Source organism: Amphiura filiformis, chromosome 12 (assembly GCF_039555335.1).
Source record: "Amphiura filiformis chromosome 12, Afil_fr2py, whole genome shotgun sequence".
NCBI lineage: Eukaryota > Metazoa > Echinodermata > Ophiuroidea > Amphilepidida > Amphiuridae > Amphiura > Amphiura filiformis.
In genome coordinates, this window is record NC_092639.1 from 16,560,092 (window position 1) to 16,632,180 (window position 72,089).

Genomic DNA, 72,089 nt, shown 5'->3' on the forward strand with positions numbered 1-72,089 from the left:
AACTAAAGTATTGGTAAGTTTCTACGATTTTCCATCACTTTTTAACCTTAAATCTATAGGGGGATATTTACTTTCCGTACACGATATACAATAAATTATTACCGTTAAGATACAATAACAGTTTGAATAAACATGTTTAAATACTTAACACAGATATATGAACATATCTATACAATACAGATACATACATGTCCTATTTATAAGGCAACTGAAAAAGCAAAGCACTTAGCAAAGATTGAAAAACTTATATCAGATTAATTAAATTTACACTGGACATGAAATATACACCAATACATCCAATAATATAGATTTACGCCAGGACTCCAATTTGGTAATGAAGTTGTACATAGTTCAAGCAAGTTGTAACATAGTCTACTTGATAGGCCCTTTAATATTTCCTATTCTAAGTCCAAGTGACTGCCTTCCACTGTGACCTCACAATCTGAGAAAAAAGGGCCTACCATAGCGAACAATATTATGAGCCCACATAATGAATTTATGTTTTTGCTACAATGGCAATCACAAGCACACACATTAGTAAGTGGCGCTATGTGCTGGCCTGGTGGAAATATCACCTAATAAAGGCACTCATACAACAAACTGTTCAGTCATATACACAAAGTAAACTAAACATCTCAAAAAAAGTAACTAACCCCCCTTAAGTAATGGCTATTATTCAAAAAGGGGCTATTGTATTACAAATCTGTAAAATGGCGTTGGAAGCAGAATTTATTTCTGCGCATTTTGACACCTCATTTGATACGATAGCCCAGAAAACAATAAAACACAGGTCAATTTAATGTAGTGAGGTCCAGATTTGAAAGTTGCACTTACATACAAATTTTAACAATACAAAAACACTCAGATATCATTACACAGATTTCTTAGCATTACAGTGAATACAAAATCAATACAATTTGCTGCAACTTTCAAATCTTGGGTTACATTGATTTAAATGTACGCTTTGACATCAATATTTAGTTAATTGCTGCAAAAACGAGGTGTCAAAATGTGCAGAAATAAATTCTGCTTTCAACGCATTTTACAGATTTGTAATACAATCACCCGTTTTTGAATAATGGTCATTATTTAAGGGGGGTTAGTTACTTTTTTTTGAGATGTTTATTATAAAACAACCAGGCAAGCCAAATGAAGCAACTGGTTCAATATGTGCTATTCATACACTCTTAGATAGCGAGAACCAATCAGAGCAAGCATTAGAAAAATCCAAACCATGCATTGATTGTGTATAATGTGCACTCCGCGTACTACGTGCAGTGCTTTCGCACGCATAGGTTTTTTTTAATTTTCCGGGCAGTTTGATGCATTTATATTTGGTTCTATTTTCCAATATTTTTAGTGACAATTATGTTACAAAAATAGCAAATACCACATGTTTTTTTTTCTTGTGTATGAAATAGGTTAATAGTTTTACTAGTTGCTCGAGAAATTAGACAAAGTGTGGAAGATTAAGGTTTTAAGGGGTGTATGGATTTCAACTGGAATATATCCAATTTTTTTGTATAGCGTCGAGGTAAAGGAGTCAAACCTGTATTTTACAGTCCCGGAGTGCCCATCTCTCTTTTGTTAGCGATTAGGCCAGACTCCACCATGAAATGTTGCTGTGGGGGATGGCCACACCTCCTCCGCAGCGAGTATGTTACCTTCCCAGCATTTAAGAATGCCAGTACCAATTTATACACCTGGGTGGAAAAGAGTAATCGAGATAAAGTGCCTTACTCAAGGGCACAATTACACGATGGCCTCGCCGGGGTTCGAACCTGCAATCTTCCGATTATGAGTCGGAGCTTGGCCACTGTGCTCCTTTTTCCCAAGTAGCATTTGGATTTAATCCTTCAATCAATTCCATCAATTCTTTTGTCACAATGTCTACATCATTTGTACAAGCAATTCTAAAATCAACAGACAAACAAACAGACAAACACAAAAGTCATAAAGATGATTTATATGTATATGTAATTAATTTTTATCTTGTTTTTGAAATAATTATCCGTTCTTTCTACTCAAAAAATCTTTGTAGGTTACAGATCATGCAAGATAAATCTGGTCACACAAATTATATTACACAAATTATATTTGTTAACAAAATATACAAGGCAAAGATATTGATAATTGAGGATCACCATCCATAATAGGGCTGGGTAGCTCAGATGGTAGAGCACTGGTCACGCAAACCAGAGATCACTGGTTTAAATCCTGCTTCATCAACATTTTCTTTGCTCCCTTCTTCAAATTATATTTGTGTATAATATACACAAAAAGAAATACTGTAGACAACAAGCAAACAAATATAAAGCTACAAACAAGCACCGATTTTATACAAATTAGTTTGGTCCTCATCAAAATTATGAAATGAACATATCGCCGCATACCGACAAATAGCCAAGTTATAACTATCGACCATTCATGTCCGCAAATTGTTTGCAGTGGGAAGCAGCTCGTTTTGGCATGGTTGCTACAGTGCGCTCAGCATATCACAGGTTATATTGCGAAGGTTCAACCCCATGAGAACTACCTGCCGATTGGCCAAAATGAAAATTATGTCCAATTTTGAACCAATCAAGGAGGATATTAATAAGATCATCTGCAAATGCAAGTTTGACTGTAAATAGTTTAAAGCCTAGTCATAATTGGTGCTTGAAATGAGCATTTCAAGTTATCAACCAATTAGAAATGCTGTTAGATGACCAGTAGTGTCCAGGGGGTTAATACAGGAATCTGGTAATCATCAATATGCAGAAATTCCTACAATATGAAGTAAAAATAGCTCTAAACTAATATGCTATTATAACAAAAAATCTACATCTAGATTAAATATAATCTTCTTTCAACATCAATATACATGAATTTGTTGTGTGTGGCCTGCTAACAGTACCACCACAGTTGCTCTCACACAGGAATATTTGATTGTTGAATTTAAAGCCATTTGCTGTGGATTAAACTCTCAATGTTTTTCAAAATTCTGTTTTTTACACAATTGTAAGGGAACAAATCAAAAGATCGATGACGTCCTAGGGAGTAAAAATACTCGATTACGTTTGTACAAAAACATCGGTCTGAAAAAATGTGCCATTATTATGTCAAAATTTTCAACATTTTATTATTACGTTTCTGGCAGGGAGGGAGGGGGTCGGCTGAGAAACGAAACCAGTTACGTTTAAAGGACGTCATCAATCTTTTGGTTTGTTCCCTACTATCAACACCTGTAAGAAATCAAAGTTTTAGGTGCTGTAGTTGTGACAAACTCTCTAATTTTGAATAAAACGTATGAAACGATGTTTAATTATTACGATGGAAATATTAGTCAAACATGTATGTGATGTTCATAACACAGTAGGTACATGGCATGCGGGATAGTCATACACATCTAAAGAACTGGACCCGAATCATTTTCAAAGGATTTGCTCGCATTGGCGACTTATGCGCTGGAATTAAATAGTGATTTCTTTGTATTGCCTCTGTTTGGGTCAAAATTAAAAGAGGACATATCTGACGGTGAAAACATTTTAAAAAAAAAAAAAATACTGTCTGATATGTCCCATTTAAATTTTGAGCAGAACAAATGATGTCAAACAAAACAAATTGCTATATTATGTAATTCCAATGCCTATGTCCTCAATGCGTGTCACTCCGTTGATCATGGCTGAGGTCGGTCAGCTTGATGTGATATGTACATCCCATACGCCATGTACGTACATGTACATCACATACATGAGACTAATATTTCGATCGTATGACTAAAGTTTCAGATTTTTTCATACTGGTACATGAATACAGCAGTCTTGGTTTTTTGCACAGTATGTTGGTATAAAAGTAAATTACAATGGTGTAAAAATCAGAATTTTCACAAAAATATTGAGGACCTCCTCAGCAAATGTTACAATATGGCTTTAAGATACTATAGTCTGTATACCTTCCTTGAGTCAGTAAAATAAACTCAAATTTTGAGATTTTCTCACAAAATTGTTAATTTTTGCAGGAATCTGTTATGCTAGATTCCTTGCATCATTTCCTTTCTGAAAATGTATATACTTTTATATAATTCTTATCATTACATTTAGAGATACAATAAAAAAACCGATATCTAAATTACTGACTCAAGAAAGGTATCTAGATTATTGGTTACAAATTACATGTAGCAACTCCTGCCCTTGTTGCACCGCAGTGTGGCCAACTGGCTGGATTTGTCTAGAGCAAGTATAATTGGAATCTATATTTACATGTAAGTACAATGGACTGATCAACCAATCATTGACTAAAATTGCATCACACCTCGGTTTCAAATCACTTCATTGGCACTCATATAACATTTTAATTTTAACTTTTCATGGAAAGATCTAAGAGAATGCTTAACAACTTACTATGTTGGCACTCAGAACAACATCATCACATTTAATTATCATGGAAAGACCTTAATAAGAGAATGCTAAAATTAAGACAATTTTCAATACTGAGTTTTAGTTACATACTTACTTTTACTTACTTTTATATGATTAAAATGCATTATTTGTAAAATAAATCATTGGCAATTTGGCATTGATGGACTTAGAGAGGCAGCAATGCCAGCAGCGGCCCACGTTACTTGGGCCCCAACATTTGTCTTTCAACAAGGGATATTAATTACATGCATTCTGTATGATGTTCATATTGCCCATATGTGACCAGCTCCAGCAAAACCCGGAACAAGTCGCCAGACATGTTTTTGAATTATAGGATTTTAAAGAAGGTTAATTCGGAATTCTGATACCTCATTTGCCTGCATGCTTAAAGTTTGTAGCAATGGTGACTCCTTGAATGAAAAAGATGCATTTTCAAAAGTTGCACTAAAAAGCTACTCAAGTCATTGTACCATTCTCTACACGGCTGGTCAAGGATGACCCGCAGTGACCAGTGACGACCAGGCACTCTAGCAACAAAAGCAACATTTTCAATTTTGCAACTTTTGAATTGAAAGGGTCACCATGTCAACACGGTAGATACTTTACCAGAATAAAATGATCCCAAAAATAATCATTTGCAAGTTCTAACCCGGGGTACTTAGTACAAATGGCCATCACGGGGACGTGCACGCAAACATGGGTAGCATTTTCGGCCTTCTGGTATATCAATGACCCCTTTTTCAAAGCCTATTTTTGGTATATTAATGGGTCCTTTCTTCAAACTTTTCTCAATTTTTTCGGAAAACAGCCCAATTTTTCCTTAATATAGCCAAAATTTTCGCACAATTTTGGGAAAATTTGTAAAAACTAAGACAATTTTGGTTAAATTCAGCGAAAATGTTGATTTTGGTATATCAATGGGTCCAAATTTCTTGACAAATTGGTATATTTATGGGTCCACTTCCAAAATCTCAGCGCACGTCCCTACCAAAACCAAACTTGAGTACCCCGGTTCTAACCCTGTGGCCTGAAGAGTAATTTGGGCAATCAATAATGAGTAGGCCTACTATTAATTTGGACAAAATGATTACATGTAATGAATGCTACTGGAATGTAAACCAAATATTTCAGTCAGTTTTGGTAGACTTCAGATGGGGCCTATCATAACACAGATGGCAAAATCCCATGATGGTTTGGGCTATTCCAGTTGAAACCCTTACACCCCCTGGAAGACATGACCTTAAATTTAGGCTTAATCTCCTATGCAGAGAGTTGGTACTCCAAATATGGTTACTTGAATGGATGATGGATTTCAACTGGAATAGCTCAAAGTCACACATGGGGCCAAACTAACTAGAGTATCGATATCTCTGAGATAGGTACATGACGCATTTGATTAAATCACAGCACTTGCTGAATTTTGAATAACATGCTAATAGAGCAGTAATGGAATTATATTTTATATAATATATTGGACCCTCAATACCTGTAACACTATTGTGTCAGCTCAGTTGTGCCTCTGATACCATTATATACCAGAACAGCCTATAGAATTCCCAAGAATTGATGACATACATTGATTCAACACCACACCCAGCAAAATGTGGATTCCTCTACAATACCAGATGTCAATTTGAGCCAAAATCCCTTTCCACATTACAATAAGGCCTAAAAAATTGTTTGATTGGCGTAACCCAACCTAACCCTAAAAATAGGCCCAACCCTAGACTTTTTTTTCTTATTTTATGAAAAATCAAAAAAGATTAAAATTTAAAAAAAAAAGAAAAAAATTCGTGATTTTCAGCTTAAAATGTGTGTAAATTTTTTTTTTTTTTAATCGCCGACCGACCTACCCTAATTTATTTTCATGTTACGCCAATCAAACAATTTTTTTTTTAGGCCTAAGTGTTAATTGCACAACAATGGAGATGGATTAACTTCCAAACTGTATCTATTGTTGTGCATATTACAATCAGATTGTGGGAATAAATTTCCAATTGGTAAAAATTGACTTTCGATAGAGAAACCCTAAATACTTGTACTGAGTAAGTGTAAGCATATCATAAGGCCTTATATACATTTAGTTTGAGCAAATTACTGTATAAATTTCACCATGAGCCTCAGTTCCTGAGAAGATGTGCAGAAATAACAGAGGCACTACATCTTAATTTGATACTCTCAGGACGAAACCTCAAGCATTGTAAGTACAGCATATATAGTATAACCATTTCTTGTTCGTATTTATCAGACTCATGATGAGATGGGTAGATAACGATTCACCGTAGGAGTGCAAGATGGTCGTAAGTGACATATTTGGTGAAATTGAGATACCGTACTAGTATTAACCCTAACACCCATAGATACCACAAAATACCACAATGAAACCCACCGCACATGCATGAATCCCTAAGTGAATCCCTATCACCCTAAGTGTTATATGCTCATGCATCGCTGCCCGGAGCAGCGTTACCCATGTGGCTACCGGTCCGTGATCGCTTGTTTGGAATTCGGGGGCCCCAAGGTTAGAATCCTGGGCCCGCCAAGTGACTTCTTTCTTCATCTTCTCTCCTTTTTTGTTTCTTCTTTAACTTCCGATAGCAAAAAGCAGGGTTGTGTGTTAGGGTTAATGGCCGGATTAATAAGGTAAATGACCACTCATGCAAGCATCACTTGACTGAACAAGATGAACATGCATGGTTGAATTCAGACAAGTAACCGGCGTGGTGGCCTAGTGGTTAGAGCGTCCGCCGCACAATCGGGAGGTCGCAGGTTCGAATCCCGGCCGGGCCATACCAAAGGCTTTAAAAATGGTACCTGCCTTCTTGCCAGGCGTCCGGCATTGAAAGAATGGAGTAGGGAAAGTTAAACACATGGCTACCAGTGGACTAACCCCCTGCTGTAGCTTTTCTGCTTGCAGACATGTGGCCTAGGGTTATTAAACAGAGATAGGCGCCTCCCAATGGGCCGAAAGGCTTGGGAAGGATTTAACTTTTAACTTACTGATCGACAGCACATGAGCTGTAAATTGAATCAAAGACATCGGCATCAACATCCAATGACAAAATTATTGCATTTTCACAGCTAAGTACAATATTCAGCCTTAATAATGAATACTATAAGCTCTGATAATTCATCATTCAACCATGAATACCATAATACATGTATATGTACATGAATAGACACAATTCTACAAAATATACATGACCATTAATGCACACATATCCATCAGTGAAAACAAAATGTGCCGACTTTGAAGGTACGCATACCTGCAGCAGAGACGCAGCACTACGCACTGTTAATGTCACTTTGTACTTCAGAGTGGACAAACTGTAGTAATGTCTTTGCTAAAAGTGGCTACAGTCTGTCTACATAGAAGTACAAAGTAAATAGACCTCGGAAACTGGAGGTATGAGAATAATTATTCCAGAGTAATGTGAGTGTAAATTCCAACTCATGCGCGATTTATACTTGCCGAGCGCACCACGCTCTTAACGTGTCACGTTTTTTAAACACGCAGTGCGTGTGACGCAAAGCATCAACTCCCGATGCCACAGATTTGTTTTGTACTTCTGGACAGACTATGCAAGTTTTTCAAAGTAAATCAAACCCTGAGCAGGATCTACTTTATTGAACAAGTAAAATTAATTTTTCACAATAATGGCTTTAATAACGACATTGTTGTATAAAATTTACAAAATCAATAGTTACATGTGCTTGGTTTTATTTTCAATACAAACATCAAATCTTCACAAATTTGCCATTTATAAATTAAATTTTAAGTAAACTGTCATTTTAGTATTTCAACAAGTTTAAGTCGCATACAAATAGATACTATGAGGCTGGGAGATATGAAAGTGTCATTAATAAGTTGAAATTAACATATCTCATTAAATAAAAGTGTGAATATAGAATATGCAAATAGTACTTTGGTCATGTTTACATCAAGTCTATATTGACTTGCTGATAAATTGATAATTAATCACTCGCACAAAATCATTTGAACAGCTTGAGACAAAATACACATGCTGCACAGAACCAACTGATATGTCTTTTAATCAGATTAAGGGGTACTACACCCCTGCCCAATTTTGTGCCTATTTTTGCATTTTTCTCAGAAATTATAGAGCATTGGTGACAAATAAGATATGTATATTATAGGGGCAAGGACTACAACTACTGCACTGGAAATTTTATTTCAACGCAGACAACAGTTGTGGAGTTACAGTCAAAAATGAGGGAAAACCAATATTTGATCAATAAATCAATAACTACTTGACTTGAGTTGCTGAATTTTCAGTGTAGTAGTTGTAGTCCTTGCCCCTATAATATACATATCTTACTTGTCACCAATCCACTATAATTTTTGAGAAAAATGCAAAAATATGCACAAGATTGGCCAGGGGTGTAGTACCCCCTTAAACATTTTATTATACCTATCATAATCTTACTAGGGAGTCGACATTTTCATATGACTTTTCACTTCCACTTCAAATGGAACTGTTAATGTGTTAGTTCCATTTGAAATTCATACTCCCCCTAGTGAAAGATATTTCCAAAATCTTCAACAGGGGTAGTGTGGATTTTAAATGGAATGACCCCTTTGGCCGAAATTCCTTCCAACAATGCAACAAATGTATTGCATAACAAAGGCGATGGATTTACCCCCAAACTGAATCTATTGTTATTATTGTATTGTGGGATGAAATTTTGCACACTTAGTAGGCTTGGGCATCGTCAGTCTTTTGCATATTGCATATCGCGGCCAAAAAAATATCGCGATATCGCCATCTGACGATATTTTTATCTATACATGCATGGTCAGAAGTTCACTGTTATACAGGTGCAAAACGGCCCGGCAATAAATGTAACAACAACTTGAACAAGAGTACAATTAAACAGGTACAAAACATACTTTCAATCCACTGCCATCGTTCAAAACAGCTTCTTTAATATCCAAAACATTATTAAAACCAGTACACCTGCCATATTTGCAAGTGCAATCTACAGTACTTCCGAGATTTCACCACAAACGCCGCCATTTATATTGTGCATGAACAGTTAATCGGCTGTGGACAGAAGCCGGATGGGAGACCAATTAGACTGCTGCCCTCATGAGTATTGAAAATTAAATCGGCTGTGGACAGAAGCTGGATGGGAGACCCAATATAAGTATATCGCCTGTCACTTTCTCTACATATCGTCATCACGATAAGGATTTAATATTGCGATATATCGCAGGGCGCGATATCGCCCAACGTTAACACTTAGTGCTGTCCACATCTCACATTGTAGTCCATTCTCATGTTTTAAAATTGCTTTATTTGTCTATGTTATTCATGCATTGAGACTATTGACTTGATATATGTGACATGATCAAGGGGAATGAATCACATGTCGGCAATTTTCAATTAGAAGTTTTTACATAATTTTCTAACATTTTGATGCAAACCCCATAAAAATCGAACATCTGGTTACTGAGTTATGAGCAATTTATCAATGGCTGAAAACAATGTAAAACAAAAGAATTTGAACACCATTTTGCCAATATCTCAAAAACAATATTAGCAACATCCGACTCATGCCCCTTGATCATGTCACATATGTGCAATAATGTGATTAAGATGTAGTATGCGTATTACACAATTTATGACAAATTTGTCTAAATGTTTGGTAATTCTGAATCACAGCCTGAGAACTGATTAAGCATTTTGCATATGCCACAAACTACTTTGAATAGAATTACACAATACTTGCATAACTGAAACCCAAACAAAACATTTTCATACCTTGAATCTAAAGCCAGCCTTTAGTATGAAAATCTGTTAATTAAGTAAAAAATGTGGAAATTATGTTATCTCCTGTGTTATATCAGTTATAATTAGGCAATAAAGACACGGCTGGGTTGGTGAAAGGAGGAACAACTTCTATTCTTTTAAGGGCTCAGATAGCGACCTTTGCACGACATTTTTGTGGGACACACCTTTGTTCCATAACCATTAAGGTATAGGACAGTTTTTGTTTTTACTATAGCCCCCGAATGAAATGTATTTATGTTTGTACTCACTCAGGTAGCATTTGTGTGTGAATTTTACATCCAAACTAAGTGCTATTCTTTTTTATTGTCATTTTAGTGTCCAAAATGGCCCAAAATGAGGGTTTTTCAATATTGCCGTCCATTTCTAATCGTCACCCCCATAGACTTTACATGTAAAATAAAAAGGCCCATAAAAATTGAATAGCCTCTAGTTCGGATGTAAAATTCACACAAAATGTTTTTTGAGTGATTACAAAGATAATAAAATACTTTTTACTTGGGGCTATGTGAAATTTTTTTATTGTATTGCTTGTACAATGACATAATAGGTCCTTTCACAATAAAATGTCCATCTGAAACAAAGGTGGACATGAGAGGACATCAGACACACCAAATTGCATTCTGAATATGAGGAATATTCTTTTAAATTCAAATAATTTTGATTTTTTGAAATTTGCGATATAAAACAAAATTTTATGCAGAACGACATTCCTCGTATTCAGAATGTAATTTAGGCACCACAAAAATACTGTGCAAATGTGTGCGACCCCTGAACAATCTCTGACAAATTCATCCCTTATAAGACATTGATGGTAATACTCTTTACATGTACACAGTAAACAGCTAACACTGTAAAAGAAAAGGGTAGTTTTACAAAGCATTGTTTTAACTTTACATGAAGATACAACACAATTGTACATAAGACAATAAACATGTCATTTATACACATAAAACCAGACTTGATTTACTAAATGAATAGTAAAAAGATTGTTTGATAAATACATTTTGATTCTATCATTGTTTTTGCATTGTCAAGTATAACACCAGAGTTGTGTTCAGGGGTGAAATTAAGTGGGAGACGGGAGCCGTTTGGCCCTCAGAAACTCTGAAATGGCCCCTGGTTCCATCTCAATTTTAGTTGACCAGGGGACACTTTTCTCACAAAACTGGCCCCCTGGATTGTGGACCAAAAATATCAAATTACAAGCAAATAGTGCTTATTTAACTCATCCAGCACATCTTTATTTTTATTGGCGCCTTGGTAATTGGAAATGGCCCGTGGTTCTTCCAAATCTTGGTGAACCAGGGGCCACTTTTTTGCCAAAGTGGCCCCTGGTTCAAGCTCTCTTATTTTCACCCTTGGTTGTGTTGCACATAGGGATTTTCCATTTATGCAGCAAATTTAGCAAATTCAACTGGAATAAAATTTTGGATTCATTTAAAAAATCTCAAATTCACAAAGTTACATTTTGAGTTTTGACCTTATGATGGTACATCCAAATTGTTTCTGTTGGTGCAATATAAGTTGTACACAAGTATTGCACTTGATATCAACACATTCACAAAACAGGCAATTACCACAAATCAAGTTATCGCCAATCTTAAGTATTACAATATCAGATGACAGCACACAAATACTACATCTATAATTGTTGAACACCGAATTAAGAAGACTAGTTTGCGTATGATCAACCAATCACGTCGCGACTTTGCCCTGAAGTCAGGCGCAAACTAGTCTTTTTAATTCGGTCTTCAATTATTATAGCATCATGTACACATCTAGCATGCTGTATACATGTATATTGTATATACTGTACTGTAATAGTCTGAAAATCTGCTGCTTGCACACGGGAGTCCATATATTGCTACATCCCATGTTCTTCTTTTAGGTTTCGTCATTCAAATACAGTGGCGTAGGTACATGTGTATGGGTTCTGGCATCCAGGGACCTGGATACAGAATGGCACCCTCCCCCCAATTCCTGTAACAATTTATGAGCGGAGCACATGAAAATTTGCACAAATACTACTGCAAGTTGAATTTTAGTTTTAAAACAGTCTGTCAAATAACCATGTTGCATGTGAAGCATGTGAAAAAAGCTTGGACAGGGCAGGGCACACAATCAATCTGGGGGAGACTGAATTGGTTGATTCAGGACCCCCAGACGCTGCTGACGGCACATACCCTCCCTTGTCCCCCTACCTATGCCACTGTTCAAATGCATAGAGAGGTGAATAATGAACAAAATACTGGAATAACTTACGGATTTTGCGAATTTTCATCCAATCTCATTGGACTTCATCTGGCAACTGCAAAGATGCTCCGGTATTGATCGTAATCGGAGACTGGTCACGTGTCAATCCGTAAGTTATTCCAGTATTTTATTCATAATTCACCTCTGTTTCTACGACTGGATGAATCATAATATACATCAATGTTCAAATGCATCCTTGAATAGACCACCTCTGCTGCAACATCGTTTATCTCCTTCAAGAAACATACCTGGTGCCTTCCTTTCAGAGTGTTGCAGTGAATTTGATTCCTATTACTAGGCAAAGCCAATTCTATCTATCTATAGCCTCCTCTGTCCAACAGCTGAAGAAAACAGGTCTGTCATTTCTGCTACCATAGAAGATGTAATAAAATCTTTCTCAGCTGCTTCCTGTTCCGACTTCTGTCTACCCAAGTCAATTCATCAGCATAAATAAACACAATACTTTTACAAAATACAGTTTTCACCGCACACAAAAATGTATACTCTACATTAAATGGCACCCGACTTGAAAGCAAAATAGTTTTAACCGCACAAAATATGCATAACATTATAATGGCACCGACTTGATAACAAAAATACATAAATAAAAAGTAATTTAATGCACTTGAAATTTGCCCTAATTATATAGCTATGACCTCTGACCTACCACAATGGCGTTGTCATCATCATTACTTCTTACTTGGTTCTCTCGTGATTTTTCGGTGGTTTACTGGTGATGGAGAAACAATAGATCTTGAAATAGTCACATAGTTGCCTCACCTATAGTGGGGAAACAATGAAACAAAACAAAGAAGAATTAATCACAACCTCTATCAGTCATTCAGTATGACTGTCCTTTATTTTTGAGGAGCGCGATCGTGCAGGCGCTCCTACCGTGCACCTCAAAGCATAGTCGGGAGCGTAAATAACAGCGCTCCTTATTTGGAATTACGATCATTTCAAATAAAATAATTTACTCCAAGAACAGCTGTATCACATCAATCACTCTGAATAACTATCTATTGAAACAACATGCTAGTAAAGGCTCTGCGAACAAAATAGTGTGGCAATCGAGTTGAGAAACAATAACAAATCATGTCGGGTCATTGGGTCATCTCATCGTTCCGTAAAATACAAGTGCGAAGTTTGTTTCTCCACTAGAACGATAGGTAGTGCTCGGAGGCATGGGTCGGGGATCGCACATACGACCATTTTGTTTTCCATTTGCGTGCATGTTTTGAAGATCGGTCGATGTAATAATGACTGGGCAGAGATGTCGCTGTGGAAATTCTGAATTGTACAGTGCAGTAAACATTGTTAAAACAAGTGAGATTTCAACTTAAAGGACAGATTGTTGCCCGATTTGGTAATAATGTCTGAAAGAGCAATAGCAAGGCATTTAGGAATTTCCTAATGAGCAGTATTTTCAACTTGCAGATACTAAAAACCACCTACATGACCGACGCGGTACGTAACGTTTATCGCTTGTTGGTTCCAAATTGAGCTCCTCAAAAATCACAGGAGAGTGGTTTTGAGGAGCTCCTCAACAAAACCAGGAGTGTGATTGATGGAGCTCCACCAAATTTATATACGTGAAGGCCTGATAAGTCAGAAAATCTATTAAAAAAAAAAATCTGAAATCTGCATTTTCATACGGAGCTTAGGGTACTAACCTGTCATGTGTTATAGCTGAAAGCAATCTAAAAAGGACAAAATTTGATCAAATAACCCAAGTTGGAGGCCTGTCTGCATGGACATACAGATGCTAATACACAATCGAATTGACTTGGCACCACACATAGACTTCTCCGTAGTCCACTTACCAATTTTGCATACTCTGGCTATTACATTTAAGCATAGTCGCAACACCCACCATAAGCACCATTACCCACAAGCATGTCATTTGATTATAAATCTGGTAACAGTGCCTGTAATGATCTATCGATGCTTAGTGCATCCATGGCCAACTGGCTGTGGTTTAAAGCCGATTTGTACTTGATCGCTTTTAGAGAAAAGCGATTCTTACACATGCTCAGTGTTTACTTACATTTCTAGAGCGTCAAGACGATCAATCAATACAAATCGCTGAGGCAAAAACGACATCGCTTCTCCGAGTTGAAGAAATCTCAACAACCGAGTGCTCACGAGCGATGTCGCTTGATACATGGATGCATCCACCAATCATTTCCTAATTCCTAGCAGCTGGATCTATTATTTTGTTAATTAATTTACCTTTCTAGATCATTAACTTTCGGAGATGAATTAATTAATTGCAATAATTATTGACAGCAATGGATGTTCTAAATATGTATTTTGTGGCCGCTAATTGTATATTTTAATTGTCGTCTGTAATCGAAATGCAAAAGTGACAAGCGAAGCATCGCAAAATTCGGCAATTGCCCATCGCTCTCTAAAAGCAATCGCTCAAGTATAAATTAAACTCAATACTTGTTTATAATACTCACCACATTAACTCCAAAGTGAACATGAGAACACACAACCAACACAGTAAGCGCATATAAAAGAACTAGCTCTAAATTGCCAATATTTGCGGCTATGGATAAGACAGCTGATCCTCACGTAGGGTAGTAAAAGCCAGTTGAATCGACTTGCTCTGGTATCTGTCATTTGACAAATGATTAGACGGCACTGTAAGAAAAGAAAGATATTATTATATACTTCATTAATATATTCTTGTTCATTGATTGATTAAAAGTGGATCACATGACCAAAAATAGTTCTACCATCAGTACTCCTATCCGTAAATAGTACCTCTAAGCCGTAAATAGTATTTGCAATGTCCCCGGTGAGCCGTAAATAGTACCTCCAAGCCGTAAATAGTACTTTTGACCATGCCTTCCTCGTGCGCGCATTTGATGCAACGGAACAGTTCACGCACACGAAACTGGCATAACATGATTTCGCGCTGTTGTAATTGGTTAGCCCTATTTTAGCCTATTCGATTTTTTTTGAAGGGCAAAATATAGGTTGTGCTTAAATTGGTCATGCTGTTCACTCAGAGTTAAAACGTCAAATAATTTTCTTTTAACCAATCAATGAACAAAGAACATATTAATGAAGTATATAAAACAAATATACTGTATAAGTGGTAATTTTCGCGATTTGGAGTGAGAGACACATTTTCGCGAATACTATTTTCGCGATTGCTCAGTCCTTCCCTATACTTTTAATACGTCATTGCATATATTCGTGAGTTGGAGCTCTAAAGTTGGAGCTCTAATTGCGAAATTCGCGAAAATAAAACCCTCACGAAAATTACCACTTATACAGTATACTGCCTTTATTCGAAGTTCTGGTTAAAACTATGGTCCCTCGTTGAGATCAATTAATACTATTGATCTCACCTCGGCCCATAGTTTTAACCAGAACCTCTCATGGCAGTATATATTTGTATATGAACATATTATCAGTAAAGAGCCTCTGCACTATCAACAAGCAAAGAGCCTCTGCACTATCAACAAGCAATCTACTGTCCTTAATGCCTGCGCCTCACTGTCGGCATTGAACAAAATCTACATCATAGCATGTTCCATTCTAAACCACAAACTTTAACCTATTTCATAAGCTTCTGGTGTGGAACAGAATAAAAAAATCCAGATAGCAAAATCAACTCCCCATTAATTTCTCTTAAAACATAGTCGATCCAACAATGCAGTCGGGTTAGAGCAGGACTTTCCAAACCATTTTCCCTATGACCCAAATGAGAAAAGTTTGGTGCGACCCACAACATAATATAAATGTTATTTATTTACTGCAACTAATGTGACATGCGTGCCTGTTTAATTGCGTGCTTCCGAGAATACCAATTTTCATTTCACCCATTCTTCTACCTGAGGCTCAGATTTTTAAATTTAACACTTAACAATTTTGCCAAAGTTTTACAAAATTGCACAAAATGTTTTGAAATTTGGGGACATTTTTTCGAAAAAATTTGAAAAAACAAACAATATTTTATACCAAAATTGAAAAAAAAAGGTCCATGGTCTTCTTTTTATCTATTTTTTTTCTCTTTTCAGTAATGTGGAGCTTGATACAATTTCAACACATGTGCATTACGGTAATATAATAAATATAGTAATGGTTAAACTTAACTTTAAAAAGTTTGCTGACTGCATGGCAAAATATTTTGGAGGTACATTATTCCCCAACTGAAGATGTCATGCAAACATGGAGAACTCCCAAGTTCTCAATTCTAAATTCTTAGTCAGCAGCTATAGTTAGCTTGTAAGCGCTGAATTTCATTGGTTCCTGCAGTAGACTACAATGTCCGCCTTGTTGCGGAACACCCTTGTTGAGTTGCGCACTAGCTGTGCGTATGTAGCATGTTGTAAGCATTAGGGTGCATCAAACGCCCCCTATGTCAATCGATTTTGGAAAGAAAATTGGTTGACATAGGGGCGTTGATGCACCCTAGTAAGCATATGCCACACAGTATGCGCAACTGAATTTATGTTCACTTTAGAATAAGGGGAGTAAATAAACCTAGTTTTATAGTTACATGTATCTCATTCTTAGTCAATTAAATATTATTTAAAAAAATAATATTTAATTGACTAAGAATGAGAATAAACAATACAAATTTTAGTTTTTACAATCCTCTAACGTGTGACAGACAACAGGCAGGTCCAATATTTTATCGAAGATTGAACCTGTCTGTCATCCCTCACACGGGGAGGATAGTAAATACAAAATTCCTATTGTTTATTCTCTTCTTCAATACTGTAAAAGTGGAAATTTTCGAGAGATTAAGTTTCCTTTCATTGACCTATAGACGAATCCGACTAGCCAAGTGATGGTCAGGATTAAGTCGGCCATAGCTGGGGGCCATTCGCGCCAAACTAGCTTAGCTTGTTTGGATTGCGATCCAAGACTCCCACTATCGCAAGCGCATCAGAGCATGAAGCACTTGTGCCGTGTCACAGGAGTGGTAAACGCTGCATGCCTGTGATACTGGCATCGCGTAAAATGGATGGATGGCCCCCAGCTATGGCCGCCAGTGAGGTGTAGGAATTGTCAAGTCGGATTTGTGTATACACAAAAGCATATATTTGCCCATTGTTATTTACGCGGTAGCAGCTTGGAACGAGAAAAGTTCGAAAATAAACATAGCGTGAAAATGTCCACTTTGACAGAAGTTTATTTTCTACTTAGGGTACTTACCACTGCATTTGATAGTAATAAACCCATGACTAGACAGAACAATCTGGGTTCTACATCTAGGATATCACTTGGTGAATACACGGCCCACGTTGTAGAGGTAATGAATAGAATTACAAATGGGAATGTTGGCTCGGCAGCATCTATAAACCCACGGTTCTTCCCTGTGCCATCACGATATGACCTGTGATGCAAACGTTTGGAATCAATGATCATTAAGGAGGACAGAGTTGCTGATTTTGTTTCTTTTATTTATAACAAATTTTTTGATCAAAAGTAGTTATTACAACTGTTCAACAACAACAGTTTTTGAACTGAATGCTTTAGAGAAACCATTCTCTGTCATCAGCGGTGTAATGCTGTAGACTGACCAGTGGCGGCGCCAGGGAGGGGGGCAAATAGCCTCCAGTCAGAACTCTTGCCCCCCAGTAAAAACCCAAAATTGATTTTGCCCCCCTGAAATTAACTTTGCCCCCTCAATGCCCCTCCGAAAAAAAAAAAAAAAAAAAAAAAAAATCCTGGCGCCGCCACTGAGACTGACTGATGATTCGCTAGTGTTTCCAGTGTTTCAGATTTTTGAATTTAAATTGAGATTTTTTTCCCTCCCCATTCACATAACATCCACCAAAGTCAACCAAAAAGACTCAACACAATGCCCAAGAGTTGGCAATTCCAATTATGAAATACAAATCAAACAAACTGTCACTCAAATGTAAAATCTTGAATAAATTACAGATAATTAAGACAACATCTATTGAAAAAAAATCCTAACTGGTAAAAGAGCTACAATTTAAAGGGTGGTTCTTGAAGTTATTTAAATCTTGTGCTTCTTTTACACTTAATGCTCTGCGTGCTAGCCATGCGCTTCAATGGAAAAAGTTCAACTTTTGAAATATTTTCTCAAAATATCAAGAGTTATCTTAAGAACTACTGAATCAATACTAGGCTTGTTTGTACTCATTTTAATGCATTTTTCGTGCTGATTCCAAATATGGTCATGAAAATTTACATTTCTGAAATTTTCGAATTTCTAAAAAAAATTTGAAACTTGTCGTCTGCAGTCGACACCCGCGTGAAGAGAGTTAACATATAATGACGAAGGAGTATGAGCTGGCTGAGACCGAGACTATGTCTGGTACATTCCCCACATGGCTGGTTTTTATATAGTGAGACGTTTCCAAACCATTTTTGACCGCACAGAATCAAGTGCAATATCAGATATTTATTTAGTAGGGTTGGCCACGGTCAAAAATTTGTTTCTTGCTGAGGTGAAAGGACTTTGGTTGGAGGTTATATACAAAAATGCATTTCGAAAATTCAGCTGAAGTCTGTTGCCCCCGATTTGTGTTTTTTACAATTTTCGCCTATTTTGGAGTTAAAAAAGTGAAAATTGCCCTTAAAAGGGTGCCTCGTTGCCTTAATATACAAGTTGGTATTTAAAATTAATTGTATCATAAAAAGCCTTATCCTTGTTCTATCTACAAACGAAGTTGTGTTTAGAGATCCCTGGTTTTAAAGAACATGAAAAATAGGCTTAATGCAGATGATTATTTAATCAGAACAACGTTATATATAACTTTAAAAAGACTGAATTAAATCAGTTATTTTTTCACAAAAAAAAATCATAAACAAGAATTAAAGGCAGAATATTGGGAGACACATTTGTGATGCGATCAAGCAAAATCAGTCGTAACTCAGAAATATTTAATTTTCAGTTTCTTATAGGATAGTAAAAAGCATTTACAAAGCTGTATTTTGCAGATACCCCATTTTTCAAAGATATGAGCAATTCAAGAGTTTCCAAAACAAGAAGAAACAAAAGGGAATATTTCCTTTGTTTGGCTATATCTCAAAATCAATATTTCCGAGTTCTGACTGATTTTGCTTGATCGCATCACATTTGTCATCCCACTCAGCCAGTTCGCCACATAGGAAATGAATTATATGTGTTACTTTGATGACAGACAGAACAGAATTTACATGGATGAATTATTTTAACCTTTACTAATTCCCCAAGGAACTTGAGCCAAAAGTGGGATGGCCTCTTTAACAAACATGCGATGTTATGATCAATTAAGCGTGTGTATTGTAAATTTATCATGTACACAAATGTAGGCCGAGTTTTGAGCATATCGTTTAAGACCGTTCTTATATACTAGTCTCAGGGTTATAGCTAAGCAAATTTTAGTGCCGGGTCAAATTTATATGAAATGGTAAAAAAAATTTTTTGATAAGAATTGCTCATTTTTATACTGATTGTTCATTGATTTTGAAACATTTGAGACTGGAGTGTTGGGTATTTGGGCTCAAAATTAACTTGAGTGCCGGGTGGAAATTAAGAGTGCCGGGTGGGTCCGCCCGCCACTGCCCAGCGTAGCTACAACCCTGACTAGTCTCAATCCCAGCAATCTTGTGGTTCTTTTACACTTAAGATATAATGATGAAGGAGCATGAGCTGGCTGAGACCGAGACTATGTCTGGTACATTCCCCACATGGCTGGTTTTTATAGTGAGGTGTTTCCAGACCATTTTTGACCACAAAGAATTAATACGCCAAAAACACACTTATTGTCCCTAAATTTCCAATAAAGAAAATTACAGCATCACTGGACATGTACCTACCTGTATATGTTGTACAGGCTGATAGGAATGAAAAAAAAACATGAGCCTCCTGTAGAAATATATCAATCAGAAATATTAACATCAGTATAGACACAAATTATTACAAAAGAGGTCTACATATCAGCTTGGATAAGTCAGCATCATACAGCGAGTGGGGCAAATGGTCACGAGTTGGCAAATAGTTAAGACTAGATTCTTTGTCGTCTACATGGCAACATGTATTTGTGTTATGCTTGTAGTGACAACTGCAAAACTTAACATTCGTATCCGACGAAAAAATTCTCGTGTTACTTTGGTTGTGCACCATATAGGGTGACTGTCTATCAGCGCGCTTGTGTCTTGCGCCATTGTGATAGGATCGCGCTCTGAAGTTCTGAAAATATGTATTAATAACAAACATGGTCAAAAGGTCAATTTGGACACAACTGCGCAATCTCGGATGCAACTACGCAGTCACCAGATTTTTTCTTTTTTTAAGTTTCTTAGTTGTCAACCCAGCAAATTGACAAATGAGGGTGACAGTCTACATGTAGCAAGGAACTTATATAACAGCTAGAAGTGGTCATCTGTATACTGATGCCTGGCCGCAAATGTACATGTACATGTACGTCAGAGTTCACTTTTCAATGTGCGAACTGCAGTTAGGATAACAATTAACAAAAGCGACTGGTAAGCAAGTCTACTAAATGTCAAGTCGTCTGAAAAAATAAAAATGGCGGACAGATCGCCAGCCACTTTCCAGCATTAATATAACATATTTAGCCACGGTCAACATGGGGTCATCGGCAGAAATATTTTCCTAACATAAAAAACTAACACTTGCGCTATATGGTATTTCGCGATATAACAGTAATGGAAAGAAGAGTACAAATATATATATTTAATGTTTGTTGTGTTTTACATCGGACAAGTGACAAGCTCAAATGACGTCACAACGTAAACAAAGTACGAGTCATTAATAACTAATGAGGTAAGCCAAATATGGACGTATCCAAAAGTATGCTAATTAGAAGTTCAACCAATCCGAATAAGATCCTGGTATCCAAAATTATGTGAATGAGTTGAAGGAGGTTATGTGAACATGTACAGTATTTCAAATCTAGGGGATACTATTCCAAGATCTTTGCAGTCTAGCAAACGGTGCCATCAAATTCAAACCAACCAACCAATCACACTGGATGTAACATGGACAATCTAATCGTCACATATGGTTGAGATATTTTTGTAACAGGTCAGGGGTTTTCAACAAGTTTTGGATTCATTCTGCACTACACGTTTAGGCCAAAAAAATTGTTTGATTGGTGAACCTGACCGACCCTAAAAGCAGGCCCGACCCTAGACTTTTTTTTGCAAAAAACAGAAAAACAAAATAAAAAATAGATAATTCAACAACTCTTCCTATACCTTTGTACAGGAGCCAACCGTTGTTAATCCGTGATGAACCAACACTTTTACTGTAAGCGTATACGTGAACGCGAAAGCGAGACTATGCGTTACTGCGAGAGCGCGTAAAATTCGTCATGCCTGGAACCTTTGTGCGTATGCCAGCTTACAAGTTGATTCAGTATTTATCAGGAAGCGGCTAAACATTGCCGTTTTATTCTGTAGTTTTATTGCTGATATCAAAAGAGAAATCATCGAAGTTTTTGTAAGGCTGAGTGGCAATGATGAACTGACATTCCTCGTAAAATAATCGTGAATTATATGATTTTTAGCTTCTTTTCGTTGTTGAAAGGATTCAATCATGTTTCACCGTTGTTCATCACCGACGCATCGTTGTTAATCGGTGATGAACAACGGTGAAACATGATTGAATCCCTAAATAAATCAAAATTAAAAAAAGTAAAAAAAAAAAAAAGTTTCAAGGCCTTTATCAAACGCAATTTACAGCTTTAAAAGTTAAAAAAAAATCCTTACCTACCTACCCTATTTTTTTATGTTACGCCAATGACACAATTTTAGGCCTTATTAAAGGGGCATTTATTACAGACAATATAGTATTCTGGTTTCAGCAATCCAGATGTTTTTGCCAGAATGTCAAATCCACTGGGAGATTCAGTTATGTACTCACATAAACTTACATGTATGGTATGAATCTTCTGAAATTAAAACTTTGGAAATAAAATTAGTACCTACCGTAGACGGCTGCTAGGAAAAACCATCTGAATTCAAACCCGAAAGCATATGTCCCTTTCCAGATCTCATATCCACATACGGCAGTTATTAAATACACTATTGAAATAGACTGAAAAAAACAAAACAAATATAAATCAGTGTTGAAATTAAATCCAATGAAAAACACAAGATGTCAAATTATAATATACAAAGAAAGCTGGACACCAGGGGCCAAAATCTCGGAACAGTATCCCAAGTTATATCTTATGAGGCTGTGCATAACTGTGTACCACCCTTCATATACTGGGTGGCCATGCTACTGTTGTGTAGAACTATACTGTATACCTACCGTATTTCGTTAAATAGTCGCCCCCTCAAATAAACGCCCCCCACCACTTTTTTCAACCAAGATGTTTCAAAAATGCCGACATTTCCATGCTATCTTGTGTAGTAAGCTTACCAAGTTGCCCACATGGTCGATAATAGCGTCAATAATTGGCGAAAATCTGGATTGGAAACCCGGAAGTGAACCAGAAGTCAGTGTTTCTAGTTCATAGTTCGTCATTTTAGCGTGAATAAATTGACCTTGAATAAACGCCCCCCTGGGAAAATGTTACGCCCCCGGGGGCGTTTATTTGACGAAATACGATATGTGACCAAAGGGCATTCGGCAGATGCAGATATTTACAAAAGACAAGACAGCTAACTGAGGTGTGCCGCAGACACCTGTTGTCTCCATGCATTGCCAGTATAGCTAACTGCATAGATCTCTAGGTGGTTGTGGTCATAGTGTTATGTTTTACACAATGAAAAAGCAGTCGTGCAGTACACAGGCATGAGACTGCACTTTCCTAAAAAAAACTGAAAAAACTGAAAATGCGCGTGAAATTGGGCAAAAAGTACCCAAAACAGGCTGAAATTAAATAAAGTTATGGAAATTTTGACTATAAAAAACTGAATTCAGTTTTAAACTGAAAATTCTCATGCCTGAGTACAGGAGTCTGATACAGCCTGTTTAAGACCGGGGGAGGGGGTACTCAAGTTTGGTTTTGGTAGGGACGTGCGCTGAGAATTTGAAAGTGGACCCATAAATAGGCCTATACCAATTTTTCAAGAAATTTGGACCCATTGATATACCAAAAGTCAAAATTTTCGGCCGAAATTAACCCAAATTGTGTTAGTTTTTACAAATTTTGAGAAAATTTTGGCTAGATTAAGGAAAAATTGGGCTATTTTCCGAAAAAATTGAGAAAATTTTGAAAAAAGGACCCATTCATATACCAAAATAGGCTTTGAAAAAGGGGTCATTGATATACCAAAAGGCTGAAAATGCATCCCTGTATGGTCATTTGTACTGAGTACCCCCCCCCCGGGTTTACGATGATCTGCATCTTGGAGTTGAACTGACTGTGCTCCGTTTGGGACCCCCATATAGCATCGAATGAGGTCTTAAATCAGACCTATAGAGCACAGGAAGTCTTTGTTTAGGATATACAGGGGTGAACATAACTGGTACCTGTATATTCGCAGTGTCACTGTCAGGTTTAAATCGCTAACCTAATCTGGCGGGGTGCATACATAAGCCTCTACAAGGGCCAGTTGTCTGCATTCTGGCTACGCAGCCGCAAAATGCAATGACAACACTCGCAACTTGAGAGCAAGACAAGAAACAATGTACAGCCTGTATTACATACCACTTGACTAATATCATATCCCCATGGAAGATAGAGTACGCCGGTCAGATACTTCTCCCAATGCGACAGGGCAAAGCAGCCGATGATATGCCAGCATACCCAATATAACGTCCACACACTAGCCCCATAGTCTGTCGCCCCACGACCAAAGATACAGTATAGAGCTGGAGGTAGCACGGCTGCTACCACGCTATCGCTGCCATGATCAAAGAGTTCTCCTAGAGGAGTACTGGAGCCTGTACGTCTTGCTTGCTTGCCATCAATACCATCTGGAAACAAAAAGGTAGGTTTTGATGTCATTAGTGAGACAAGTATAAGGCTGACCTAAAATAAACTCCTCAACAAAAGCTTGTAAAGTTTTTCAAGCATCTATAGATTATTTTGACATGATCATATTGTGTTGAACAGCCCTCATGGCATTTTGCTGTGGGTGCCCATCCCCACTGCCGTAATGCCCTCAAAATATGTTCTTTACCCAAGGCAGTCACTTGCCGTACCCTGTAATGAAGTTGCCGTCAGTGCTCCAGCCCTGCCCCTTTATTATAAAATCATCTATCTATGTTTGTATGTGTTTTCTTCACTTTTGAGAAATTGCCTTGGTGCCCTTCTCAAATTTTCAACAGTTGCCATGATGCCCTCTTGAAATATTACAAACTGCCATGCTGCCAAGCCTTTTCAGTGAAAATCCAAGGCAATTATCAACTTGCCCTAAAAAAGTTGCCGTGCCCCTTCAGACCCTTAATTCGAGGGTTGGTGTTGAATATCATTGGATAGCTACTTTATTCCCCTTTACAATGACACCACATTTGAAACAATCATCTTTTTCACGGATGAATACATGTCTAGTGAATGAACTGGGGTCTCAAACAGAATGTGCCAACTAATAAACTCCAAGTTGAGGCTGTCAACTCTTACACATTTGGCATGAATCTCAAGCATCTCAAGCATAAGGCGCGCGTTTGTAAAATACCACGATTTGACAAAAAACAAATGCGAATTTTTTTATTTAAAAAAAAAAATTTTTTTTTTTAGTTTTTTCCAGAAAAAATTAGCGAAAATCAGACAAAATACCATGAAAAAAGTCAGGAATAAAAAAAAAAAAAAAAAAAAAATTGCATTTCGCATTTGTTTTTAATTTTTCGTGAGCTTTGAGACAAACCCTTTTTTTTTTTTGCCTAATACCTATCTGGATACTTTCTCATGGTAAGGTAAGGTAGATACATCTCACGTCATGCTTCATACAATTTGAGCATGCACAGGAAAAGGCAAGTGTACATGATGTATGACCAGGACTCTAGATAGACAGTTTTTCTATTCAGAGATGCCAGTGGTTGATGACAAAAATTTACCTGAAATGGTTGGAAATTTCCTGAAAATTTACTTTTGTGTATACTTTTGCACATAAACATCTGAGCAGAATTTCCTGAAATCAGGAAATCTGGCATCTCTGTTCCATTTGACTTACCAAGTGTATGGGCAAGAAACTGGAAACTACCAGACAAAAACCACACCCACCATGGAATCGGTGGATAATCAGGATGTTCTCGACTGGACGCACAGAATGACCAATCCAAATACGACAGAAGTATGTAATTAACAATTAGCATCACGAACCCTGTGAATGTTAGTAGGTTTGGTGCAACCCACATAGGCACGGTCTGCGGAGGTAAAATGCAATGCAGTATTAAAATCACATTTAACATGTTGGGTAAATTTGTCTGTTTTTCTATGTCAGACTCACTAAGTTTTTAAGTGCATCTATTTTCAAAATACTCGGCAGTGGGGTTTGACCCCAGCCTTTTTATTTTACCCCCAGCCTCTTTACTGAGGCAGCCTGTATACTGAAAATTAATGACCTCCACGCTTTTTACTGAGGCACCCTTTATACTGAAAATTCCTGACCCCACCACTTTTTCCACTATTTGTATACATTGATGATGTCACACACAATTTTGTTCGAGGTAAATCTAGTACGCCGAATTCAGCACCTATTTCACACGTGCAAGTCCAATGTTTTTCTCTCCATTAAAAAGTGTGGCACGCATTACAAAGTGCGGACTGCCGAGTATGTGCAAGAATACTTTGGAAGAGTTTCTTGTGGCGCATTGGTACAGTACAAGAAGCAGCATGTATACATTTTGGGAGAGCATTGCTCAGTGGTTAGTGTTCTCGCTTCTGGTACCCGTCCCGAGGTCCCCAATTTGATTCCTGGTGGTGGAAAACGTACTGGGATATTGACTTTAAAAAAAAGTGTGAATTTAATTGGCAACATCTGTAGATTAAATTCAGACTTCTGCTCTCCCAATTGATCATTTAGAGTTGTGTATTGTAAATGAACCATGGGAGAATTCTGTCCTTCGGAGGGTATGTTAAGCCGTTGGTGCTGTGTACAAGAGAGCCACCTGCTGAGCATACATTGTACCTGAACATGTAGCTCACAGTCAGGTTTGAGAACAGTAAATGTGGAGTGTTAACTCCTGACTGTTTTAACCTGTCACTCCCCGTGTTCAAATGAACCCCAATGGACTTGGGTTACACAGCACAGGGTTACCCAATCTGAACAAATCAAATCTTATCAAGTTTTCAAGGCATTGCTGCTTCCACATCTTTCTACATCAAATTTAAAATAGGAATTTTGCATATATCTTGATGCTAAAGTATTATGCTTCCACCTTGACGTGCATCATTTTACCAGCGGCAATTTCACTTGCAGAATAATGTATTCAGCATTCAAAATAAGCCCTATGGCAGTGCAATTGGCACCCCAAAATTCACCTTTTGCGAAATAACTTTAAAAGTGTGGTGCAAAATTGCAATACCACATTTACTGATTTTATGTATCAATTGTCTGAGACTGCACTTCAAATTGCTCTGCATCAGATAAAACTTTCAAAATGGGGTTGCAAAAAAATTAATTTAATGTCTGAATGTATTATTTATTCATAAAATTAATTTACAATTTGAGTTAGAATAGATATATTTTCACTGTGTGCTTACCTTTACTACAGCATTCCAAAATGGATGCATCACATACACAGAGAGAGGCGAAGTATCCACTGCATTGTACTGAAAAGACAAATATAGACAAACAAGTAAAAAAAGATCCTGGAGAAAACCTGCGAGAGCGAGCATGGAATCGGGATAAACCAAGTGCACACGAGTCCTTGGGCCGCGCCGGGGCTTCAACCCGGGACCTCAGTGGTGCAAGGCAAGGGAATTACTGCTGCGCCAACTCGCTCCCCCATGATGCAATATATTTTAGGCTTTTAACAATGTGCCTATGATGTATCAAACCCCAAATCGTGATATAGCAAGCACTAGTGATGCCCAGCCCTATACCAGGGCTATGACACTCTATTCACGTGGTTTCTTTTCCAACGCTAAAAGATTACGAATTTTGGTGGTTTGTAAATGAAAAGTGTCCGCACTATCGATTGATTACGTAACTGTTATGAATAATTTATTAGTTTTTCAATGCAATCGCCTCGACCCATTAATACATATTATCTGTATTTATCAAAGTACTTGGAATAGCAATCTGGTGAGTTCACTGAACTACGCCCAAATACTGATGGAGTTTTAATGGCGCTAATCCTCTCCATACACAGATGAACAAATACAATATAGGAGAAGGTCAACACATATGACCTCCTATATGACATGTTATATGAGATGTACAACAACCTGAATATCATAAAGATCAGTGTTCGTTTGTGCATATGAACTGCATATTTACAATACTAAATATTACTCGTTATATATTATGTCAAATATTGGTATTATGACAACACGGTATATACATTGTATATAAAACGACTAATAGATCCTACTATCATGGCGTCAGGTCATTGGTTCATCATATCCCGTATGTTTCTTAAAATTCATTCATATTTGAGACAAATTTCTGTGCCCATTTTATAGGCGTACAGGTGGATCCGGTTTTTTGTCATTTTCATTACTTTTTAATGTAAGAATTAAGGTTTTCCACTGCACGGAGGCCACTATGTGATACTAATTTAATGCTATTTGTAAATGAATGCGGATTCCCGGTTGTTGTTTTTTCCACAGTGTGACAACTGTCCACCCATCCAGACAACATCGTCACATAATAAAACGTCTGTATTTATACGATGAGTAAATATTAAACTGAACTTTGCCTTGGAACATTGTGTAAGGCGGTGTAAGATTTTGTGGGCGCCCTCAACATTATTATCCTCTTTGTATCCGTAAATGACATGGCATAGACTGTGTGAATTCTATGAAGACTACTTATACATGGGGTCATATCCATGGACACAAGTAACGATAATTGACAACACGATCACGCGACTGTATTTAGGGAGGCTAACCACTAATAATTAATAATGCCGGGTAGGGCCTACTCCTGGGTGACTCGTGTGGGCAAGGACGCTTAGGACGGTGACCAAATGAGTCTCAAATTTCACCGGGGAGGGGGGAGGGGCACTCAAGTTTGATAATGTAGGCCTATACGCATGTGTGGCCAACTTTTTAAACACCCCCTAAAGCGAGTTTTACCCTACCAGCAAATTTAGGATCAATAGGCCTAAGCTAACTTAATACACTATAAGGAAGTTTTGGATGAGAAAACTGACATTTTGATGAGAAACGGCCAAAATGGTGAGAATTTAAATTTTCTCATTCTTTTGGATGAGAAACTTCCTGGTGTGTGTGTCAATCATTATTGTCTTATTAAAATCCGGGACTTTGGTTGACCTGTGCTAGACTCCAGCACATGTTAATGGACGCAAAGACAGTTTTGGTAACACCATGGTCGCAGAACTGCAAAAAAGCTCAAAAACAGATAGTAATGAAACCAGTTTTTATTTTCCTTGCTCTAGCGAGTTCACAGAGAATGATCTTATAGTACAATGCAGCGTGGGACTCTAGCTGAGGCGTAGCCTGAGTCAAAGCGGACTCCAAGAAGGGCTCTCCATACACAAATGAACAAACACAAAGGAAAGTAGTCTCCTCCGTGACCAGCTTGATTTCGATGGAGCGAAACCAAATTGGCTGCAGAGGAGACGGGTAATTTTGCCATGCAAATGAGGTGAGTGCCCTCTCAAGAATAACTACTCTCTGCCTATACGTCCACCACCCTCTAACCCAGAAAATCAGGCACTGGTGGGGATTAATAGCAATAACCTGCGATTTCATACTTGTACTAGGGATTCACCAGTTGGTGCACCTGGGGCATGCAGCACTTTGTAACACAGTGTGCATGCAATTTTCCTCGTCATTCCTGTGCAATCCATTATCACTAAACTTTGCTTTACTTTTGGAACATCCAAACCTTGGCAAAAGCAAGCAATGGGAAGAAGGGATCTATTGCAATCTAAAGCCTCCAGCATACTTTCCTGCCGCTTGCCGCTGCGGCAAGCGGCAGGGCGTTTCAACCAATGACAAACCTTTATTGTGTCCGTTTGTCTGCAATGCGTGTGCGCCACGCCACTCAGCGGCAGGGTAGTATGAAACCAGCATTGGAGTGCCGACTGAGTGGTGATGTCATACCGTATACACCATACATCCCTAGCCTTTGACAGTATATTGGTTGTTCTATTTTGTGCACATAATTTTAGGCCTATATCAAAATGTATATTTTGTACAATTGTACTACTATCGTTTCTAACCTACATTGTATAGCGTTTGGAAGGGTCTGTTATCAAAGTGTCCGCAAAAAAATGATACAGAAAAATGAGAATATTCATGCCGGAACAGCCCAAAAACCTTACCTCGATCATAAAATCCACCCAATGCATGTCATAAACAAATCATTAAATTCATTTTGTAAATGTCAGTGATTGTCTTCCTGTATTGTTATTGCACCTGCGAGAGCAGTTGTCAAGCTGAATTTATACTCGATCGCTGGATCACTACATGAAATCACCTCTCAAAAACCTCAACATGGTTGTTAAGAATCGAGCACGCTGACTGGCTTAGCAATACAATGTAGCCCGAGGTACTCACACCTGACACCTCCGTCACTACGATTTCCACTGTCCTTCTCCGTACGAAGGTCTGAGATGTCTACCTTAAACCTTTCCAGGGTACACATAAAATACCACTTTTTCTCATAAATAACCACTTCCTACCATTCCTCACGTGAAGATGAGACTTAAACAAAACATATTTGGTGCATGTTCGTAAATTTTGAGCACATTTGAGGATGTAAAAGACCAGACTTGTGACCGTTATAAATCGCCGTGTTTTGAATTCTTCCTATAATTAGATGCCGTCAGTGTGGCGTCATCACCGCGACATGAGTTCAAGGTGCCCGACTTTTTAACATGGTACCGCGTTCATGGCCCTATGGTGAGGAAGGAACAACTAGGGCCATGATGTTTCGGGCTAGCTTAGCAATTGTCCAAGTACGGTAGTTAAAATTGTATTTTTTGCAACCCAATTACGTACTTCGCTTTTCGGGGTCCCATTAATTTTTTTACACTACCGGTACCAAAGAAGGCCGTCGCGTTCATTGATTGGATTAAGATTGTGGAAAATGGATGCAAGCAATCACAAAACGTCAGAATTCACCACATCATACATGCGGTCCGCTGAGCATGCGTGGGAATAGCATTTCTGCAAAACGATGACGTATGATGTGACCAGACTGGGTATAAAGCCATGGGGGTAGATCGGGGATCAGCGACAAGTTTTGCTTTATAGGGTCTTTCTGCCGCTTGCAGCAGAGCGGCGTGACGCTTCATCATGCCGCTTGCACTTGTCTACAAGCAGAGCAGCATGCAGCTGATGACTCTAAAGGCCACTCTTGCCACCGTGGCCATGCCAGCATGGTCGCACCGCTCCAAAATCATATTCTGTTCTCATACGTCAGAGCGGCACCGCTCCGAGTTGACTTGAATTCAACTCCCAGCACAGCAGTGCTTGCTGTCGCCGCGGCAAAGCCTAGGGGTGGAGTGATCGATATATTGGCTTGCCGCAGGTCACTGCTAGATTCTGGTCCGACTGTGCAGTGAGGCAACTTAATTCATCTTCAGAGCGGCAAAGCGGCAAGTGGCAGGAAAGTGAAACCAGCCATCATAACTCCATAAACATAAAAGCGTGTACATGTCTTAGCCCGGCCCGGCCTAATTTTACACAGGCAGCACAAATATCTGTTTTGGACGCGCATATTTTTGCCATCCGTCGGAAACTTGCATCCACATGAGCGTCCCGCTAGATGAGTAAATGGGAGCGTTCACTAAAATAGGAGGAGCTATAGGAGGAATTACTGAACAGGTAGAATAATTGAAAAGGTAAATTTTATTTATCTAAACCAGACTCTCCTTAGGCCAATATTTCCTTTTTAGCTTCTTTCTTTCTTTTGAATTTCTTCTACATGGGCCACTTTTGTTCCATTCCTTTTTTTTTTAATTTTTGCTCTTTCTTTCTTTCTTTCTTTATTATTTTTGCTTCCTTCCTTCCTGGCCGTATATTTATAGTCTTCGTAGACCTAATCCCGTTTTCCCCGCCGATATCCCATCCCGTATACATAAACTATATCCCAGTACGCAAGTTGGCTATGCGCACCTGTGCGTGCGGGTCAAGTGGCGCGCGTTGTGTACGCCGACGCGCTAACGACGCGATTTCTGCTAGATATGTGGACGCGTTGGTTGGCATACCCCGTAAACAACAATTACCCGAAAACTCACTTTTTTACTGATTTTGAGGCCATTTCTTGACCGTTTTCAAGCAAATAAAGTTTAAACACGTTCCCGTATATATTTCTTGGTCTCCCGTATGAATTTGGTGACATTTGGATTGAAACTGACGGAGCCTTTGACATATGCCACATACAACATTCCCCTATTTATAGTAAGACTCAGGCGCGACAAATCGCCTGTCCGAGCAGCCGGGGCAATCACATTTTTGTCGGGCAATTAAAACTCTGAAGAGCTGTGCCCGATCGGGCAAGTCTGAATTTAAACCAATTAAAGCTTGTTGATAAAAAAATAGAATATTTCTGTCCAACTTGGCGTGTTCACAGAAGTAAAAAACAGTCAAAACAAAGTAGAAAACTTCTTCAAGCGGAACTCTAATTTAGCTAGGCACTTCATCGTATCCCACACCAGACTTGCAAACATATATGCTAATGAACATCATGGCATTACGTGGCGTATTAGAAGTTTGGCCAATTATAGAACCTGTTTAGTGCAAATATCATGGCGTCAATGATGTCAGCTGGTCATGTATTTGCATATGAGTGAGATTGAGATGTATTAGTGGTTGGCGAAATACGTAAATTGCTGTGACTTTACTGACAAAATTTCACATAAAATACACATTAGAAACAAACAGTTAGTGAAATAAGTGAATAAAATGTTTATTTTTTATAGCGCATTTCATGAATACTCATTTATTTATCAACTTAACTGAGAAAAATATCGGATTTCCGTAAGAATGAAACTGCCAAATTCGGCACACTTACGGTACTATGCACTGCACTGCATGATGAGTACGGTATGTAACTTTGTTGACAATTGTTGCCGGGAATATGGGTTAATTTCGGGCAATTTCGGGCAACCAATTTTTGAATATTGCCTGCCCGATCGGGCAAGCTAAAAATAAAATTTGTCGCTGCCTGGTAAGACTAGCGGGACACCAGCGCTACTGCTGGGTCCCGCTAGGTGAGTATTAATGGGGCGTTCACTAAAGCGGGAGGAATTACTGAACAGGAAGAATCATTGAAAAGGTAAATTTCATTTATCTGAGTCTGACCCTCGTTAAGCCTAATTTTCCATTTTAGCTTCTTTCTTTCTTTTTAGTTTCTTCTACATGAGCCAATTTTGTTCCATTTTTTAAAAACATTTTGCTGCTAAGCTTGCAAATTTCCGTTACCATGTTTTTTATTTACTCAATCCCGTTCCCGTTATTTTCTAAATCTGTCCTTTCTTACATTTCCCTGTTGGCTTCATTTTTTATTTGCTGCTTAGCTTGTGATTTCCTGTTTTCATGTTATTTATTTAGTTCTGTCCTCAGTTTAATAGCTTTTTTCTTTCCTTCTTTAGCCTATTTTATTCCCGTTTTCATTTTCTTACTGTGACTAACTATAACCCACATACTCGTAGGCCTACCTGTTTGTCCTCATTTCGTTTTCTTTTTTAATTACAGTAGGCCTATACCTCTTCATGTTGTTTGTACTTTTTAACACTTCTTTTTCCCGTATTTATTACGCCTACGGTCGGTCGTTCACCCGTATTATCATTCATTACGTGACTCTGCGTCGTTTACACGCGGCATGGCGTAGTGCTGCGTTACCCTTGGTATCGCTGCGCTTCGTGAATGCTTGGCATTAGATCGCCCATACGACGCGCATGGCTAGCTTAACAACTGACTCACTTACCCAGCATAGCAACGGACCACATTTTCACTGATTTTGAGGCCAATTCTTGACCGTTTTCAACCAAATTTTCGCATTACCGTCTCGGTATATTCCTCGATCTCCCGTATGAATTTGGGTGACATTTGGATCGAAACTGACGGAGCCTTTGATTAACCCAGATAGATACATACAACATTCCCCTATTTATAGTAAGATTCCTGTAACAAGAACCCAACCCTGATCATGGTGAGAGAGCGCAGAGGCCAGAGCATGTCAAATTCAACAACCCTGTTGATAAGCTTAAAATAAATGCAATGTATCCTTACTTACCTTGTATTTATCAAAGCCTTTAATCTGTTTATCAGACAGATATTTAGTATTTAGTACCCACGACATTTTAGTATTTCAACTTCTTTCAAACATAGAACTTTACAAATAAAACTAACACTGCACAGACTGCGAAATTTTCGCACGATCGTAATCGTCTGATCGTGTGTTAATTGTGACCTGTGACACGCCAATGATGACCTGATCATGATTCATGACCTCTATGACGCGCAATCGCTGCCATAAATTGAGAAAACGTACTTTGTCGCGAATTACAAGAAACGTGGACTGAGAGGCCTATGTTTGGCTTTTTGTGACTTTTTTTTTCAATTTTTACCCACAAATGTCAAATAGCCACTCAAGTAGGCCTATATGGCATAGTAGTGGTGCAATTATGTGTAGGCCAAAGGGGGGGGCTAGCGATTTTGGCAGGTCGAAGGGGGGGGGGAAGCGATTTTTGGCACAGATATTTTGGGCACCATTTCTATAGGTGTAGGAAAATGTTAGGAACACATTTAAATATGCAAAATTTTCTTTTTTACTATTTTTACTGAATACTAGTAGGCCTAGGCTAAGTAGTAGGCCTAGGCCTATAGCTGAAATAAAATGCAGGCCTATGTTTTCATTGTCCCCTGCGCGAGATATATATTTTCGAATCGAATTAGGCCTATTGGTTCTAGGCCTATATCTACTGAGAATCAAATTAAAATTTCAAATGTTGCGACATTTTGTTTTGGTTTAATTTGGGACTATAGGCGTTAATTTGGGACTATGAGATTCTAAATGCTAGGTATAAAGAAAATAATGTAAAGTTGTAAACTATGAGATTCTAAATGCTAAGTAGCCTAGATATCTGCGAAAAAAATCCTAAAACTCGCACGGTTACTCTGCGCGAATAAAAAAAAATCGGCATTCGGCTTATATGCCGCGCCATTTAAAAAAAAAAAAGGGGGGTGGAAGAGGTAAAAATAGAGAAACAGGAAGATGCGGAAAGTGATGAGTCTGTAATATCGCTTTAAACTTTCTGATCGGGGCTGATGTATTAGAAAGAAAAAACTCACCGCTACATGATGAAGTAAAAATGTAGAGAAAATAATGTAAAACATTACTTCTTGAGTAGAAAGATGCAATGACTCGGGATGAGATTCTAGATTCTAAATGCTATCTTCAGTAGATCATTTTAGCGAAACAAATCCGAAAACGCGCACGGTTAGGCCTACTCTGCCCGAATTTAAAAAATCGGCATTCGGCCTAGGCCTATATGCCGCGCTATTTAAAAAAAAATGTGGGGGAAAAAGAGCTAAAAATAGAGAAACAGGCAGATGATAATATCTGCTTTATAAGTGCCGTTTTAAATTTTGGTCAGCTTCGTCATTTTTACATTTCTTTATAGCTCTGCAGTCGGTCTAATGCCGATTTTTCTCTGAGCGCGCAACCCCGTTCAATGCAGTTTTGCCGTTTCGCGCCGTACTGAATCATCATCTACAACGCATGCCAGGCAATGTTTTTTTTCTTGTTTTTTTAATATTATTATTATTATTATTTGTTTTGCTTGCTATCTTCTGAAGATAGCAATTTTGGTCAGCTTCGTCATTTTAACATTTCTTTATAGCTGACTGCAGTCGCCTAATGCCAATTTTTCTCTGAGCGCGCAACCCTGTTCAATGCAGTTTTGCCGTTTCGCGCCGTACTGAATCATCATCTACAACGCATGCCAGGCAATGGGTTTTTTTTTCTTGGTTTTTTAATATTATTATTATTATTATTTGTTTTGCTTGCTATCTTCTGAAGATAGCAATTTTGGTCAGCTTCGTCATTTTAACATTTCTTTATAGCTTTGCATTCGGCCTAGTGCCGATTTTTATACCAAAAGAATTTACTCGATTCTGGTGCCGGTGTCTATAGAGCTCCTGCATTGATTTACATGGGTAATATTAAAATTGAAATATCTCAAAATAGAATACCGTATGACGCTGAAACAAACTTTGAAATAAAGGTTTTACATTTCTCTATCTGTTTTATGTCTTTTTGGTGTTTGTCGGATTCGTGTGATTTTGCTATCAACTGCAGATAGCCCAGATTTAAATGCCCGTTGGTTGTCGTTTTTGTCTGCTGAACGAGATAAAGGGTACAAAAAGATTTCGGCTTTACGTGCTAAATAGGGGTCGCGTTTTGGCCATAAGTCGAGTTACATCCAACTTTGAAATATATATTTGATATCATCTTAACTAGAACAAAATTCTGCATAACATTTCTGAAAATGACTTCACATTTTAGGTCTACATTTTTGAGAAAATTAGTGCTATATAAAAAGGGCACATTTTCCCGTGTTTACATCCGACTGCTAACCGCGTTCTGACCTCGTTTGTTCATGCGCACATAATCGTAAATATCACTCAAATTTTCGCATTTTGTTTTCAAATTAGTAGAGATCACATTCATAAGTTCTAGTAAAACACGATTTTCAACACTAAAATTGTTAATATTGTGCCGATTTTCTAGAATTTTTATGCAAAGTTTGGGACTATAGGCGTGATAAACCTTTACGGGAAAGCGCTTCACAGGCGGATTTATTGAACCCTAAAGCGATATATATATAGAATCATGTTACTGTGCTATCTTCTGAAGATCAAATTAAAATTTCAAATGTTGCTACATTTTGTTTTGTTTTATAATTTTAATTGCATGTGTTTTTTTGTTTTACCTACTGAATACTAGTATATAGGCCTAACTGAAATAAAATGCAGGCCTATGTTTTCATTGTCCCCTGCGCGAGATGTATATTTTCGAATCGAATTAGGCCTACTGGTGCTATATCTACTGAGAATCAAATTAAAATTTCAAATGTTGCGATATTTTGTTTTGGTTTAATTTGGGACTATATGCGTTAATTTGGGACTATATGAGATTCTAAATGCTAGGCCTATCTTCAGTAGATTTAGTGAAAAAAATCCTAAAACGCGCACGGTTACTCTGCGCGAATAAAAAAAAGATCGGCATGCGGCCTATATGCCGCGCTATTTAAAAAAGTGGGAAAAGAGGTAAAAATAGAGAAACAGGCAGATGCGAAAAGTGATGAGTCTGTAATATCGCTTTAAACTTTCTGATCGGGACTGATGTATTAAGCTGAATTTATACTCAATCGCTTTTGCAGAAAAGTGATTTTCACGCATGCTCAATGTTTACTTACATCGAGCGTCAAGCCGATCAATCGATTCAAATCGCTGAGGCAAAAACGACGTCGCTTTTGCAAGTTGAAGAAATCTCAACTTCCCAGCGATATCGCTTGACACGTGAATGCGTCAACCAATCATATACAACCAACTGGATCTATTATTTTGCTAATTAATTTACCTTTCTCGATTTTTAACTTTTGGTGATAAATTAATTCAAAGCAATAATTATTTACAGCAACTCATGTTTTAAAAATGTATTTTGTGGCATTTAGAATAGTTTAATTGTCGTCTGCAATCGCTATCGCCGTGATAAGTATAAATGCAAAAGCGACGGGCGATGCATCGCAAAATTCGGCGATTGCAAATCGCTTTTTCAAAAGCGATTAATCGCATCGCTCGGCGATCGAGTATAAATTCAGCTTTAGAAAGAAAAAACTCGCCGCTACATGATGAAGTAAAAATGCAGAGAAAATAATGTAAAACATTACTTCTAGAGTAGAAAGATGCAATGAATCGGGATGAGATTCTAAATGCTATCTTCAGTAGATATAATGAAAAAATCCTAAAACGCGCACGGCTACTCTGCCGGAATTTTAAAAATCGGCATTCGGCCTATATGCCGCACTATTTAAAAAAAAGTGGCAAAAAGAGGTAAAAATAGAGAAACAGGCAGATGATAATCTCTGCTTTATAAGTGCCGTTTTAAATTATGGCTAGCTTCGTCATTTTTACATTTCTTTATAGCTCTGCAGACGGCCTAATGCTGATTTTTCTCTGAACGCGCAACCCCGTTTAGTGTAGTTTTGCCGTTTCGCGCCGTACTGAATCATCATTTACAACGCATGCTAGGCAATGGGGTTTTTTAAATATTTTTTTTTAATATTATTATTTTTTACGTTTTTTGCTTGCTATCTTCTGAAGATAGCAATTTTGGTCGACTTCGTCATTTTAACATTTCTTTATAGCTTTGCATTCGGCCTAGTGCCGATTTTTATACCAAAAGAAAATGTGGCGAGACATGCCGTAATTTGCTCGATTCTGGTGCCGGTGTCTATAGAGCTCCTGCATTGATTTACATGGGTAATATTAAAATTGAAATATCTCAAAAATAGAATACCGTATGACGCTGAAACAAACTTTGAAATAAAGGTTTTACATTTCTCTATCTGTTTTATGTCTTTTTGGTGTTTGTCGGATTCGTGTGATTTTGCTATCAACTGCAGATAGCCCAGATTTAAATGCCCGTTGGTTGTCGTTTTTGTCTGCTGAACGAGATAAAGGGTACAAAAAGATTTCCAGAGGCTTTACGTGCTAAATAGGGGTCGCGTTTTGGCCATAAGTCGAGTTACATCCAACTTTGAAATATATATTTGATATCATATTAACTAGAACAAAATTCTGCATAACATTTCTGAAAATGACTACACATTTTAGGTCTACATTTTTGAGAAAATTAGTGCTATATAAAAAGGGCACATTTTCCCGTGTTTACATCTGACTGCTAACCGCGTTCTGACCTCGTTTGTTCATGCGCACATAATCGTAAATATCACTCAAATTTTCGCATTTTGTTTTCAAATTTGTAGAGATCACATTCATAAGTTCTAGTAAAACACGATTTTCAACACTAAAATTGTTAATATTGTGCCGATTTTCTAGAATTTTTATGCAAAGTTTGGGACTATAGGCGTGATAAACCTTTACGGGAAAGCGCTTCACAGGCGGATTTATTGAACCCTAAAGCGATATATATATATAGAATCATGTTACTGTGCTATCTTCTGAAGATCAAATTAAAATTTCAAATGTTGCTACATTTTGTTTTGTTTTATAATTTTAATTGCATGTGGTTTTTTGTTTTACCTACTGAATACTAGTATATAGGCCTAACTGAAATAAAATGCAGGCCTATGTTTTCATTGTCCCCTGCGCGAGATGTATATTTTCGAATCGAATTAGGCCTACTGGTGCTATATCTACTGAGAATCAAATTAAAATTTCAAATGTTGCGATATTTTGTTTTGGTTTAATTTGGGACTATATGCGTTAATTTGGGACTATATGAGATTCTAAATGCTAGGCCTATCTTCAGTAGATTTAATGAAAAAAAATCCTAAAACGCGCACGGTTACTCTGCGCGAACAAAAAAAATCGGCAGTAGGCCTATATGCCGCGCTATTTAAAAAAGGAGGGGAAAAGAAGTAAAAATAGAGACACAGGCAAATGCGAAAAGTGATGAGTCTGTAATATCGCTTTAAACTTTCTGATCGGGACTGATGTATTAGAAAGAAAAAACTCGCCGCTACATGATGAAGTAAAAATGCAGAGAAAATAATGTAAAACATTACTTCTAGAGAAGAAAGATGCAATGAATCGGGATGAGATTCTAAATGCTATCTTCAGTAGATATAATGAAAAAATCCTAAAACGCGCACGGCTACTCTGCCCGAATATAAAAAATCGGCATTCGGCCTATATGCCGCACTATTTAAAAAAAGTGGAAAGGTAAAAATAGAGAAACAGGGAGATGATAATCTCTGCTTTATAAGTGCCGTTTTAAATTTTGGCTAGCTTCGTCATTGTTACATTTCTTTATAGCTCTGCAGACGGCCTAATGCTGATTTTTCTCTGAACGCGCAACCCCGTTTAGTGTAGTTTTGCCGTTTCGCGCCGTACTGAATCATCATCTACAACGCATGCTAGGCAATGGGGTTTTTTTAAATATTTTTTTTTAATATTATTATTTTTTGCTTTTTTTGCTTGCTATCTTCTGAAGAGAGCAATTTTGGTCGACTTCGTCATTTTAACATTTCTTTATAGCTTTGCATTCGGCCTAGTGCCGATTTTTATACCAAAAGAAAATGTGGCGAGAGACATGCCGTAATTTGCTCGATTCTGGTGCCGGTGTCTATAGAGCTCCTGCATTGATTTACATGGGTAATATTAAAATTGAAATATCTCAAAAATAGAATACCGTATGACGCTGAAACAAACTTTGAAATAAAGCTTTTACATTTCTCTATCTGTTTTATGTCTTTTTGGTGTTTGTCGGATTCGTGTGATTTTGCTATCAACTGCAGATAGCCCAGATTTAAATGCCCGTTGGTTGTCGTTTTTGTCTGCTGAACGAGATAAAGGGTACAAAAAGATTTCCAGAGGCTTTACGTGCTAAATAGGGGTCGCGTTTTGGCCATAAGTCGAGTTACATCCAACTTTGAAATATATATTTGATATCATCTTAACTAGAACAAAATTCTGCATAACATTTCTGAAAATGACTACACATTTTAGGTCTACATTTTTGAGAAAATTAGTGCTATATAAAAGGCCACATTTTCCCGTGTTTACATCCGACTGCTAACCGCGTTCTGACCTCGTTTGTTCATGCGCACATAATCGTAAATATCACTCAAATTTTCGCATTTTGTTTTAAAATTTGTAGAGATCACATTCATAAGTTATCTAGTAAAACACGATTTTCAACACTAAAATTGTTAATATTGTGCCGCTTTTCTAGAATTTGTATGCAAAGTTTGGGACTATAGGCGTGATAAACCTTTACGGGAAAGGGCTTCACAGGCGGATTTATTGAACCCTAAAGCGATATATATATAGAATCATGTTACTGTGCTATCTTCTGAAGATCAACTTAAAATTTCAAATGTTGCTACATTTTGTTTTGTTTTATAATTTTAATTCCATGTGGTTTTTTGTTTTACCGACTGAATACTAGTATATAACTGAAATAAAATGCAGGCCTATGTTTTCATTGTCCCCTGCGCGAGATGTATATTTTCGAATCGAATTAGGCCTACTGGTGCTATATCTACTGAGAATCAAATTACAATTTCAAATGTTGCGATATTTTGTTTTGGTTTAATTTGGGACTATATGCGTTAATTTGGGACTATATGAGATTCTAAATGCTAGGCCTATCTTCAGTAGATATAGTGAAAAAAAATCCTAAAACGCGCACGGTTACTCTGCGTGAATATAAAAAAATCGGCAGTAGGCCTATATGCCGCGCTATTTAAAAAAAGGAGGGGAAAAAGAAGTAAAAATAGAGAAACAGGCAGATGAGAAAAGTGATGAGTCTGTAATATCGCTTTAAACTTTCTGATCGGGACTGATATATGAGAAAGAAAAAACTCGCCGCTACATGATGAAGTAAAATGTAGAGAAAATAATGTAAAACATTACTTCTAGAGTAGAAAGATGCAATGAATCGGGATGAGATTCTAAATGCTATCTTCAGTAGATATAACGAAAAAATCCTAAAACGCGCACGGCTACTCTGCCGGAATTTAAAAAATCGGCATTCGGCCTATATGCCGCACTATTAAAAAAAAAAAAAAGGGCAAAAAGAGGTAAAAATAGAGAAACAGGCTGATGATAATCTCTGCTTTATAAGTGCCGTTTTAAATTTTGGCTAGCTTCGTCATTGTTACATTTCTTTATAGCTCTGCAGACGGCCTAATGCTGATTTTCTCTGAACGCGGAACCCCGTTTAGTGTAGTTTTGCCGTTTCGCGCCGTACTGAATCATCATCTACAACGCATGCTAGGCAATGGGGTTTTTTTAAATTTTTTTTTTAAATATTATTATTTTTTACTTTTTTTGCTTGCTATCTTCTGAAGATAGCAATTTTGGTCAACTTCGTCATTTTAACATTTCTTTATAGCTTTGCATTCGGCCTACGGTGCCGATTTTTATACCAAAAGAAAATGTGGCGAGACATGCCGTAATTTGCTCGATTCTGGTGCCGGTGTCTATAGAGCTCCTGCATTGATTTACATGGGTAATATTAAATTTGAAATATTTCAAAAATAGAATACCGTATGACGCTGAAACAAACTTTGAAATAAAGCTTTTACATTTCTCTATCTGTTTTATGTGTTTTTGGTGTTTGTCGGATTCGTGTGATTTTGCTATCAACTGCAGATAGCCCAGATTTAAATGCCCGTTGGTTGTCGTTTTTGTCTGCTGATGAACGAGATAAAGGGTACAAAGAGATTTCCAGAGGCTTTACGTGCTAAATAGGGGTCGCGTTTTGGCCATAAGTCGAGTTACATCCAACTTTGAAATATATATTTTATATCATCTTAACTAGAACAAAATTCTGCATAACATTTCTGAAAATGACTACACATTTTAGGTCTACATTTTTGAGAAAATTAGTGCTATATAAAAAGGCCACATTTTCCCGTGTTTACATCCGACTGCTAACCGCGTTCTGACCTCGTTTGTTCATGCGCACATAATCGTAAATATCACTCAAATTTTCGCATTTTGTTTTAAAATTTGTAGAGATCACATTCATAAGTTCTAGTAAAACACGATTTTCAACACTAAAATTGTTAATATTGTGCCGCTTTTCTAGAATTTGTATGCAAAGTTTGGGACTATAGGCGTGATAAACCTTTACGGGAAAGCGCTTCACAGGCGGATTTATTGAACCCTAAAGTGATATATATATAGAATCATGTTACTGTGCTATCTTCTGAAGATCAAATTAAAATTTCAAATGTTGCTACATTTTGTTTTGTTTTATAATTTTAATTCCATGTGGTTTTTTGTTTTACCTACTGAATACTAGTATATAACTGAAATAAAATGCAGGCCTATGTTTTCATTGTCCCCTGCGCGAGATGTATATTTTCGAATCGAATTAGGCCTACTGGTGCTATATCTACTGAGAATCAAATTAAAATTTCAAATGTTGCGATATTTTGTTTTGGTTTAATTTGGGACTATATGCGTTAATTTGGGACTATATGAGATTCTAAATGCTAGGCCTATCTTCAGTAGATATAATGAAAAAAAAAATCCTAAAACGCGCACGGTTACTCTGCGTGAATATAAAAAAATCGGCAGTAGGCCTATATGCCGCGCTATTTAAAAAAAGGAGGGGGAAAAAGAAGTAAAAATAGAGAAACAGGCAGATGAGAAAAGTGATGAGTCTGTAATATCGCTTTAAACTTTCTGATCGGGACTGATATATGAGAAAGAAAAAACTCGCCGCTACATGATGAAGTAAAAATGTAGAGAAAATAATGTAAAACATTACTTCTAGAGTAGAAAGATGCAATGAATCGGGATGAGATTCTAAATGCTATCTTCAGTAGATATAACGAAAAATCCTAAAACGCGCACGGCTACTCTGCCGGAATTTAAAAAATCGGCATTCGGCATATATGCCGCACTATTAAAAAAAAAAAGGGGCAAAAAGAGGTAAAAATAGAGAAACAGGCTGATGATAATCTCTGCTTTATAAGTGCCGTTTTAAATTTTGGCTAGCTTCGTCATTGTTACATTTCTTTATAGCTCTGCAGACGGCCTAATGCTGATTTTCTCTGAACGCGGAACCCCGTTTAGTGTAGTTTTGCCGTTTCGCGCCGTACTGAATCATCATCTACAACGCATGCTGGGCAATGGGTTTTTTTTTTTTTTTTTTTATTATTATTTTTTTTACTTTTTTTGCTTGCTATCTTCTGAAGATAGCAATTTTGGTCAACTTCGTCATTTTAACATTTCTTTATAGCTTTGCATTCGGCCTACGGTGCCGATTTTTATACCAAAAGAAAATGTGGCGAGACATGCCGTAATTTGCTCGATTCTGGTGCCGGTGTCTATAGAGCTCCTGCATTGATTTACATGGGTAATATTAAAATTGAAATATCTCAAGAACCGAATACCGTATGACGCTGAAACAAACTTTGAAATAAAGCTTTTACATTTCTCTATCTGTTTTATGTGTTTTTGGTGTTTGTCGGATTCGTGTGATTTTGCTATCAACTGCAGATAGCCTAGATTTAAATGCCCGTTGGTTGTCGTTTTTGTCTGCTGATGAACGAGATAAAGGGTACAAAGAGATTTCCATAGACTTTACGTGCTAAATAGGGGTCGCGTTTTGGCCATAAGTCGAGTTACATCCAACTTTGAAATATATATTTTATATCATCTTAACTAGAACAAAATTCTGCATAACATTTCTGAAAATGACTACACATTTTAGGTCTACATTTTTGAGAAAATTAGTGCTATATAAAAAGGCCACATTTTCCCGTGTTTACATCCGACTGCTAACCGCGTTCTGACCTCGTTTGTTCATGCGCACATAATCGTAAATATCACTCAAATTTTCGCATTTTGTTTTAAAATTTGTAGAGATCACATTCATAAGTTCTAGTAAAACACGATTTTCAACACTAAAATTGTTAATATTGTGCCGCTTTTCTAGAATTTGTATGCAAAGTTTGGGACTATAGGCGTGATAAACCTTTACGGGAAAGCGCTTCACAGGCGGATTTATTGAACCCTAAAGTGATATATATATAGAATCATGTTACTGTGCTATCTTCTGAAGATCAAATTAAAATTTCAAATGTTGCTACATTTTGTTTTGTTTTATAATTTTAATTCCATGTGGTTTTTTGTTTTACCTACTGAATACTAGTATATAACTGAAATAAAATGCAGGCCTATGTTTTCATTGTCCCCTGCGCGAGATGTATATTTTCGAATCGAATTAGGCCTACTGGTGCTATATCTACTGAGAATCAAATTACAATTTCAAATGTTGCGATATTTTGTTTTGGTTTAATTTGGGACTATATGCGTTAATTTGGGACTATATGAGATTCTAAATGCTAGGCGTATCTTCAGTAGATATAGTGAAAAAAAGTCCTAAAACGCGCACGGTTACTCTGCGCGAATAAAAAAAACCGGCAGTAGGCCTATATGCCGCGCTATTTAAAAAAAGGAGGGGAAAAAGAAGTAAAAATAAAGAAACATGCAGATGCGAAAAGTGATGAGTCTGTAATATCGCTTTAAACTTTCTGATCTGGACTGATGTATTAGAAAGAAAAAACTCGCCGCTACATGATGAAGTAGAAATGTAGAGAAAATAATGTAAAATATTACTTCTAGAGTAGAAAGATGCAATGAATCGGGATGAGATTCTAAATGCTATCTTCAGTAGATATAACGAAAAAATCCTAAAACGCGCACGGCTACTCTGCCGGAATTTAAAAAATCGGCATTCGGCCTATATGCCGCACTATTAAAAAAAAATTGGCAAAAAGAGGTAAAAATAGAGAAACAGACAGATGATAATCTCTGCTTTAGAAGTGCCGTTTTAAATTTTGGCTAACTTCGTCATTTTTACATTTCTTTATAGCTCTGCAGACGGCCTAATGCTGATTTTTCTCTGAACGCGCAACCCTGTTTAGTGTAGTTTTGCCGTTTTGCGCCGTACTGAATCATCATCTACAACGCATGCTAGGCAATGGTTTTTTTTTTAATATTTTTTTTTTTAATATTATTATTTTTTACTTTTTTTTGCTTGCTATCTTCTGAAGATAGCAATTTTGGTCAACTTCGTCATTTTAACATTTCTTTATAGCTTTGCATTCGGCCTAGTGCCGATTTTTATACCAAAAGAAAATGTGGCGAGACATGCCGTAATTTGCTCGATTCTGGTGCCGGTGTCTATAGAGCTCCTGCATTGATTTACATGGGTAATATTAAAATTGAAATATCTCAAAAATAGAATACCGTATGACGCTGAAACAAACTTTGAAATAAAGCTTTTACATTTCTCTATCTGTTTTATGTCTTTTTGGTGTTTGTCGGATTCGTGTGATTTTGCTATCAACTGCAGATAGTCCAGATTTAAATGCCCGTTGGTTGTCGTTTTTGTCTGCTGGTGAACGAGATAAAGGGTACAAAGAGATTTCCAGAGGCTTTACGTGCTAAATAGGGGTCGCGTTTTGGCCATAAGTCGAGTTACATCCAACTTTGAAATATATATTTGATATCATCTTAACTAGAACAAAATTCTGCATAACATTTCTGAAAATGACTGCACATTTTAGGTCTACATTTTTGAGAAAATTAGTGCTATATAAAAAGGCCACATTTTCCCGTGTTTTATACATCCGACTGCTAACCGCGTTCTGACCTCGTTTGTTCATGCGCACATAATCGTAAATATCACTCAAATTTTCGCATTTTGTTTAAAAATTTGTAGAGAGCACATTCATAAGTTCTAGTAAAACACGATTTTCAACACTAAAATTGTTAATATTGTGCCGCTTTTCTAGAATTTGTATGCAAAGTTTGGGATTCTAGGCGTGATAAACCTTTACGGGAAAGCGCTTCACAGGCGGATTTATTGAACCCTAAAGCGATATATATATAGAATCATGTTACTGTGCTATCTTCTGAAGATCAAATTAAAATATCAAATGTTGCTACATTTTGTTTTGTTTTATAATTTTAATTCCATGTGGTTTTTTGTTTTACCTACTGAATACTAGTATATAACTGAAATAAAATGCAGGCCTATGTTTTCATTGTCCCCTGCGCGAGATGTATATTTTCGAATCGAATTAGGCCTACTGGTGCTATATCTACTGAGAATCAAATTAAAATTTCAAATGTTGCGATATTTTGTTTTGGTTTAATTTGGGACTACATGCGTTAATTTGGGACTATATGAGATTCTAAATGCTAGGCCTATCTTCAGTAGATATAGTGAAAAAAATCCTAAAACGCGCACGGTTACTCTGCGCGAATAAAAAAATTGGCAGTAGGCCTATATGCCGCGCTATTTAAAAAAGGAGGGAAAAAGAAGTAAAATAGAGAAACATGCAGATGCGAAAAGTGATGAGTCTGTAATATCGCTTTAAACTTTCTGATCTGGACTGATGTATTAGAAAGAAAAACTCGCCGCTACATGATGAAGTAGAAATGTAGAGAAAATAATGTAAAACATTACTTCTAGAGTAGAAAGATGCAATGAATCGGGATGAGATTCTAAATGCTATCTTCAGTAGATATAACGAAAAAATCCTAAAACGCGCACGGCTACTCTGCCGGAATTTAAAAAATCGGCATTCGGCCTATATGCCGCACTATTTTAAAAAAAGTGGCAAAAAGAGGTAAAAATAGAGAAACAGACAGATGATAATCTCTGCTTTATAAGTGCCGTTTTAAATTTTGGCTAGCTTCGTCATTTTTACATTTCTTTATAGCTCTGCAGACGGCCTAATGCTGATTTTTATGGATGGCGGAAACCTTCAAAATACGCCTAAGAATACGCCTAACCTTAGACGTCTAAGATGCATTCTTAGGCGTCTAAGATGCAATCTTAGGCGTCTAAGAAAATCGCGGTAGACTTAAATCAACGAATCACAGGACCAGAAATCCCAAACAACCAATCATCTTAGGCGTATTCAATTATTGACCAATGAAATCTTAGACGCCTAAGATTTTACACGCCTAAGAATTCTTACACGTCTAAGATTGATATTTTAGTGATGGACGGTATCACCAATGTGATTTTCTCTGAGGACTTGCAGCAAAATTGATTAATTGGTTTGATTTTATTTTCGTTGGTTTGGTGTGCTGTTTTGGCGTGGCTAGGAGTAGTCAGGTAAAATGTTGATGAGCATGATGACGGCGACGACGATGACGACGATGATGATATGATGAGGATGATGATGATGATGATGAAAAGTAATACACAAACAACAAAGAGGAACAAACATGCCTAGCATATATTTATATACCTCCATGATTCTATTTTTAACATAGCAAATTTGACCTCTTGTCTTCTTGCACTTTGCAGACTGAAATTATGCATATCTGATCTCTTCAATTATAAAAGACGATTTGGCCTTGGCCCGGGGGCCTTAGCGAAAATATGTCACACGCTGTTCGAGTTATAAAGACATAGTTGGTTGACCTTATAATGTGTGTGCAGTAATAACTTGACCTCTGAACGTATTGGATATAAACACATCATACCCTACACCGTCAGGTTAACTTTCTTGTTGAATGGAGGTATCGAGGTCTCTTAACTGTGTATTTTGGCTCAGTCATACCATACGTGTTAAGAAAAAACATACATGAAAAGTGAGCAGGGTGACATCATAGACACGTGCTCTTTGTTTAAGCATTACAAGTAACATGACTGGCAAACATTAATGTTTCATGAAAATTTCATACTAAATTTAATCCTTCATCACTGCCATCATCATCACCACCACGACTCTAATAATCATCTGACATCATTTGTATTATCCATCATCATCATCATCATCATCATCATCATCATCATCATCATCATCAACAACAACAACAACAACAACAACAACAACAACAACAACAACAACAACAACAACAAACACCATCATCATTATCATCATCATTTACACTATAGCCACACAAATAGAAATCTTACATTAACTGCAAGTCATCAGAAAAACAAACTATTTAAAACAAATTAAAGTTTTATCAGTTTGCAACAACAACATCAGCTGCTAGATTATGTTCAAATGAAAAAAAACCTATTATGTAAAAATACATTGTTCAGCCTGAATTGTCAAAAAGTGGCTTACAAGAACAAAACAATGGGCCATTGTGCCGAAAGGTGGGAGAACATGTACCCTATCCCCCTCCCACCCCATCACCCCTTTCTCTTTGGGATTGACGCGGTGGCTATAGAGAGAAAAGGAGTTTATTAAAAACACACCACCCAGCCATTGTTCGAAATATTCTCTAACGCACAGCGTCCGTTGTAAGTTTTGATCGAATTTGCGATACCGTCCATCACTAGTCACGGTCAAATGGTCAATCTTAGACGTGTAAGAATTCTTAGGCGTGTAAAATCTTAGGCGTCTAAGATTTCATTGGTCAATAATTGAATACGCCTAAGATGATTGGTTGTTTGGGATTTCTAGTCCTGTGATTCGTTGATTTAAGTCTACCGCGAATTTCTTAGACGCCTAAGATTGCATCTTAGACGCCTAAGAATGCATCTTAGACGTCTAAGATTGCATCTTAGACGTCTAAGGTTAGGCGTATTCTTAGGCGTATTTTGAAGGTTTCCGCCATCCATAGATTTTTTCTCTGAACGCGCAACCCCGTTTAGTGCAGTTTTGCCGTTTTGCGCCGTTCTGAATCATCATCTACAACGCATGCTAGGCAATGGGTTTTTTTTATTTATTTATTTTTTTTAAATATTATTAGTTTTTACTTTTTTTGCTTGCTATCTTCTGAAGATAGCAATTTTGGACAACTTCGTCATTTTACCATTTCTTTATAGCTTTGCATTCGGCCTAGTGCCGATTTTTATACCAAAAGAAAATGTGGCGAGACATGCCGTAATTTGCTCGATTCTGGTGCCGGTGTCTATAGAGCTCCTGCATTGATTTACATGGGTAATATTAAAATTGAAATATCTCAAAAATAGAATACCGTATGACGCTGAAACAAACTTTGAAACAAAGCTTTTACATTTCTCTATCTGTTTTATGTCTTTTTGGTGTTTGTCGGATTCGTGTGATTTTGCTATCAACTGCAGATAGCCCAGATTTAAATGCCCGTTGGTTGTCGTTTTTGTCTGCTGAACGAGATAAAGGGTACAAAAAGATTTCCAGAGGCTTTACGTGCTAAATAGGGGTCGCGTTTTGGCCATAAGTCGAGTTACATCCAACTTTGAAATATATATTTGATATCATCTTAACTAGAACAAAATTCTGCATAACATTTCTGAAAATGACTACACATTTTAGGTCTACATTTTTGAGAAAATTAGTGCTATATAAAAAGGCCACATTTTCCCGTGTTTACATCCGACTGCTAACCGCGTTCTGACCTCGTTTGTTCATGCGCACATAATCGTAAATATCACTCAAATTTTCGCATTTTGTTTTAAAATTTGTAGAGATCACATTCATAAGTTCTAGTAAAACACGATTTTCAACACTAAAATTGTTAATATTGTGCCGCTTTTCTAGAATTTTTATGCAAAGTTTGGGACTATAGGCGTGATAAACCTTTACGGGAAAGCGCTTCACAGGCGGATTTATTGAACCCTAAAGCGATATATAGAATCATGTTACTGTGCTATCTTCTGAAGATCAAATTAAAATTTCAAATGTTGCTACATTTTATTTTGTTTTATAATTTTAATTCCATGTGGTTTTTGTTTTACCTACTGAATACTAGTATATAACTGAAATAAAATGCAGGCCTATGTTTTCATTGTCCCCTGCGCGAGATGTATATTTTCGAATCGAATTAGGCCTACTGGTGCTATACCTACTGAGAATCAAATTAAAATTTCAAATGTTGCGATATTTTGTTTTGGTTTAATTTGGGACTATATGCGTTAATTTGGGACTATATGAGATTCTAAATGCTAGGCCTATCTTCAGTAGATATAGTGAAAAAAAATCCTAAAACGCGCACGGTTACTCTGCGCGAATAAAAAAAATTGGCAGTAGGCCTATATGCCGCGCTATTTAAAAAAAGAGGGGGAAAAGAAGTAAAAATAGAGAAACAGGCAGATGCGAAAAGTGATGAGTCTGTAATATCGCTTTAAACTTTCTGATCGGGACTGATGTAATAGAAAGAAAAAAACTCGCCGCTACATGATGAAGTAAAAATGTAGAGAAAATAATGTAAAACATTACTTCTAGAGTAGAAAGATGCAATGAATCGGGATGAGATTCTAAATGCTATCTTCAGTAGATATAACGAAAAAATCCTAAAACGCGCACGGCTACTCTGCCGGAATTTAAAAAATCGGCATTCGGCCTATATGCCGCACTATTAAAAAAAAAAGTGGCAAAAAGAGGTAAAAATAGAGAAACAGGCAGATGATAATCTCTGCTTTATAAGTGCCGTTTTAAATTTTGGCTAGCTTCGTCATTTTTACATTTCTTTATAGCTCTGCAGACGGCCTAATGCTGATTTTTCTCTGAACGCGCAACCCCGTTTAGTGTAGTTTTGCCGTTTCGCGCCGTACTGAATCATCATCTACAACGTATGCTAGGCAATGTTTTTTTTTTTGTTTTTTTTTTTTAATATTATTATTTTTTACTTTTTTTGCTTGCTATCTTCTGAAGATAGCAATTTTGGTCAACTTCGTCATTTTAACATTTCTTTATAGCTTTGCATTCGGCCTAGTGCCGATTTTTATACCAAAAGAAAATGTGGCGAGACATGCCGTAATTTGCTCGATTCTGGTGCCGGTGTCTATAGAGCTCCTGCATTGATTTACATGGGTAATATTAAAATTGAAATATCTCAAAAATAGAATACCGTATGACGCTGAAACAAACTTTGAAACAAAGCTTTTACATTTCTCTATCTGTTTTATGTCTTTTTGGTGTTTGTCGGATTCGTGTGATTTTGCTATCAACTGCAGATAGCCCAGATTTAAATGCCCGTTGGTTGTCGTTTTTGTCTGCTGAACGAGATAAAGGGTACAAAAAGATTTCCAGAGGCTTTACGTGCTAAATAGAGCTCGCGGTCTTGCCATAAGTCGAGTTACATCCAACTTTGAAATATATATTTGATATCATCTTAACTAGAACAAAATTCTGCATAACATTTCTGAAAATGACTACACATTTTAGGTCTACATTTTTGAGAAAATTAGTGCTATATAAAAAGGCCACATTTTCCCGTGTTTACATCCGACTGCTAACCGCGTTCTGACCTCGTTTGTTCATGCGCACATAATCGTAAATATCACTCAAATTTTCGCATTTTGTTTTAAAATTTGTAGAGATCACATTCATAAGTTCTAGTAAAACACGATTTTCAACACTAAAATTGTTAATATTGTGCCGCTTTTCTAGAATTTTTATGCAAAGTTTGGGACTATAGGCGTGATAAACCTTTACGGGAAAGCGCTTCACAGGCGGATTTATTGAACCCTAAAGCGATATATAGAATCATGTTACTGTGCTATCTTCTGAAGATCAAATTAAAATTTCAAATGTTGCTACATTTTATTTTGTTTTATAATTTTAATTCCATGTGGTCTTTTGTTTTACCTACTGAATACTAGTATATAACTGAAATAAAATGCAGGCCTATGTTTTCATTGTCCCCTGCGCGAGATGTATATTTTCGAATCGAATTAGGCCTACTGGTGCTATACCTACTGAGAATCAAATTAAAATTTCAAATGTTGCGATATTTTGTTTTGGTTTAATTTGGGACTATATGCGTTAATTTGGGACTATATGAGATTCTAAATGCTAGGCCTATCTTCAGTAGATATAGTGAAAAAAAATCCTAAAACGCGCACGGTTACTCTGCGAGAACAAAAAAAATTGGCAGTAGGCCTATATGCCGCGCTATTTAAAAAAGAGGGGGAAAAGAAGTAAAAATAGAGAAACAGGCAGATGCGAAAAGTGATGAGTCTGTAATATCGCTTTAAACTTACTGATCTGGACTGATGTATTAGAAAGAAAAAACTCGCCGCTACATGATGAAGTAGAAATGTAGAGAAAATAATGTAAAACATTACTTCTAGAGTAGAAAGATGCAATGAATCGGGATGAGATTCTAAATGCTATCTTCAGTAGATATAACGAAAAAATCCTAAAACGCGCACGGCTACTCTGCCGGAATTTAAAAAATCGGCATTCGGCCTATATGCCGCACTATTAAAAAAAAAGTGGCAAAAAGAGGTAAAAATAGAGAAACAGGCAGATGATAATCTCTGCTTTATAAGTGCCGTTTTAAATTTTGGCTAGCTTCGTCATTTTTACATTTCTTTATAGCTCTGCAGACGGCCTAATGCTGATTTTTCTCTGAACGCGCAACCCCGTTTAGTGTAGTTTTGCCGTTTCGCGCCGTACTGAATCATCATCTACAACGCATGCTAGCCAATGGTTTTTTTTTGTTGTTTTTTTAATATTATTATTGTTTACTTTTTTGCTTGCTATCTTCTGAAGATAGCAATTTTGGTCAACTTCGTCATTTTAACATTTCTTTATAGCTTTGCATTCGGCCTAGTGCCGATTTTTATACCAAAAGAAAATGTGGCGAGACATGCCGTAATTTGCTCGATTCTGGTGCCGGTGTCTATAGAGCTCCTGCATTGATTTACATGGGTAATATTAAAATTGAAATATCTCAAAAATAGAATACCGTATGACGCTGAAACAAACTTTGAAATAAAGCTTTTACATTTCTCTATCTGTTTTATGTCTTTTTGGTGTTTGTCGGATTCGTGTGATTTTGCTATCAACTGCAGATAGCCCAGATTTAAATGCCCGTTGGTTGTCGTTTTTGTCTGCTGAACGAGATAAAGGGTACAAAAAGATTTCCAGAGGCTTTACGTGCTAAATAGGGGTCGCGTTTTGGCCATAAGTCGAGTTACATCCAACTTTGAAATATATATTTTATATCATCTTAACTAGAACAAAATTCTGCATAACATTTCTGAAAATGACTACACATTTTAGGTCCGACTAATTTTTGAGAAAATTAGTGCTATATAAAAAGGCCACATTTTCCCGTGTTTACATCCGACTGCTAACCGCGTTCTGACCTCGTTTGTTCATGCGCACATAATCGTAAATATCACTCAAATTTTCGCATTTTGTTTTAAAATTTGTAGAGATCACATTCATAAGTTCTAGTAAAACACGATTTTCAACACTAAAATTGTTAATATTGTGCCGCTTTTCTAGAATTTGTATGCAAAGTTTGGGACTCTAGGCGTGATAAACCTTTACGGGAAAGCGCTTCACAGGCGGATTTATTGAACCCTAAAGTGATATATATATAGAATCATGTTACTGTGCTATCTTCTGAAGATCAAATTAAAATTTCAAATGTTGCTACATTTTGTTTTGTTTTATAATTTTAATTCCATGTGGTTTTTTGTTTTACCTACTGAATACTAGTATATAACTGAAATAAAATGCAGGCCTATGTTTTCATTGTCCCCTGCGCGAGATGTATATTTTCGAATCGAATTAGGCCTACTGGTGCTATATCTACTGAGAATCAAATTACAATTTCAAATGTTGCGATATTTTGTTTTGGTTTAATTTGGGACTATATGCGTTAATTTGGGACTATATGAGATTCTAAATGCTAGGCGTATCTTCAGTAGATATAGTGAAAAAAAGTCCTAAAACGCGCACGGTTACTCTGCGCGAATAAAAAAAACCGGCAGTAGGCCTATATGCCGCGCTATTTAAAAAAAGGAGGGGAAAAAGAAGTAAAAATAAAGAAACAGGCAGATGCGAAAAGTGATGAGTCTGTAATATCGCTTTAAACTTTCTGATCTGGACTGATGTATTAGAAAGAAAAAACTCGCCGCTACATGATGAAGTAGAAATGTAGAGAAAATAATGTAAAATATTACTTCTAGAGTAGAAAGATGCAATGAATCGGGATGAGATTTTAAATGCTATCTTCAGTAGATATAGCGAAAAATCCTAAAACGCGCACGGCTACTCTGCCGGAATTTAAAAAATCGGCATTCGGCCTATATGCCGCACTATTAAAAAAAAATTGGCAAAAAGAGGTAAAAATAGAGAAACAGACAGATGATAATCTCTGCTTTAGAAGTGCCGTTTTAAATTTTGGCTAACTTCGTCATTTTTACATTTCTTTATAGCTCTGCAGACGGCCTAATGCTGATTTTTCTCTGAACGCGCAACCCTGTTTAGTGTAGTTTTGCCGTTTTGCGCCGTACTGAATCATCATCTACAACGCATGCTAGGCAATGGGTTTTTTTTTATTTATTTATTTTTTTTAATATTATTATTTTTTACTTTTTTTGCTTGCTATCTTCTGAAGATAGCAATTTTGGTCAACTTCGTCATTTTAACATTTCTTTATAGCTTTGCATTCGGCCTAGTGCCGATTTTTTATACCAAAAGAAAATGTGGCGAGACATGCCGTAATTTGCTCGATTCTGGTGCCGGTGTCTATAGAGCTCCTGCATTGATTTACATGGGTAATATTAAAATTGAAATATCTCAAAAATAGAATACCGTATGACGCTGAAACAAACTTTGAAATAAAGCTTTTACATTTCTCTATCTGTTTTATGTCTTTTTGGTGTTTGTCGGATTCGTGTGATTTTGCTATCAACTGCAGATAGTCCAGATTTAAATGCCCGTTGGTTGTCGTTTTTGTCTGCTGATGAACGAGATAAAGGGTACAAAGAGATTTCCAGAGGCTTTACGTGCTAAATAGGGGTCGCGTTTTGGCCATAAGTCGAGTTACATCCAACTTTGAAATATATATTTGATATCATCTTAACTAGAACAAAATTCTGCATAACATTTCTGAAAATGACTGCACATTTTAGGTCTACATTTTTGAGAAAATTAGTGCTATATAAAAAGGCCACATTTTCCCGTGTTTTATACATCCGACTGCTAACCGCGTTCTGACCTCGTTTGTTCATGCGCACATAATCGTAAATATCACTCAAATTTTCGCATTTTGTTTAAAAATTTGTAGAGAGCACATTCATAAGTTCTAGTAAAACACGATTTTCAACACTAAAATTGTTAATATTGTGCCGCTTTTCTAGAATTTGTATGCAAAGTTTGGGACTCTAGGCGTGATAAACCTTTACGGGAAAGCGCTTCACAGGCGGATTTATTGAACCCTAAAGCGATATATATATAGAATCATGTTACTGTGCTATCTTCTGAAGATCAAATTAAAATATCAAATGTTGCTACATTTTGTTTTGTTTTATAATTTTAATTCCATGTGGTTTTTTGTTTTACCTACTGAATACTAGTATATAACTGAAATAAAATGCAGGCCTATGTTTTCATTGTCCCCTGCGCGAGATGTATATTTTCGAATCGAATTAGGCCTACTGGTGCTATATCTACTGAGAATCAAATTAAAATTTCAAATGTTGCGATATTTTGTTTTGGTTTAATTTGGGACTACATGCGTTAATTTGGGACTATATGAGATTCTAAATGCTAGGCCTATCTTCAGTAGATATAGTGAAAAAAAATCCTAAAACGCGCACGGTTACTCTGCGCGAATAAAAAAAATTGGCAGTAGGCCTATATGCCGCGCTATTTAAAAAAGGAGGGGAAAAAGAAGTAAAAATAGAGAAACATGCAGATGCGAAAAGTGATGAGTCTGTAATATCGCTTTAAACTTTCTGATCTGGACTGATGTATTAGAAAGAAAAAACTCGCCGCTACATGATGAAGTAGAAATGTAGAGAAAATAATGTAAAACATTACTTTAGAGTAGAAAGATGCAATGAATCGGGATGAGATTCTAAATGCTATCTTCAGTATATATAACGAAAAAATCCTAAAACGCGCACGGCTACTCTGCCGGAATTTAAAAAATCGGCATTCGGCCTATATGCCGCACTATTTAAAAAAAAGTGGCAAAAAGAGGTAAAATAGAGAAACAGACAGATGATAATCTCTGCTTTATAAGTGCCGTTTTAAATTTTGGCTAGCTTCGTCATTTTTACATTTCTTTATAGCTCTGCAGACGGCCTAATGCTGATTTTTTCTCTGAACGCGCAACCCCGTTTAGTGCAGTTTTGCCGTTTTGCGCCGTTCTGAATCATCATCTACAACGCATGCTAGGCAATGGGTTTTTTTTTATTTATTTATTTTTTTTAAATATTATTATTTTTTACTTTTTTTGCTTGCTATCTTCTGAAGATAGCAATTTTGGACAACTTCGTCATTTTACCATTTCTTTATAGCTTTGCATTCGGCCTAGTGCCGATTTTTATACCAAAAGAAAATGTGGCGAGACATGCCGTAATTTGCTCGATTCTGGTGCCGGTGTCTATAGAGCTCCTGCATTGATTTACATGGGTAATATTAAAATTGAAATATCTCAAAAATAGAATACCGTATGACGCTGAAACAAACTTTGAAACAAAGCTTTTACATTTCTCTATCTGTTTTATGTCTTTTTGGTGTTTGTCGGATTCGTGTGATTTTGCTATCAACTGCAGATAGCCCAGATTTAAATGCCCGTTGGTTGTCGTTTTTGTCTGCTGAACGAGATAAAGGGTACAAAAAGATTTCCAGAGGCTTTACGTGCTAAATAGGGGTCGCGTTTTGGCCATAAGTCGAGTTACATCCAACTTTGAAATATATATTTGATATCATCTTAACTAGAACAAAATTCTGCATAACATTTCTGAAAATGACTACACATTTTAGGTCTACATTTTTGAGAAAATTAGTGCTATATAAAAAGGCCACATTTTCCCGTGTTTACATCCGACTGCTAACCGCGTTCTGACCTCGTTTGTTCATGCGCACATAATCGTAAATATCACTCAAATTTTCGCATTTTGTTTTAAAATTTGTAGAGATCACATTCATAAGTTCTAGTAAAACACGATTTTCAACACTAAAATTGTTAATATTGTGCCGCTTTTCTAGAATTTTTATGCAAAGTTTGGGACTATAGGCGTGATAAACCTTTACGGGAAAGCGCTTCACAGGCGGATTTATTGAACCCTAAAGCGATATATAGAATCATGTTACTGTGCTATCTTCTGAAGATCAAATTAAAATTTCAAATGTTGCTACATTTTATTTTGTTTTATAATTTTAATTCCATGTGGTTTTTTTTTTTTTTTTCTGAATACTAGTATATAACTGAAATAAAATGCAGGCCTATGTTTTCATTGTCCCCTGCGCGAGATGTATATTTTCGAATCGAATTAGGCCTACTGGTGCTATACCTACTGAGAATCAAATTAAAATTTCAAATGTTGCGATATTTTGTTTTGGTTTAATTTGGGACTATATGCGTTAATTTGGGACTATATGAGATTCTAAATGCTAGGCCTATCTTCAGTAGATATAGTGAAAAAAATCCTAAAACGCGCACGGTTACTCTGCGCGAATAAAAAAATTGGCAGTAGGCCTATATGCCGCGCTATTTAAAAAAGAGGGGAAAAGAAGTAAAAATAGAGAAACAGGCAGATGCGAAAAGTGATGAGTCTGTAATATCGCTTTAAACTTTCTGATCGGGACTGATGTAATAGAAAGAAAAAAACTCGCCGCTACATGATGAAGTAAAAATGTAGAGAAAATAATGTAAAACATTACTTCTAGAGTAGAAAGATGCAATGAATCGGGATGAGATTCTAAATGCTATCTTCAGTAGATATAACGAAAAAATCCTAAAACGCGCACGGCTACTCTGCCGGAATTTAAAAATCGGCATTCGGCCTATATGCCGCACTATTAAAAAAAAAAAAGTGGCAAAAAGAGGTAAAATAGAGAAACAGGCAGATGATAATCTCTGCTTTATAAGTGCCGTTTTAAATTTTGGCTAGCTTCGTCATTTTTACATTTCTTTATAGCTCTGCAGACGGCCTAATGCTGATTTTTCTCTGAACGCGCAACCCCGTTTAGTGTAGTTTTGCCGTTTCGCGCCGTACTGAATCATCATCTACAACGCATGCTAGGCAATGTTTTTTTTTTTTTTTTTTTTTAATATTATTATTTTTTACTTTTTTTGCTTGCTATCTTCTGAAGATAGCAATTTTGGTCAACTTCGTCATTTTAACATTCTTTATAGCTTTGCATTCGGCCTAGTGCCGATTTTTATACCAAAAGAAAATGTGGCGAGACATGCCGTAATTTGCTCGATTCTGGTGCCGGTGTCTATAGAGCTCCTGCATTGATTTACATGGGTAATATTAAAATTGAAATATCTCAAAAATAGAATACCGTATGACGCTGAAACAAACTTTGAAACAAAGCTTTTACATTTCTCTATCTGTTTTATGTCTTTTTGGTGTTTGTCGGATTCGTGTGATTTTGCTATCAACTACAGATAGCCCAGATTTAAATGCCCGTTGGTTGTCGTTTTTGTCTGCTGAACGAGATAAAGGGTACAAAAAGATTTCCAGAGGCTTTACGTGCTAAATAGGGGTCGCGTTTTGGCCATAAGTCGAGTTACATCCAACTTTGAAATATATATTTGATATCATCTTAACTAGAACAAAATTCTGCATAACATTTCTGAAAATGACTACACATTTTAGGTCTACATTTTGAGAAAATTAGTGCTATATAAAAAGGCCACATTTTCCCGTGTTTACATCCGACTGCTAACCGCGTTCTGACCTCGTTTGTTCATGCGCACATAATCGTAAATATCACTCAAATTTTCGCATTTTGTTTTAAAATTTGTAGAGATCACATTCATAAGTTCTAGTAAAACACGATTTTCAACACTAAAATTGTTAATATTGTGCCGCTTTTCTAGAATTTTTATGCAAAGTTTGGGACTATAGGCGTGATAAACCTTTACGGGAAAGCGCTTCACAGGCGGATTTATTGAACCCTAAAGCGATATATAGAATCATGTTACTGTGCTATCTTCTGAAGATCAAATTAAAATTTCAAATGTTGCTACATTTTATTTTGTTTTATAATTTTAATTCCATGTGGTTTTTTGTTTTACCTACTGAATACTAGTATATAACTGAAATAAAATGCAGGCCTATGTTTTCATTGTCCCCTGCGCGAGATGTATATTTTCGAATCGAATTAGGCCTACTGGTGCTATACCTACTGAGAATCAAATTAAAATTTCAAATGTTGCGATATTTTGTTTTGGTTTAATTTGGGACTATATGCGTTAATTTGGGACTATATGAGATTCTAAATGCTAGGCCTATCTTCAGTAGATATAGTGAAAAAAAATCCTAAAACGCGCACGGTTACTCTGCGAGAACAAAAAAAAATTGGCAGTAGGCCTATATGCCGCGCTATTTAAAAAAGGAGGGGGAAAAAGAAGTAAAAATAGAGAAACAGGCAGATGCGAAAAGTGATGAGTCTGTAATATCGCTTTAAACTTACTGATCTGGACTGATGTATTAGAAAGAAAAAACTCGCCGCTACATGATGAAGTAGAAATGTAGAGAAAATAATGTAAAACATTACTTCTAGAGTAGAAAGATGCAATGAATCGGGATGAGATTCTAAATGCTATCTTCAGTAGATATAACGAAAAAATCCTAAAACGCGCACGGCTACTCTGCCGGAATTTAAAAAATCGGCATTCGGCCTATATGCCGCACTATTAAAAAAAAGTGGCAAAAGAGGTAAAAATAGAGAAACAGGCAGATGATAATCTCTGCTTTATAAGTGCCGTTTTAAATTTTGGCTAGCTTCGTCATTTTTACATTTCTTTATAGCTCTGCAGACGGCCTAATGCTGATTTTTCTCTGAACGCGCAACCCCGTTTAGTGTAGTTTTGCCGTTTCGCGCCGTACTGAATCATCATCTACAACGCATGCTAGCCAATGGTTTTTTTTGTTGTTTTTTTAATATTATTATTGTTTACTTTTTTGCTAGCTTTGCATTCGGCCTAGTGCCGATTTTTATACCAAAAGAAAATGTGGCGAGACATGCCGTAATTTGCTCGATTCTGGTGCCGGTGTCTATAGAGCTCCTGCATTGATTTACATGGGTAATATTAAAATTGAAATATCTCAAAAATAGAATACCGTATGACGCTGAAACAAACTTTGAAATAAAGCTTTTACATTTCTCTATCTGTTTTATGTCTTTTTGGTGTTTGTCGGATTCGTGTGATTTTGCTATCAACTGCAGATAGCCCAGATTTAAATGCCCGTTGGTTGTCGTTTTTGTCTGCTGAACGAGATAAAGGGTACAAACAGATTTCCAGACGCTTTACGTGCTAAATAGGGGTCGCGTTTTGGCCATAAGTCGAGTTACATCCAACTTTGAAATATATATTTGGTATCATCTTAACTAGAACAAAATTCTGCATAACATTTCTGAAAATGACTACACATTTTAGGTCTACATTTTTGAGAAAATTAGTGCTATATAAAAAGGCCACATTTTCCCGTGTTTACACCCGACTGCTAACCGCGTTCTGACCTCGTTTGTTCATGCGCACATAATCGTAAATATCACTCAAATTTTCGCATTTTGTTTTCAAATTTGCAGAGATCACATTCATAAGTTCTAGTAAAACACGATTTTCAACACTAAAATTGTTAATATTGTGCCAATTTTCTAGAATTTTTATGCAAAGTTTGGGACTATAGGCGTGATAAACCTTTACGGGAAAGCGCTTCACAGGCGGATTTATTGAACCCTAAAGCGATATATATATAGAATCATGTTACTGTGCTATCTTCTGAAGATCAAATTAAAATTTCAAATGTTGCTACATTTTGTTTTGTTTTATAATTTTAATTGCATGTGGTTTTTGTTTTACCTACTGAATACTAGTATATAACTGAAATAAAATGCAGGCCTATGTTTTCATTGTCCCCTGCGAGAGATGTATATTTTCGAATCGAATTAGGCCTACTGGTGCTATATCTACTGAGAATCAAATTAAAATTTCAAATGTTACAATATTTTGTTTTGGTTTAATTTGGGACTATATGCGTTAATTTGGGACTATATGAGATTCTAAATGCTAGGCCTATCTTCAGTAGATATAGTGAAAAAAATCCTAAAACGCGCAAGGTTACTCTGCGCGAATAAAAAAAATCGGCAGTAGGCCTATATGCCGCGCTATTTAAAAAGGAGGGAAAAAGAAGTAAAATAGAGAAACAGGCAGATGCGAAAAGTGATGAGTCTGTAATATCGCTTCAAACTTTTTGATCGGCACTGATGTATTAGAAAGAAAAACTCGCCGCTACATGATGAAGTAAAATGTAGAGAAAATAATGTAAAACATTACTTCTAGAGTAGAAAGATGCAATGAATCGGGATGAGATTCTAAATGCTATCTTCAGTAGATATAACGAAAAAATCCTAAAACGCGCACGGCTACTCTGCCGGAATTTAAAAATCGGCATTCGGCCTATATGCCGCACTATTAAAAAAAAAAAAGTGGCAAAAAGAGGTAAAAATAGAGAAACAGGCAGATGATAATCTCTGCTTTATAAGTGCCGTTTTAAATTTTGGCTAGCTTCGTCATTTTTACATTTCTTTATAGCTCTGCAGACGGCCTAATGCTGATTTTTCTCTGAACGCGCAACCCCGTTTAGTGTAGTTTTGCCGTTTCGCGCCGTACTGAATCATCATCTACAACGCATGCTCTAGGCAATGGTTTTTTTTTTATATTTTTTTTAATATTATTATTTTTTACTTTTTTTGCTTGCTATCTATCTTCTGAAGATAGCAATTTTGGTCAACTTCGTCTTTTTAACATTTCTTTATAGCTTTGCATTCGGCCTAGTGCCGATTTTTATACCAAAAAAAAATGTGGCGAGACATGCCGTAATTTGCTCGATTCTGGTGCCGGTGTCTATAGAGCTCCTGCATTGATTTACATGGGTAATATTAAAATTGAAATATCTCAAAATAGAATACCGTATGACGCTGAAACAAACTTTGAAATAAAGCTTTTACATTTCTCTATCTGTTTTATGTCTTTTTGGTGTTTGTCGGATTCGTGTGATTTTGCTATCAACTGCAGATAGCCCAGATTTAAATGCCCGTTGGTTGTCGTTTTTGTCTGCTGAACGAGATAAAGGGTACAAAAGATTTCCAGACGCTTTACGTGCTAAATAGGGGTCGCGTTTTGGCCATAAGTCGAGTTACATCCAACTTTGAAATATATATTTGGTATCATCTTAACTAGAACAAAATTCTGCATAACATTTCTAAAAATGACTACACATTTTAGGTCTACATTTTTGAGAAAATTAGTGCTATATAAAAAGGCCACATTTTCCCGTGTTTACATCCGACTGCTAACCGCGTTCTGACCTCGTTTGTTCATGCGCACATAATCGTAAATATCACTCAAATTTTCGCATTTTGTTTTCAAATTTGTAGAGATCACATTCATAAGTTCTAGTAAAACACGATCATAAGTTCTAGTAAAACACGATCAGGCGTGATAAACCTTTACGGGAAAGCGCTTCACAGGCGGATTTATTGAACCCTAAAGCGATATATATATAGAATCATGTTACTGTGCTATCTTCTGAAGATCAAATTAAAATTTCAAATGTTGCTACATTTTGTTTTGTTTTATAATTTTAATTGCATGTGGTTTTTTGTTTTACCTACTGAATACTAGTATATAACTGAAATAAAATGCAGGCCTATGTTTTCATTGTCCCCTGCGCGAGATGTATATTTTCGAATCGAATTAGGCCTACTGGTGCTATATCTACTGAGAATCAAATTAAAATTTCAAATGTTACGATATTTTGTTTTGGTTTAATTTGGGACTATATGCGTTAATTTGGGACTATATGAGATTCTAAATGCTAGGCCTATCTTCAGTAGATATAGTGAAAAAAATCCTAAAACGCGCAAGGTTACTCTGCGCGAATAAAAAAAATCGGCAGTAGGCCTATATGCCGCGCTATTTAAAAAAGGAGGGAAAAAGAAGTAAAAATAGAGAAACAGGCAGATGCGAAAAGTGATGAGTCTGTAATATCGCTTTAAACTTTCTGATCGGGACTGATGTATTAGAAAGAAAAAACTCGCCGCTACATGATGAAGTAAAATGTAGAGAAAATAATGTAAAACATTACTTCTAGAGTAGAAAGATGCAATGAATCGGGAGGAGAGTCTAAATGCTGTCTTCAGTAGATATAACGAAAAAATCCTAAAACGCGCACGGCTACTCTGCCGGAATTTAAAAAATCGGCATTCGGCCTATATGCGCACTATTAAAAAAAAAGTTGCAAAAAGAGGTAAAAATAGAGAAACAGGCAGATGATAATCTCTGCTTTATAAGTGCCGTTTTAAATTTTGGGTAGCTTCGTCATATTTACATTTCTTTATAGCTCTGCAGACGGCCTAATGCTGATTTTTCTCTGAACGCGCAACCCCGTTTAGTGTAGTTTTGCCGTTTCGCGCCGTACTGAATCATCATCTACAACGTATGCTAGGCAATGTTTTTTTTTTTTGTTTTTTTTTAATATTATTATTTTTTACTTTTTTTGCTTGCTATCTTCTGAAGATTTTGGTCAACTTCGTCATTTTAACATTTCTTTATAGCTTTGCATTCGGCCTAGTGCCGATTTTTATACCAAAAGAAAATGTGGCGAGACATGCCGTAATTTGCTCGATTCTGGTGCCGGTGTCTATAGAGCTCCTGCATTGATTTACATGGGTAATATTAAAATTGAAATATCTTAAAAATAGAATACCGTATGACGCTGAAACAAACTTTGAAATAAAGCTTTTACATTTCTCTATCTGTTTTATGTCTTTTTGGTGTTTGTCGGATTCGTGTGATTTTGCTATCAACTGCAGATAGCCCAGATTTAAATGCCCGTTGGTTGTCGTTTTTGTCTGCTGAACGAGATAAAGGGTACAAAAAGATTTCCAGAGGCTTTACGTGCTAAATAGGGGTCGCGTTTTGGCATGATAAGTCGAGTTACATCCAACTTTGAAATATATATTTGATATCATCTTAACTAGAACAAAATTCTGCATAACATTTCTGAAAATAACTACACATTTTAGGTCTACATTTTTGAGAAAATTAGTGCTATATAAAAAGGCCACATTTTCCCGTGTTTACATCCGACTGCTAACCGCGTTCTGACCTCGTTTGTTCATGCGCACATAATCGTAAATATCACTCAAATTTTCGCATTTTGTTTTCAAATTTGTAGAGATCACATTCATAAGTTCTAGTAAAACACGATTTTCAACACTAAAATTGTTAATATTGTGCCGATTTTCTAGAATTTGTATGCAAAGTTTGGGACTATAGGCGTGATAAACTTTTACCGGAAACCGCTTCACAGGCGGATATAGTGGTATATGAACCCTAAAGCGATGTTTTATCGGATCATGTTACTGGTGTGCTATCTTCTGAAGATCAAATTAAAATGTCAAATGTTGCTACATTTTGTTCTGGTTTACAATTTTAATTGCATGTGGTTTTTATTCTACCTACTGAATACTAGTATATAGCTGAAATAAAATGCAGGCCTATGTTTTCATTGTCCCCTGCGCGAGATATATATATTTTCGAATCGAATTAGTCCTACTGGTGCTATATCTACTGAGAATCAAATTAAAAACATTTTGTTTTGGTTTAATTTGGGACTATAGGCGTTAATTTGGGACTATATGAGTTTCTAAATGCTAGGCCTATCTTCAGTAGATATTGCGAAAAAATCCTAAACCGCGCACGGTTACTCTGCGCGAATAAAAATCGGCAATAGGCCTATAGGCCTATGCCGCGTTATTTAAACAAGGGGAGGGGGAAAAGAAGTAAAAATAGAGAAACAGGCAGATGCGGAAAGTGATGAGTCTGTAATGTCGATTTAAACTTTCTGATTGGGACAGTTGTATTAGAAAGAAAAAACTCGCCGCTACACGATGAAGTAAAAATGTAGAGAAAATAATGTAAAACATTACTTCTAGAGTAGAAAGATGCAATGAATCGGGATGAGATTCTAAATGCTATCTTCAGTAGATATAACGAAAAAATCCTAAAACTCGCACGATTACTCTGCCGGAATTAAAAATCGGCATTCGGCCTATATGCCGCACTATTAAAAAAAAAAAAGGTGGCAAAAAGAGGTAAAAATAGAGAAACAGGCAGATGATAATCTCTGCTTTATAAGTGCCGTTTTAAATTTTGGCTAGCTTCATCATTTTTACATTTCTTTATAGCTCTGCAGTCGTCCTAATGCCGATTTTTCTCTGAGCGCGCAACCCCGTTTAGTGCAGTTTTCGCGCCGTACTGAATCATCATCTACAACGCGTGCTAGGCAATGTTTGTTTTTTTTGGGTTTTTTTTTAATATCATTATTTTTTACTTTTTTTTTTGCTTGCTATCTTCTGAAGATAGCAATTTTGGTCAGCTTCGTCATTTTAACATTTCTTTATAGCTTTGCATTCGGCCTAGTGCCGATTTTTATACCAAAAGAAAATGTGACGTGACACATGCCGTAATTTGCTCGATTCTGGTGCCGGTGTCTATAGAGCTCCTTGGTTTCTTCTGGGTTCGTGTTTAACGTTTTGGTTTAATTTGGGACTATAGGCGTTAATTTGGGACTATATGAATATCTAAATGCTAGACCTATCTTCAGTAGATATAGCGAAAAAATCCTAAAACGCACATGGTTACTCTGCGCGAATAACAAAAAGGGCATTTGGCCTATATGCCGCGCTATTTAAAAAAGGAGGAGAAAAAGTGGTAAAAATAGAGAAACAAGCAGATGCGGAAAATCATGAGTCTGTAATATCGATTTAAACTTTCTGATCGGGACTGATGTATTAGAAAGAAAAAACTCGCCGCTACATGATGAAGTAAAAATTTAGAGAAAATAATGTAAAACGTTACTTCTAGAGTAGAAAGATGCAATGAATCGGGATGAGATTCTAAATGCTGTCTTCAGTAGATATAGCGAAAAATCCTAACACGCGCACGGTTACTCTGCCCGAATTATAAAACCGGCATTCGACCTATATGCCGCACTATTTAAAAAAAAGGGTGGAAAAAGAGGTAAAAGTAGAGAAACAGGCAGATGATAATCTCTGCTTATAAGTGCATTTTAAATTTTGGTCAGCTTCGTCATTTTTACATTTCTGTATAGCTCTGCAGTCGGCCTAATGCTGATTTTTCTCTGAGCGCGCAACCCCGTTTAGTGCAGTTTTGCCGTTTCGCGCCGCACTGAATCATCATCTACAACGCATGCTCGGCAATGTTTTTTTTTTTATATATTTTTTTTTTTTTGCTTGCTATCATAGCAATTTTGGTCAGCTTCGTCATTTTAACATTTCTTTATAGCTTTGCATTCGGCCTAGTTTTCTCTATTTTACCTCTTTCCCCTTTTTTAAATAGCGCGGCATATAGCCGAATAGTATACTTCTATGTGATCGCAGCCTTAGGTTCTTGAGATATTTCAATTTTAATATTACCCATGTAAATCAATGCAGGAGCTCTATAGACACCGGCACCACAACGCATGTACATTCGTCTAGAGGCGCGAGATATCATTGAATTGACTTGAGTAGTCCAACAAGAATCAATTAGAAAGTGGTGACTTTCATCAAATTAGTGCAAACTCATTCAAACAATAATATTACTAAGCCTAAACCGTTAAACGTCTAAGGATTTGGCTGAAAAAGGACCCTAAATGGCGATGCATTTTGAAAAAGTACCCCTTTTTCACAAAGACGTTAACGATCGACACTGTGTGGTGAAAAACATACCCTTTTAGACCGTTTTTCTTTTTAAAGCCCCCTTCAGAGGGATATGCCTACAAATGTTTAGCGCCCCCTAGCATCAGCCCCCCCGCTTTACAAGAGTTTGTGAACGGTCACCAGGTGTGCCATTATGATTGACCCGGGGCCATTGAGTACACATAAAAAAAGTACCAAACAGCGAAAAAACACTTTTTTTTTTTTTTAATTCCATGGGAGAGGGAGAAAAACATACACAATTGACCACCAGTTCCCAACAATTATGAATGAACCTTTACATGAAAATCAATATAATTTTTTTTAACAGCAGGTACAAAATATATAATCAACAGGTATAAAGAAGGACATAAGAGACAAAGACGACGGACAAAGAAATCGTTCACTCTCGCTCACATACAAAACACAAGCACCAGTCTCGTGCAGATGATGATTTAAAGGGGCATTTCGTGATCTACAGCCTCATCCCCCACTTTTCCCAAAAAAAAGTTGAGATTTTTACACCACTGGGTACCTCTGGCTACATAATGTTTATGTACCAAATATTTCTTGCAGATTAATTCGTTTAGCAAAAATATCGCCAAATTTGAATTTCGTTCTGGTGCACCAGAACGAAATTACAACACATTGTCTATGGAGCAGTGTAATACACATAATCATGTATAACTCGCAAACGCAAAATCGGAATCAACTGAAATTTTGGGAATAAGCTTTTTTCGTGGATATCTACTGAAAAATGTCATAAAAAGAGGATGCTAGGATCACGAAATACTCCTTTAAGGAAGCCCCATCATGCACTGGTAAAAGTGTTATCACTAGAGTTTCAACTGCCACTTTACTTATCAAATCCCATTGAATTCTGTGCAAAAGATGTTGTTTTAGAATTGCGTGTGTGTCATTATTACTTGGTCGATTTCAGATCTAAAGTGATGCATGCATGAAGGATAATTCAAAACCTTCTGTATATAACATAAAATGTGAAATCGACCAGCTTTTTGAAGGCGTTTTTATTGTAAATATATCTGTCCAAATTCAAATTTAACCATGCACGTGTATGCAGTGGGCGGGCAGTGGTGTCATGTTCACTCACACAGCTATGCTAACCGCACGACTTGCTGGGTAGTGCTTAAATCATCCTCTGAGTCTCGTGTCAGACAAGCACTCACACGGCCACACCCATCATACCCACAGTGTTGATGATGCCAAGACAATCATAATGTTATATTATCAACAAAAAAATGAAGAGAGAAATCACGAGGCTTCAAGATCAAGGGTCCATTTCTTAAAGTGCTGTCTGAGCTTCCCTTGCTTTCAGCAATTTTATACTCACTATTCTTCTTAACTTTAACCAAATTTAAAAAGACAACAAAATTGGGGTTGGTTTGCTGGAATTTGCATCTGTGAATATAAAATTTCAGGTACAGAAAAAGAAAATTAATACAGCTATCATGTTCTGAGATATCTAAAATACCAAACATTTTTTCGAAATTTGAAAAATTAAAAGATTCCCCTGAAACATTATTAATTAAAAACCCTAAGTTATCCCACAAGGGGGAGACTTTTTCACATTCACAAAATAAGTGTAAAATGGTTTCAGGAAATTCATTACAAAAATAGCAATTAGGAGAATCAGCTCTACCAATTTTATGGAGAAACTGGTTGGTACAGATTGCCCTGTGAAAGAGCTTAAAATAAAATGACCTCAACTGTGTTTCAATGGTGCATTTAAAGTTAACACTATGAATACAATAGAGGTTATCCGTGTTCTATCAGTTAGGACGCTGGACAACCAATTCTTTAGAAATGCATAGTCGCGCTAAAAGTCGATCGATACATGTTAATATCATCTCAATTCAGAGATACACCTTGTTGCTATGAAATTTATTTTCTCGGTCAAATATAAAGCAATATTTTTTTTTCTTCAGTAATGTCAGTTAAAAACTTGGTGCTTGGATATACATTTTTTTAAATCCTGGTGTTAAAATTCAAGCATCATATTTTGTCTTTTAGTGTGATATTTTGATTTTTATAGGCCTTTAGTTCGCCCGCGAGCTTTTTTACGGAATTCATTTTTAGCGTCTCAAACTAATATAGTTTGCTAAAGAAAGATATTTCCCACCTCTGTAAAGCACATCGTGTGGGTCTATATATTATAGTTTTGTCAGAATTTCCGTTTTATTTTACCCTTTTTCCCTTCATGCTCCGAAAATGTCAAACTCAGTACTTTATCTCGAGAGCAACCAGCAGAAATAATCGATATTTCAATTGTTGTCAACCAGGTCCCTTTTCCATTGAAAACCAGGATTGCCTGACCAGCGATTTGGTAGCCCAAATCCCCAATTCTGGTAAATGAGGTGAATTTTGGAAATTTGCTCCCGTGATAGCCTGCAATTTCAATTTATAGGGGCTATGGATTCCATGATTATGAAAACCATTTTGTCTGTTTGTTTGTTTGTTTGTTTGTTTATTTACCTAGGATGAGGTCCATGGGAAAATCCACTGTCCAAACCTAGAAAAATTCGCGTGTTATTAGAGGGATTTTAATTTTCTGTCCCTCCTATCTCCAGGTGAATTTTGAATGTCCCCCCCCCCATCGCGGGTTGGCATTTTCATTACACCCTTCAGACTTGCGTTCGGGTTTGTGTAGGCCTATTTGTCATAATTTAGCGCTATAGGACCTACTTTCTAAATGTATAGCTATAGCCGTGCTATATAAATATTATAAGGTACCGGTATGTAATATTATGTAGGCCTATGGGGGTGGGGTGGGTACTCAACACATTTTAACCATGACTTACAATGCAAGGCTCATTGTTGCCATAAATGATTTTTCCTTTAGGTCATTATAATAGGTTGTTATAAACTTCCATGTTTAACCTTGTATTGTTTTGGTTGCTTCATTATGACTTTCGGTGGGTTTAAGCAATTTCAAACAAACACAACAAAAGGCACTATACCCAGTCACCTTCATGACAATTGAAACACTAGGTAATTTCTTTGCTATATTGAAGTTCTGGCAACACTGTATCCAGGCCGGGCACCCAGAGATATCGATCCGTGGATTTCACGCGTGGATTTGAAAATTTTTCAGCTGGTAGTCAAAAATTATGGAATCAAAACGGAAATTCTGACAAAACTATGATATATCGCTCACGGTGATGTGCGTTAGAAAGTTGGGAAAAATCCTTCTTTAGCGAACTATATTACTTTGAAAAGCTAAAAGGTTGATCCAAAAAAGGCTCGCGGGCAGAGTTGAAGCCTATCAAAATCGAAAATCTTACACTAAATGACTGAATTTCACGACTAAGTTTAACACTAAGATTTGAAAAAAAAAATACAGTATCAAGCATTACTGTTTTTCCTGACATAGACTGATTTTCATTTGGCCGAGAAAAAAAATTTTACACTGAAAAGGTGTAACTCAAAATTTTGTTCATTTGAATACCAAATTCGATCGTTTGTATTGCCTTATAAATGACTGAGTGAGCCTTGCAGAACAATAACAATCGGTTGTCCAGCGTCCTAACTGCTATAAGCTGCATATCCTACCAGCGCCTCCTATACCTTGTTTAGGACTTTCAAAAGAAGTACCTGCATGTGCAACCATGACTATTTCAAAATAGCCCGCCAAAATCATGCAGGTAACTCCGAGGTCGTGCATTGAATTAGTTTGAATGAGGAATACTACGGGAAACAGCGCCTTTTGTTAGAAGTCACGCATGAGTAAAGTGGATAACCTCTATTCCAATCCACTTCATCCAAAACGAGCAGAGAATCCGCCCATTTATTTTCAACCTCAAGGCTCAACAGCAGCATGATCCCTCAAAATAGAGTAAACATACTTAGGAACCTTATCTTCACTCACCAGAGAAGCTGAGATTGTATTGAAAACATTTTCATGAATATTCTTGGGGTTCTGAAACCAGTCCAAATAAATACCATTCATTAAATAATTATACTTTCTCCTGTCATTAAAGGGGATGTCAAACTCAACAACTAAATCTTCGAAAGTTTTAACTAAATAATTACCAAATAAAGATAAGAAATATGATGAATTCCTTTCTCGTCCCACACAGGGTTAAAAAAAAGTACTTTTTTGTTTTCAAGCGAACATTCTTATTCCACCAAATGGGGTCCTGAAGATGGAAATTGGACCAGCCTAAATCTTCAAGAATTTTGTTCTTGTATAAATACCACAATTTAATACTTTCAACGAACTGGCAATTGGAAAGGGTAGGGCCTATTTAGAACAGAATTTGGAGCATCAGATCTCAACAAGATTGTCCAATCAGGATGGAATTTTTTCAAAACAGACATTTCAAGGGTTTTCCAAAAACTGAAATAGTTAGGATCAAGCAGCTGTTTAATCCAAATGAATTTTTGCGCCTGGGAAAATAAAAGAGGGTCAATCATTCGAAGACCACCCGAGTATCATAATCATTACACAAAATGTTCCGCTTAACTCTGTCATTACCACCATTCCAAATAAAGTTATAAAAAAGACGGTTTAATTTCTTGAAGAATGTTTTAGGAATATCAATACAAAGCACTGAAAAAAGATAGAGAAGCTGTGGTAACAACAATGATTTTATAACAGCAACTTTGCCCAAAAGAGATAAGTTTCTATGCCTCCAACAATTAAGTGTTTGCTCAATCTGATGAAGTTTGGAGATAAAATTAAGCTCATAAAGAGAATTAGTATTCAGAGAAAAATTAATCCCCAATGTTTTGAAAGTGTTGGATTTCCACTTCAGACCGGCTTCCTCAAAAGGACAAAAATCTGTGCCCTTCAAACTACCAATATGAATGCCGGGCTTCGGACTTGGACACATTTATCTTACAACCAGAGAAAGAGGCAAATTTATCAAGAGTACTGAAAAGGGATTGAAAAGATTCCAGATCCCCTTGTAAGAAAAAAAAACGACTTGGCCACATCGGAATATGAATCAAAACAATAATATGGGAAGCAACTGAATGTTTTCAGCGGGTAGTTTGATAAGGGGCTGTGCAATAATTATGAGCCCTGGGGAAGGTAAAATTGGGGGGGGGCAAGCATTTTTTTTCCAGCCGAGAGGTGGGGGCAAGCGATTTTTGGCACATATTCAAGGGGCGACTTTTAAATAAAACACTCTAAAAAGGCTTATGAAAACAGTTCAGAAACGCTTTAATATGCAAATAATTTTC

General features: G+C 36.7%; 1 protein-coding gene across 1 annotated transcript; it reads right to left on the bottom strand.

Moving 5' to 3' along the window:
- Positions 1 to 13,121: 13,121 nt before the first annotated feature.
- LOC140165868 (ethanolaminephosphotransferase 1-like) lies at positions 13,122 to 33,900 on the bottom strand. Its single transcript, XM_072189208.1, is given in 10 exon segments — positions 13,122 to 13,249; positions 14,935 to 15,036; positions 15,038 to 15,118; positions 17,651 to 17,831; positions 20,270 to 20,318; positions 22,406 to 22,514; positions 24,079 to 24,347; positions 25,544 to 25,736; positions 27,076 to 27,144; positions 33,749 to 33,900. Coding segments are annotated over 10 exon segments (1,203 nt in total). The 5' UTR covers positions 33,815 to 33,900; the 3' UTR covers positions 13,122 to 13,165.
- Positions 33,901 to 72,089: the final 38,189 nt, after the last annotated feature.